The sequence below is a fragment of the Panicum virgatum genome, chromosome 2N (genome assembly GCF_016808335.1).
Source record: "Panicum virgatum strain AP13 chromosome 2N, P.virgatum_v5, whole genome shotgun sequence".
Lineage (NCBI taxonomy): Eukaryota > Viridiplantae > Streptophyta > Magnoliopsida > Poales > Poaceae > Panicum > Panicum virgatum.
Genome location: NC_053146.1, coordinates 54,739,244 through 54,809,713, shown reverse-complemented (window position 1 = coordinate 54,809,713; position 70,470 = coordinate 54,739,244). Strand labels below are relative to the sequence as shown.

General features: G+C 47.6%; 5 protein-coding genes and 1 pseudogene across 20 annotated transcripts; 3 read left to right on the top strand and 3 right to left on the bottom strand.

Moving 5' to 3' along the window:
* Positions 1–803: 803 nt before the first annotated feature.
* On the bottom strand, positions 804–14,668 carry LOC120661352. Of its 16 annotated transcripts, XM_039940192.1 has the most exons (19): positions 12,428–12,792; positions 11,451–11,584; positions 11,185–11,337; positions 10,989–11,100; positions 10,549–10,888; positions 6,089–6,302; positions 5,887–5,976; positions 5,432–5,687; positions 5,197–5,309; positions 4,150–4,248; positions 4,020–4,067; positions 3,818–3,928; positions 3,587–3,677; positions 3,365–3,471; positions 2,749–2,868; positions 2,525–2,654; positions 2,274–2,359; positions 1,245–2,194; positions 804–1,157 (listed from the first exon to the last, which is right to left on the bottom strand). In XM_039940192.1, the coding sequence occupies exons 1-14, from the start codon at positions 12,681–12,683 to the stop codon at positions 3,365–3,367; spliced, it is 2,124 nt and encodes a 707-aa protein (XP_039796126.1). In that variant the 5' UTR covers positions 12,684–12,792; the 3' UTR covers positions 804–1,157; positions 1,245–2,194; positions 2,274–2,359; positions 2,525–2,654; positions 2,749–2,868. The 16 variants fall into 16 exon arrangements, with proteins under 16 accessions (XP_039796126.1, XP_039796123.1, XP_039796130.1 ...); XM_039940189.1 differs by lacking the exon at positions 2,274–2,359; XM_039940188.1 differs by having other exon boundaries at positions 814–1,157; positions 2,274–2,654.
* Positions 14,669–14,716: 48 nt separating this feature from the next.
* Positions 14,717–16,116, bottom strand: LOC120661354 (pentatricopeptide repeat-containing protein At4g01400, mitochondrial-like). Its single transcript, XM_039940202.1, has 2 exons — positions 15,315–16,116; positions 14,717–15,153 (listed from the first exon to the last, which is right to left on the bottom strand). The coding sequence occupies exons 1-2, from the start codon at positions 16,089–16,091 to the stop codon at positions 14,896–14,898; spliced, it is 1,035 nt and encodes a 344-aa protein (XP_039796136.1). The 5' UTR covers positions 16,092–16,116; the 3' UTR covers positions 14,717–14,895.
* A 719-nt stretch (positions 16,117–16,835) lies between these two features.
* LOC120662784 lies at positions 16,836–19,132 on the top strand (annotated as a pseudogene).
* Positions 19,133–41,317: 22,185 nt separating this feature from the next.
* On the top strand, positions 41,318–45,992 carry LOC120661351 (two-component response regulator-like PRR95). The gene is made up of 7 exons (XM_039940183.1): positions 41,318–41,643; positions 42,530–42,691; positions 42,792–42,922; positions 43,057–43,209; positions 43,861–44,309; positions 44,694–45,381; positions 45,469–45,992. Exons 1-7 carry the CDS (start codon positions 41,448–41,450, stop codon positions 45,559–45,561), a joined length of 1,872 nt encoding a protein of 623 aa, XP_039796117.1. The 5' UTR covers positions 41,318–41,447; the 3' UTR covers positions 45,562–45,992.
* Positions 45,993–53,361: 7,369 nt separating this feature from the next.
* Positions 53,362–54,124, bottom strand: LOC120662783 (protein SHI RELATED SEQUENCE 2-like). Its single transcript, XM_039941860.1, has 2 exons — positions 53,725–54,124; positions 53,362–53,633 (listed from the first exon to the last, which is right to left on the bottom strand). The coding sequence occupies exons 1-2, from the start codon at positions 54,122–54,124 to the stop codon at positions 53,362–53,364; spliced, it is 672 nt and encodes a 223-aa protein (XP_039797794.1).
* Positions 54,125–60,194: 6,070 nt separating this feature from the next.
* LOC120658931 (NDR1/HIN1-like protein 12) lies at positions 60,195–61,379 on the top strand. The gene has a single exon (XM_039937045.1). It carries the CDS (start codon positions 60,370–60,372, stop codon positions 61,279–61,281), a length of 912 nt encoding a protein of 303 aa, XP_039792979.1. The 5' UTR covers positions 60,195–60,369; the 3' UTR covers positions 61,282–61,379.
* Positions 61,380–70,470: the final 9,091 nt, after the last annotated feature.

The following is a 70,470-nucleotide window of genomic DNA, read 5'->3' as shown; positions in this document are numbered from 1 at the left end:
TCAGTGTCTTTCACGAGTATTGTGACTTGAAGCAACAAAATCTTCCCTGCCATTTGTTAATTGTTTTAATGTGAATGGAATCTCAGTTAACTGGCAGGTATAGATATATGGTCATGTCACACTCAATTCACAAAAAAAGTGTTTATTTGATTTGAAGCAAAACAAAAGTGCTAAAACTTGTCAATTAGTGATCCTTAGATGCATCTCAAACCCTCTTTAGTTCAAAATTTTGTACTATTTCTCCAAAATCATATCTCATTTTGGAAAATTAGTACAAAACTTTGAACTAATGAGGGTTGGAGATGCACCTAAGGGTCACCAATTTGCATCCCTTATGAAACTTGTGAGCTGTACCATATCATTGTGATAGTAACAACCGCTAGAGTAAGAAACTTCACGGCTTCACCACATGTCCATATCCCATTTTTCCTGAATTAATATCTTATTGAGCACAGAAAACAGGAAACCACATGATTAGACAGAGTAGTATGGAATAAATTAGGCGTACATTTTTCCTTATATGAGTAGATGATAAGATAAACAGCATGCACCTGGACCTATACACCAAGTTGTACAAGTCTAGTCAATTTTCTAACCAAATGCCACTTTCAAGCACTGAACATTCAGCGGTCATTTGGCCTACTACGCTTTCGTGCATTTCCTTTCCGTGACAAAGATGGTAAAGCCAGGCGGCATCCATCATTCTTCTACCTCATCATCAAAGGGCAAATAGCAACAGTCTCCCATATACCAACTTCGCAAGCGACACTCCTTTTAACCTCTTATAATAAGTGACACTGATCAAACACCACATCACACAATATATTGAGATACTAATCTTCGATACCTACTTACCTGTATCTTTTGCACAAGCCAGGTAGCTACCCGACAGAGCAGCCATGAGAATGCACGAGCTTCATATAAAATTGTTTGATCCCTTGGAACATGCGAAAAACAAAATCCGTGTTCTAACAGGAGACTTATAGTTCCTGTCTGAATTCTGAAACATCAGCATCAATGTTTTTTCTCTCCCTCTTTTTTCTTTCTTCTTTTCTAAGAATATGGTGTGCCCTACTTCTGTAGTGTAGACTTATTGTGGAAGAGCTTCAGAAGTTTCACCATCCGGCGGCGCATTTGCCCGGATTCTGTCGCCCAATCTGCTCCAACACACGTCGATACCCGAGGCGCTAGCGTAAGAACTCGCCAAGAAATCCAGCAACGCGACTACACGAGGGCGCACTCACCTTGAAGCGGACAGCAAGGGCGCAGCAGCTGGTGGCGCACGAGCAGTAGCTTGTAACATCTCCCGGGCGATTGGACCAACGGGACACGGGCGACAGCAACAGAAGCATTAACAATTCCGAGGAGGCTTGTACCAGGGCCTTGTAGAGCGAGCAAGACGGGGGAGGCAGTAGGAGTGGTACTGGGCCTACTGGCCTCCAAGTAGTGGCCATGGACGGGTGCAGCCGTGCAGGCGACTCTCAAGGCCTATCATTTAGAGCGAAGAAGAGGTCAGTAGCCTCGTCGAGATGACGTGGTCACCTGCAACTTGACATCCTTTGGAGAGGCCATGGATGGACTGTGCGCGTAGCTGTCAGGTTTGGTGAAAACCAGGACAAGGGCCCTGGTGAAAGCTTGCTGAATAGATAAGGTGGGTTGGTTGAGTGATCCCAATCAGAGCTTTGTTTTATGGCCTCGCTGATGGGGTCCCTGTGCTCGCCCAAAGATTTTTCAGATGGCCACCAAATAAAGCATTGCGAAATGAGGCAGCAAATAATCATTTCATGCTTACCAGGGCTCGAGAGTCGAGACTGGTGGAAGCGCTGCCGATTTGCTCCGGAGAAAGGCACAGAATATTGGGCAGCAAAGCCAAAGGGGGGCTAAAAAATACAGTGACGGCATGCGTGATGCGGGGCTGTCATCAGGTGATATCACTCGGGAGAGCAGTGGGGGTGAGTCGCTGTCCGGGAGTGGTAATGCTCGGGTTCTTTTTGCTGGGAGAAGGCGACCAAAGTGACAGTGCCGTCTCATGACCTTGCGAAAGGATGGAAGCACCGGTTCTCAAAAAAGAAAGAAAAAAAAAGGATGGAAGCACCGGTGATTGGTAGATGGCGTTGAATGGTGCTGAAGCTGCCGAACTGATGTAATGCACACTCAGGATGATGAAACCCAGCTCCAGTGCCGATAAAGATTCCTTCATACAAAACAAAAGATTGTTCAGTGCGGAAAATGGAATAAAAATACCATACCAAGGCTTTCAATCACAAAAGAACCTTTCAAAACCATCGTGGACCCGGATCCCAAATGAAACATCAAAAAAGAACACGAGCTACTAGTCGCACGAGATTCGAGAATGAACCTGTAATTTCACAGAAAACAACATGCAATGCAAGCGAGAAAGGAAGCATGTCTTTCAACACCGAACTTGGTTTCTCTACATATCCAATGTCTTCTGATTAACACAACTAACATGGATAGTGAGAACTGAATAGCTAAAAATATCACATCAAGAAAAATATCTTACACTATGTGTCGCCGTGTAATATTTTGCATCAAGCATATGGCATGTGCTGATGCAGAAGTTTTGCTCAAAGCCTGCAGACCCAGGCACCCGGCTTTGATCCCAGGTTTGAACTTTGAACCCAGATCAAGCTCTGGAGAGTTAGGGCTTCCATCTTATTCAGTACTATAACAAAGGAGTACTAACGGAGCTAGTTCAAATCCTCCAATAGAAGTCCAAAAACTAACCTTGCAGTTGCAGGAGAATAGTTCAATGAGATGATTACAGTTGGCTTCTCTGAGAATTTGCACATAAAGGACAGAGAAAGCACCAATTGACATGATACAATAATCAATTCTGCCGCTACGCTGTCCAAATAAAACAAGTGGAGTAGATAAACTACAAGAACAGTCATACAGGAGTAACATGATTGAATATTACTTACACAATGGGGTCAAAAAGTGTAACTATTAAGGGGACCAGACCCAATATACCTTCCCAATCAATAGAGATCGGCTCTAGTCATCAATCCAAACAATCCCTAAGTATTAGCTAGTTCTCAGCAACTGTAAAATTGCATATCATGTCTCCTAACTTTACCCATAAACATGCACAAATGCTTTTTATTTCTTCTTCTGAGATCTCATGTATGTTTCATCTCAATATCAGCTGCCAGAAGATGGCATGAAGCTTAAAAGCCAAAAGTAGTATACATAATTTTGTACAGGGTTTAACAACTTACAATACTTTAATCACACAAGACTTAAAGAATTGCTGGCAGCACACTGATAAGTTACAAAAGTGCTTCCGAAGATCATGTTAAACAATCAGCCAATGTATAGTGTCCACAATTCTAAATGTTACCTATATTGCCTTGGTCTTCTCCAGGGCTGGTTTAACTTCAATTTGTTTCGTCCATTCACACAGTAGGGTATTTACTTCATCTGGAACTTCATCATGTGGAGCATGACCTGTTATATTCACCATAAAAAGAAAGATATAATGATAAACACAACTTTTGAAAATGAAATCAGTAAAAACATTAGGATTCTTTTGGTGCGGGGGGGGGGGGGGGGGGGGGGGTACCTGCATTCAACTCTCTGATTTCAACCTTGCTGCAATGCTCTCGGAGCATGGTAACAAACGCCTCAGATTTTGTAAGGGGATCTTTCATACCCTTTGTTTCAAAGAAAGTAAATAAAAATAAAATTAACCTCCCACACATTAACCAACTAATTTGGCAATAGTTATAGATATGTCATTAGTGGATGATTCTTTATTGACCAATGAAGCTTGTCCATGGTATTAGGTACATACCTGGATAACTAATATTTTTCCTCCAAAAGAATCAAATAAAAAGTTAAGAGGAATTGAAAGATTGAAGCTGAATACACTCTCAAGAACTGTTACAGCACCAGGATCATAAGACTGAATTTATTTGTCAAGGAAACTTTCTGCAGACTGCGTTGCATAGACTGAGTTAAATGTATGCCAACTATACTGTGTAATATGAGGATACAGCTCTAATAATCTGGTCCACAAGTGGCTTGTCCACCCGTCCCGTTCTCTAAATATGAAAAAGTATTACATAAGAATGGAAGGTATTGTTGAACTAAAAGAAAATAAAAGTGACTTCATAGTACACATACAGTAGGATAATATTCTTTAAGAATGCCTTCTACCCTTGATCTCAAGAAGAGCAAAAGAAGCTGTGCCTGCAACCTGGAAAGCCAAGATGTTCGTCTTTCCTGCAGGTGTTTGCATTTATTAGCACTTAGTTTAATTTATAACAACAATATATTTCAGAGATAAGGGTTCAATGTCAGATATTTTGTGTTTTCTACACATCAAATGATCATTTCTGAGAACTATTGTTTTAATGCATGCAAGCACCATATATATATCTTGGCCGTGAAAATACAAGCCTCACCTAGGTTCATTTCAGTGTCACAAATGATTTTACAGTTATGTATCCAATAAAAAAAATCATAGTAAAGGTTTCAAAATCTAGCAAAAGCACATCGACACAGATAATTAATATAATAATATTACCAGCCAACAAATTCAATTAGTAAGGCACATTTTATCAGATATCATTTTAGCCAACACGGACATGGAAATGTATGAGACAGCCGCGTGCATAAATCTATTATCTCTGCAAATTAATATGATGAAGGTTTCAACAGCTATGTAAGGTTGATGTGCTACATAAAAGCACATCAACACGGATAATTAATATTACTAGCCACAAATTCAATTTGTAGGGCAAATTTTTAAAATCTCATTTGTAGCCAACAGGAACATGAAAATGTATTGAGACAGAAGAATGCATAATCAATTAGATCAGTGAACAAATATCATGAAGGTTTCAATAGCTATGAAAGGTAGATGTGTTACATAAAAGCATAATATTACCAACCAATACATCCAATTTGAAAGTTTTCTTTAAAACAAATTTGAAGGAATGTTTTTATCAACCTCATTTGCAGTCAACAGGACCATGAAAATGTATGAGACACCCACAGCTCAGCAAATTGATATCATAAAATATTGATCAGCTCAGCTCACAGGTAAGCAACTAGGTTGGTTTTGTAATAAAATCATATACGAATATGAACTTTCAATATCATATAGTAGAGAAGAAGTAAATCAGAATGCATAACAATAGATAGGATACAGAAGATCAGTTGCCTTACTTCACTCAATGGGACGAAGGAGTAATTTGGAACAACAGAACCAGCTGAGTTTAAAAGAACCAGAGACTTTGCAAGAGAAGGCCATAAACCAGCAGCAATGGCACAGATATAGCCTGAGAATATTTGAGGACGGTTATGACTTCATCAGGATTTTGTTATAACTTGATTAAGATTGTTCTGTGCAAAAATTGTATGTCCCTTCATCTGTATAGTAACTTTATAATAGAATCGGTACCTCCAATAGAGTTGCCAACAAGATGAACAGGTTCCCTCACAACATCAATAATAAAGTCTCTCAGTAACTCTGACCAGAAAAGTTCTGAATAGTTGACATTTGGTTTCTCTGATTTTCCAAAGCCAACAAGAGTAATTGCCCAAACTCGGTGGCCCATATCAGCAATGTTGTCTATATTGTCACGAAAATGCTCCAGGAACGCTCCAAAACCATGCACAAGAAGAACAGCTGGACCTTCGTTGCCAACAAAAGTGTACTGCAACGAAGGATCGAAATAAGGAATTTGCGGTAACCAACATAAATAAAGTTGTTTACATACAAAAATTTAGCCCACAAGCACAGAAAAATATACTGTAAATAATGGTTGAAATAAGGAATTTGCTTTGACTGACATAAATAAAGTTATGTGCATTGACAAATTGAAATGCATAAGCACAGCAAATTAAGAAGAATACCTGTACAAGATAACCCTTCCATCTCCAAATTCTTACAGGACAATTTCCCTCGACAGATACTTGGGATTTCGACGCCAAGAGCCAATACCACTGTCACGTAAACAAATAGATTGTTAGGGGAAAATGAATGTGATGTCTGGTTTCCCTAACGATTGAGCCCAACAGAGGAGAACAAGCTAGGAAAGATATAAAATAAAAATACCTCCATCGAACATATAGCATCTACTGCTGCTTTCACTGTAGGTGTTGAGTACCCAAATGGTGATAGAAAACCAGCATTGCGATCTTTCTCGTATTGAATAGTATCACTGTAAGCTTTCCTCCTGGATATGACTCCAAGCTGAATTGCAGGACCAAACAAGGTGTAGAATGAGGCACCATCTCTGGTTTCAGCTAAGCGCACTTTATCATGCAACCTGGATATGGAGTAAAATCAGATCAGCTATAAAAACTCTAGAAATTCATATAATATCAATGACTGTGTCGGTACCCCAGGACTGGGGTACCCCCCTCTTGCTGTGTCTAGGCAAGAGCCTTGTGGTTATCCTTGACTACGTCCAAACAGCCGGACCCCTGCGGTCCGGAGCCCTGTTCACCCGACAACGGTCCCGGACCCGTCCCCCGGCTGGGAAAGGTCCGGGAGCACCATGTGTTCTGGAAGAAGCAGGCGCTCAGCCCGAACAGCCGGAGGCTCCGGACCTCCCGTGGAGGTCCGGACCCCCGCGGAGTCCCGGACCCCCCATGGGGGGACCCCCTTTATAGTAACCGGACCCCTCACTAAGGGAAGGAATCGACACCCCGCCCCGGGGTGGTCCGGAGCCGCCACGTGTCTGCAAGCACAGACGTATATAAGGACGCTTGGTCTCCATACTAAGGCTCACCTACCACTGCATTCATTGCAGTAGGTGGACGTCCGCATTGATGTAGCAGAAGCCGAGGCGATTCTTTGACCAGGGAACACTATTGATCGCGTATTACCAAGACGTATAGTGGAGCTGCTGGCGCCGCCCACGCCGCGCCTGTCAGTCTGCCATGACAGTTGGATACGACGGCTCGGCTTCACCCATTATGACGCCTACATAATAGCCTCAACAGGCCACGCCGCAAGCTACGTTTCCCCAACGGGCACCTTGCTGACGGGACAAGAGAAGACCTCCCTTAGTCAGAGGATCAGGAGGGCACGGAAGCATATCGGAGAAAAGATTCACAACTACTGTAGCCATTTAAGTACTCTGCGCTGTATGCTACACAGTCACGTTGGGCCCACTTGTCGGGGCCTCAACGTCCTATGTATCCGCACCCCTTGGTCTATAACTTCTCCCAGTGGATGTAGGGTATTACGCTCCGGCGGCCCGAACCACTCTAGATCGTGTGTTCTTGTGTGCTTGTCTCAGTGCTAGATTAGCCTAACCGCCTAGTACTTCCCCGGGTACTCCCTCACTGGGAATAGGCGGGTGCGTTCCGCCACCCGGCTGTGGGTACCCTAAAAATCCTGCGACATTTGGCGCCGTCCGTGGGGAGGTCAGGCGTTGGCTGGATCTTCAGGCTTCTGGGCTGTGTTCATCCTCTGCAACGGCAAACGAGAAGATGAAGGAATGCAGGGTGACACCCACGCCACATGCCATGGCACCGGCGCGGCAACGCCCACGGTGCGGCGGCGCACGGCAGCGGCGCCTACTGTGCATCGCCACTGCGACACCTCAGAGCCGGCGCGGCGGCGCACAGCGGAGGCGCCGCTGGGCGCTGCCGCCCCTACGTCGACTCAAGGTTTTCTCTCAAGCAACGGACACGCTTCCTCTGCGGTGGCATGGCGTCGGCTCAAGGCTTTCTCTCAACATGGGGCCTGGAGCCAACGGCCATCCCGGAGGAAGTTGACCGTGTCGTCGTGTCGTCTCCGGCACCACCCGAGGTGCTTGATGCTGCTACAGACAGGACCCCGCCACCAGGCGCGGGGGCCCCAGGCACTAGCACCAAGGACAAGCCGGCGAACGACCGCCCTTCTCCACGCTCCGTGCTCGTCCATACGAGCACCCATTCTCCTGCTGTGCCAGGGCGGAAAACCAGATTCTGCCGCAGCGAGCGGCAGGCGGGCTGGCTCCCGGTGGCAGACGGCGACGGCAGGGGGCCTCTCCCATTCAAAGCCAAAGAATTTGTCTCATGCTACCTAAGCATATGACAGCTCTTAGGCAAGGAGTGGCCCCCCGAGCTCCCGAGGTGATGCTGGATGATGCAGTTCAGGCACATCCAGGGCGCCTTCGCCTCCGACGGCTATGAAGAATCCAGGAGTAGCGGTACCCCTTCCAACCAGAGAAGGACATGCTGTATAGAATGCAACTGAAGGTTACTCCTAAGATAGGACTAAGGAAGTTCCTCCTTTGTAATAACGTGGCGCCTACGTGTGAGTCCAGAGCGGTCAAGGTCTGACCTTGTAAACCCGACCTCTGGCCCTATCACACAAACAGGCAAAAAAGCGGTCCAGAGCGGTAGAGGTCTGACCTCGTAATCCCGACCTCTAATGTATACCATAACAACCACAATAATAAAGGAGATTTTCTTTCTCAGTTTTATCTAGGCTCCACCTTGATTACATTTATTCGCCTTGGTTTAACTATTCTTTTCTCTTAAGCGGAGTCTTCCTTTTGTTGCTAACAATCCAAGTTAAGTTGCTGGCTTGTGTCCAGGTGGAGACACCCCTTCTAGCTGGAAGGCAGTTCGGACCCCTAAGGACCTGCTCTGGAGAAGTGGTACTCGTATCCTGGGGTAGAGAAGCTCCGCGTAGCTTAGCCTGGTAATGTACCCTAAGTTTACGTACTTCACTACCCTGTTACAAGTACTCTAGTATCCGAGACTGCTGTCTTTAGAGGTCCCGGACTCCCTTCTAGTATAAGGCTTGGTTTCTTGCACCTTACTATGAGGTCCAGTGACATATTTCATCGGTTCGCCACGGTCGACTCAAGTATACTCCGGTGGCCTGCTCCGGCGGAGACTGCTCGCCACGGTCGACTCAAGTCCACTCCGGTGGCCCGCTCCGGCGGAGACCGCTCGCCACGGTCGACTCAAGTCCACTCCGGTGGCCCGCTCCGGCGGAGACCGCTCGCCACGGTCGACTCAAGTCCACTCCGGTGGCCCGCTCCGGCAGAGACCGCTCGCCACGGTCGCCAAGAGCCGGGTCTGGGAAGTGGTGCTTGCTCCCTGAGCGATCCAAGGTCTGTGTAGCCGCTTAGCTTGGTTCCGTACCCTAAGCCTACACCTTCGTCGCCCTCTGTAGAGCGCCCTAGTACCTGAACCTGGCAACAGGTGTACCGGCCTCAGGGGTCCGGAGCGCCCGCTCTCTGCATGAGCACACCGACGCAATCAAGTTTTCGTGGAAACACATCACGGTAGTGGCCCCACCCGCGGGTTCGTACCTCTCCCGAGGTGGGCCCGAGGGCCACTATCGGTACCCCAGGACTGGGGTACCCCCTCTTGCTGTGTCTAGACAAGAGCCTTGTAGTTATCCTTGACTACGTCCAAACAGCCGGACCCCTGCGGTCCGGAGCCCTGTTCACCCGACAACGGTCCCGGACCCGTCCCTCGGCTGGGAAAGGTCCGGGAGCACCATGTGTTCCGGAAGAAGCAGGCGCTCAGCCCGAACAGCTGGAGGCTCAAGACCTCCCGTGGAGGTCCGGACCCCCGGACCCCCTGTATAGTAACCGGACCCCTCACTAAGGGAAGGAATCGACACCCCACCCCGGGGTGGTCAGGAGCCGCCACGTGTCTGCAAGCACAGACGTATATAAGGACGCTTGTTCTCCATACTAAGGCTCACCTACCACTGCATTCATTGCGGTAGGTGGACGTCCGCATTGATGTAGCAGAAGCCGAGGCGATTCTTTGACCAGGGGATACTATTGATCGCGTATTACCAAGACGTATAGTGGAGCTGCTGGCGCCGCCCACGCCGCGCCTGTCAGTCTGCCATGACAGTTGGATACGACGGATCGGCTTCACCCATTATGACGCCTACATAATAGCCTCAATAGGCCACGCCGCAAGCTACGTTTCCCCAACGGGCACCTTGCTGACGGGACAAGAGAAGACCTCCCTCAGTCAGAGGGTCAGGAGGGCATGGAAGCATATCGGAGAAAAGATTCATAACTACTGTGGCCATTTAAGTACTCTGCGCTGTATGCTACACAGTCACGTTGGGCCCACTTGTCGGGGCCTCAACGTCCTATGTTTCCGCACCCCTTGGTCTATAAAAGGGGGGGCGCCCGTTAGAAGAAAACTCAGGCTGGAAAAAGGCCAAGGCCCGGCAGAGGATAGATTCATACACAACCAAGAACAATACTTCTCCCCGTGGATGTAGGGTATTACGCTCCGGCGGCCCGAACCACTCTAGATCGTGTGTTCTTGTGTGCTTGTCTCAGTGCTAGATTAGCCTAACCACCTAGTACTTCCCCGAGTACTCCCTCACTGGGAATAGGCGGGTGCGTTCCGCCACCCGGCTGTGGGTACCCTAAAAATCCCGCGACAGACTGTATTACATGAATAAAATGAAAAAAAGAAGAAGTGGTGGTCCTCCATTGGAATCTAGGCAGCATTTCTAATGGAAGCACACTGTGGATATGTAATCTTTGTAATTTAGAGCAAAGGCGGACAAAATTTGTTGGTGACACATACTCTTGCCAACTAGCATTTCCTGTGCCTTCGAGGTATCTTAGGTAAGCAGCCAAGGCATCCAAAGTAATATCTGTTCCACCTCTAACTTCAAGCGAGTTTTCAGATGCAAACATTGAATTCACAATTCTCCTTCCTGATGCACCAGAATCCATGGGGATATCCTCTATGTTTTCACCATTACTGCTGGTGCTTAATGTAGTGTTACTTTTGATCTTTCTTAGGCTGACAGTCCCTTTTAGAATAGATCTTGCAGACGTGTTCTTGAGAGGGACCCAAGTATCCTCTGGTGTTCTACTGTCTTTTAGGAAACCTTTTAATTCTTCCAGAGTGGGTAGAAAACCTGATAGGAAATTGTTATAGTAGCTAAAAGAGAACATTAAGATACTCAAAGAAATGAGCAAAAAAACATACAATCCAAAACAAATAGAATTGAAGTGCACCTGTGTCTAACTCCAAATTTAGAGCAGGCAAAGCTGTAGCAGCAAGAGGTGTGGCCATTGGTAGTTTTTTCTTTAAAAATTGGTCGTATGACGTCGATACTTCTTCCAAATTCTAGTACAATGTTTACTTCAGCTATCAGCAAGTTATACATATTAAGTTCTTAGAGGATAACATGAGAGGCTGTAACTAAACTACCTTATAGTCATACAACGGGGCACTCCAAGCCACTATCTTGGGAGGGCTTCCCCATGAGAATGACCCATTAGATAAAGATGATTCAACATTGGCCAGAACATTGCGCACTCTATATTCAACTTCCTCTTCTGTAAAAATAAGACCTGCTTGCACCTGTTATGCCCCACCAATGAATCCCACCAGAAGATATGTATGTTAGATAGCTAGATGTGAAACTACATGCAAACTCTTAAGCTAAATTTGTAACATAAACCTTGCATAGTGACCTCATTCACAAGCTTCAGCACAACATCTTCAGCATTTCCCAAGCCTATAAGCAGATCAGACTCTTGAGACTTCAACGCCATCTTAAGATCTTTCAGAGCAAATAGCAGCAGTTCCAGCATTTTATCTGAATAACCTGCAAGTGATGAGGGGGAATTATATAAATGCTCGCTGTCAATGTGATTCACTAATTGGTAACGCTACTAATTTTAACACTGCAGAAGCAGGGTTGCTGACCAATAAGTCACTAACAACCCCATCCTCATTCTGCCAACCTAATTAATTGAAAAGCAGCAGACGGGTGAGTTTCAGACGTCCTATAAAAGTTGCATGTGGTTCCTGTGAAGTGTGTAGAATCGCTGCAACTTAAGAAATTGCACTACCAACCAGGCAACCATCAATCCAAATCCAACAGCACAAGCCACTCAAAAAAAAAAAACTGTGCGAATAGTGTGCAAATGTCCTGTGCTCAATCCTTGTACATATCCTACTGTACCAGCCTAGCAGGAAATCTATGATTGAGGTCGCATGCAGCCTTACTGTCTTAAGTTGTGGCCCAAGCTGGACAGTAACTTATGGTCCTGATTTGGGTGAGAATACTTCTAAGAAGCAGCAAGCGCGTTGCAGCCTAAGGCAGAAATGGTTTCTACATTTAATGAGTAGCTTTTGTTGTAAAGCAACCGAATGTTTAGTGCTGCTGAACTTCACGATAAGCTGCAACTAAGTGACTAACGAGTTCCACAGTGCTCAGTGTTCAACTTCATCTTTGGCACCGATGTGGCAAAAAGCTCAGGGATCAAACCCCACAGGCCCCAGCTGCCTCAACGATGGACGCACGAGAAGCAGTACAGAAGCAGCACGCACGAGCACGAAGGCAATGCACCGATCACGCCACGCGCACTATTCCCAAATCCCATTCCTCAGCAGTCAACCGGATCACGGGATCAGACGGGTAGCGGCACCAACACCAGCAACATACCTGCGAGGATGCGCCGGTCGAAGACGTAGAGCGGCACGACAGGGCGCCGCGGCTCCGCGACGGCGGCGGCGAGGCCCCGGTGGTCGTCGATGCGGAGGTCATGCTTGAACCACACCACCGCGGCCGCGCCCCCGTCCCTCACGGGTGTGGTGGCATTGGAGGCGACGATCCGGACCCGGCACCGGTTGCGGAGGATCCGGCGGCGTTGTGGCGGGGCTGGGAGAAGCGGCCCAATACGGAGCGCGAGGAGAGCCATGGGAGGGGCAGCGCGGCGGCGTCAGCGGCAGCGGCAGCGGCTGCAGCAGAAGAAGCCATAGACGGGGATAATAAGGGCGGGGCTAGGGCGCGCCCCTGGCGAAGTTGTGGCGGAGGACGGCTGCTCGGAGGCGGCGTGAATTTTCTGTGGCCAAGGGCAGTGGCTGCGCAGAGGCTGCGCAGGGGAAACGCGCAAGGCGCAACACAACAGTGGGGTCATGGTCGCTGGGCTGGCGCCGCGCGGCGAAGAAAACGTTCGTATCTGTGTCCCTGAAACCACTGATAAAATTTAGGCTGTTTGAAACCCTAGTAATTTTTCAATGAAATCTGAAATCTGCAGGGAACAGTGAAATTCCTTTTGATTTTACCCTGCTGCAAAAGAGCTTGCTATGTTCCTACAAGCCAGAATAGCAGAGCAGCAAATCAGTACCATGCGTTCCATTCCCGGGACTGAGCCGAAAATGAAATGCGAGAATCACCTGGCAGTCATTTAGAACTCATTCTTCAGTAGTTTAGCTTACTGGGAGTCTGCATTTCGGAGATTGAATGAACGAAACGTGGTTAGCACACAAGATATCACTGGTTGAGATCACTCATAAGTCACAAATTTGCATTCCCCACTCCTTGAATCATTACTCCTAGAATGACTATTATTTTATCCAGCAATCATGGAATTAATCATAACTAAGATGCTTTATGTACTTTTTGGCTCTTTGCAGTAACCCTACTATCATTCATCAAACTATCATTATGGAAGCAGCTTGCGACAGCTTTTTCTGGTCCTGGCCAGCAGCACCCCGCTGCTTGGCAACATCTCGTGCCTGAAGCTCAAACTCCATACAACCTTGCAGACCACTCCATACAACCTTGCAGACCTCATTACTGATTAGTCATGGTAATTTCACAAGAAAAAACAAATATTATTCCAGTAATGTCCACCCCTCCCCACAAGAAGCGAATGCTGATGAATAGATTTCCTGCTGATAAATGTAGGTTTTGTTTCTCACAAAGACTATGTACAAGCTTCTTTCTAAATCCAATAATAAGATGAAACTTCACTTCAACAAATCAGCAGCAGCTGGAGCCCCGTGCGTAAGATCTCTTACACTCTAGGTGCCTCAATGCAATGTATCACTGCTGTGTTATCTCCTCGATGGTTGATCAAAACCACACTTGCCAGAAGCCAATGAGGATTTATACCCGAGAAGTCAAAATGTTTCCAACTCAGACACACCAAAAGCTCAGCCTGCAAACGGTGCGGCTCGGAGCGCCCCTGAACATGAATCCTCCGCTCCTCCGGTGTCCAAGGAGGTTCAGGGTTGAACCGCCCCTTAGGTACAGCTGCCCCGTCAAATCCGCGGGTAGCCAGGGGGGCGACCCACCTGCACAAGTGCACCACTCGTCATGGCTAGCTGCTGCCTCGGCGACGGTAGGCAGCTGTGTATTGGCTAGGTGATGGGACATATCGATGAGAACAGCAGGGGCGGTTCGGGTCACCCCAGGGTCAATGGCTCACGGACTCAATTGCACCTCTTTTATTCAGGGGCGATCCGCTTTGATCCGTTACCTGATTTAAGGGGCGGGGCGAGTCCAGGAAGGGATCGAACCGGACACCTTGCAGGCCGACCAAAAGCTTTATCTGGGTATAAGAAGATTGGCAAAGATGTATTAGGATGCTGCTATACTCCATGCAAAAGAGCACAAACACTGTGGTACAAGAATAAAAGGCAAATGATAGGTTTGGTTCAGAAAGCGTTAGAACATAACACTGCATAGTAATTAGGCTTTGTCCATGCTATTATGATTCATATATTATGGGTTATCAGGAGAGAGAATACCTTCTTTGAAGCTAACCAGCAAGACAAACTGGATAACGCTCCCACACTACTCCACTAGAGGCATTTAAGAAGAAAAATGGTCACGCCCTCCAGTTTCAAGATACCTTCTACAGTTTTCTTGCAGAACTGTTTCTTTATATCCAGCAGAAATCGAAGCTCGCTTGTTTGTTTTGCATTGCATCTGTCACACGACCTCATTTTAAGGTACTCCTAGAGATTGTGCTTGAACCACGCCGCTTTCCTGTCACCATCTGCAACAATACTGCCTCAATACAGTCCTCATCGTTACAAACACACCTGATCACTGAACTCCAGCTCTCAACATGTGGAATCACTCCAAGGTCAAGCATCCAACTCATGATTTGTGCAGCCTCCTTAACTTTGCCAACTGCACAACAACCCTTGATAACTGAGTGAAACACAGAAATGTGGCACAAGCCCTTTACCCACCATATCCACCAGGTAAGTCTCTGCCTTTTCGTATAATCCACTTACGCACAACCCATTCACCAATGTCACATATGTTGCTGCATTTGGTGTGCATCCACTCTCCACCATATCACCAACAACCTTGCATGCATCCAGTGGCCGCCCCTCGCGGCACATCCCAACAATGACCGTGTTGTAATGCACATAGGGGCGGAGACAGGGGGGGCGGACAGGGGCCTGGCCCCCCATGGTCCCCAAATTTACATTAGAAATTTAAATTTTGATTAATTTTTTATATAAATTTGTATGATTGGCCCCCACTAATAATGAAAAAATCAACTTCCTGGCTCCGCCCCTGAATGCACAATGTCAGGGGAAACTCCACGGCCTCGCATGAGACAGAGCAAGCGATATGCCTCTAGGAGCTGCTTCTTGCGGCACAGGGCGTTCAACACGGTGGTGTACGCCAGCGGATCGGCGGGGATGCCCCTGTGCAGCATTTCGTCGAGCAGTGTAGCCGCAGTGCGGACCTGGGCCTTGCGGCAGAGTGACTGGGTAAGAATGCGGTAGGAGTCGGCGTCGGGGGATACATTAAGTGAGCGGATACGGTGGAAGAGGGAGAGTGAAACGGCGACGTGACCGGAACGAGCAGCGGCCTCGATTAGCAAGTTGTGGGAGGCGAGGACGAGCGGTGAGGGGAGGGGTAGCCGCGAGGAGACGAGGCGGAGAAGGTGTAGCGCGGACAGGAAGTGGGAGGCGGTGGAGGAGAGGACGCTGAGGAGGCGGAGGAGGAGCTGAGGGTGGAGCGGCAGGGGGCTGGGGCCGGAGACGAAGAGGGAGTTGAAGGTGGAGAGAAAAAGCTGAGGTGGCCGGCGGAGGCGGAGCACAGCGAGGAGGACCGGGAGCAGGAGGCGCGGGGACGGCGGGTCTGGGAGGCGGCGGAGGAGCGCTAGCGCGTGGGGTAGGTGGTCGCGGCGGCGGGCGAGGCGGAGCAGGAGGGAGTGGAGCGTGGCAGGGTGCGGCGTGGTGGTCGGGGAGGTGACGTTGACGAGCTCCAGCGCGAGGAGCGGGTCCGGCTGCGACGTCACCAGCTTGTGCAGCCGCGCCGGCGAGATCGCCGGCGGCGATGGGAGCATTGACATCGGCGCGGCTGTAATGGCGGCTTGGGCTGGCAATGGGCTACAAGCCTACAAGCGAGGCGAACGACGGAAGAAGACGGAAGACATGGGCCCGGCTGAAAAGTGGATCAAGTTATGTGTGGGCCTCTTTCGTATCCTTGGGCTGATCGTTACCAGCACTCGTGAAATCCTATCCATTTTTCATTAGATTTTTAGTCTATATATCTTACATTGTTTGAGATTGGTGCAGTGGCTATGATTATATCCAAATAGCCTAGCACATGGGCGCGTGGGCCGTGCACACAGCGGCGTGTTGATTGCAACAGACTAGCAGTGGTGGGATGCCACGTCAAAGTTACACATATTCGAAACTTCAATGGATCTTTTCTCTTCAACCATACATCCAATTAAAAATCCGTTTGAACCATAATATTTGTTGAAATTAAAGCAAGAAAATAAGATCCAATATGCTATTTTTAATGTTTTATCTAACAGTTCAATATTTTAATATACTAGTTCAACAATTTAATTTATGATTTTTAATATTTGTAACATACTGTTTCAACATTTTTTAGAAAAATGTTGAATTAATTTTTTCAAACTGTTGAATTAGTTTTCTTAGAATGTTGAATCCATTTGTCAATAATGTTGACTCCATTAAAAGAGTTAAGTAAAACTAGAAAATACTAGACTAGTCTATTAGATATTAGCTTCTGAGTGAGTCGAATGCTGCAGTGCTGCTTTTGTTCAGCAGTTCAGGCCATCGCAATGCCGCCTCCTCTCTCCCGCTGTTTCTTTATTCGCTATGGGCTGTGCGTTACTCAGCAGGTGGGCCGAGTTGGGCTATGCGACAAGTTGCTTAACGATCTTCCGGACGGTATATAGGAATGCCCCAAGCACTCCGCCGATCTTCTCAGTACTCCGCGAGTGTGCAGGAAAATGTTGTTTGTGCTGTGCACAATAATATACACTAGAAAGGCATCGCGGCATTGCCGCGCTGGCCAGTAGAGGACCCTTCGATTTTAGCAGTTGAAATTTCAGTTATATGTCAATGAAAATAGGAATTTAAGTTTTTCATTCATATAAGTGTGAGGCTCTGATGATGTGGGCAATGAATGTTTATCAGGAGATGCATTTTGTAACAACTTGAAGAAACAAAACTGTTTAATAAGCATGGAGTACTAATTTAAATATTATGGCAAACACAAAATACTGAGAATTATAAACTACACAATCGCTACACTGTTGTTGTGGCTGCATTTGCCAACAGCTAGCAGCAGACAATGGTAGATGACAGCGACAGCCATTAGCAGGGAGTACAATGAAGTTTTCAGTTGACATCTCGCTAAGCAAAAGATCACCATTTTGAGAGTTTATAACTATGAGGCTACCAGAATGGTGCTTGTAGGTATCACTCTAAACCCTAAACCCTAAGTCATAAACCAACGACAGCTGTAAGGCTCAGGAACCCATTTTGATTCGCAAGAGCTGATCATATCTTGTATAATGATATGGATGCTATAGTCCTCTAATGTACTTGGCACTCCATAAAATTAAGCTGTTCTTGGTCCCATGGGACGAAATTTTAAAAGCAACCTGCCAGAAAAAAAAATTGCGTGCAAATTTACTAATGATCAAGTGGGGCAATTTGTCTTAGTCTCGGCATAGATATTCCTTTTCCCCTTCTGATCACAATTGAGGGTTTATTATTGTGTTTATGTTACCATTCTCTTTTATACTTGTGCTTTATGTGTGTCAATTTGATTTGTAACCTGTGCGATTAAGTTCCAGCCAATTATAGTGTTCTCCTTGTGGTTATGTGATATTATGCATGAGTACATATGAGGTAGTCTCTCTGTTTTCTTTTCTTTAATTTGTTTCCTAGAAGTAGGTTAGTCTTGCTACATATTTGAAACAACATGCCACTATAAATGATGTATTTACCGTTGCATTAGTATTTACTATACATGATGTTTTGTGAATCCTTGTTTGCATGGTAACCGGAAGAGGAGGCTGTGTGACAACCAGCTTTTCAGCAGTTTATGAACTACTCGTCAGGACATGGTGGTGATCCTAATGCAAACGGGGATTTGACTGTAACACGAATAGCTATTGACCGTGATACACATCAAGATTTCACACCTACGAGCAAAAGTTCGGACACGTCTTTGCATGACATTGTTGCTCAGGTATTTACATATAAAAGGATATTTCAGAATATTTAGACCAAACCTCCTAACCTTTTTAGGGTTAACAAGGGGTAGGGGGTTGTCCCCAACTCCCCACCTAATTCATTTCGTGGGATTTCCAGCAAGCCAGGACAATACATTAGGGTCCTGCAGGTTTCGAAAACCAGTCTATCATGTCTTGCTGTCATTTTGTCATGTAACAGCAAATTTTCTGGGAAGTGTATCAGAGAGAACCCAATATTGATTTAGATGAAGGATTTCCCTGAGTCTCCAATGTGTGGCTTCAGTGCACTGTCAGTCAAAGTCTTCCAGCAATATGGTAAGTTGGCTTTAGTTAGCTGATTACCGTTTTTTTTTTGAAACAGTCAATAACCAATGGTGCTTTCTAAGTTTTAAGCTATATCTTGTCCATTGCAGATTTCCCTATCTGTGGTAGAGATATTCTGGGAGATCTCAGGCTTAAAGAGGCTGTTAAAGCCCACACATAAGTGTCTCTTTACACCTCCCAGATGATGTGTTCATAGATCATTAGATGGCAAATGCTTACGCACATGTGCAGGAAAACGCTCTAAGATTGAAGTAACTAAATATGTTAAAGTCATGAAGGGAATGGATTTCAAGCTTGACTTTAAGAGGGAATAGCCAGCTTTCACCAACAGTGAAAGAACAAAAACTTCAGAATATGTTAAAGGCAATAAAATGGGTTACAGTTATTAGGTTGACATTCAGTTTTGAGCCTGCTAGGTTTGATTTGTATCATCCTCATGCAAACAGTGTCAATAACATCTGTTTGTTTCTTGCATTAGGATATTATTACAGAGATCTAAAGTTGTTCATGCTGTGTCAATTTCAGAAGTTATTTTTCCACAAATATTTATCAAGGTACGGTTTGGAGGGTTCAATGTGAAATGTCAGAGTTTATGTAGTGATTGATTAAGGGAACAGATGAGCTTACCTATCGATTTGTTGCTTTTTGGCCTTCTTTAGCGGCGTTGAGTTTCAGATTTTGGGTTAGTGCACCACAAAGCGGAGCACATGATAGCAGCTGCTGGGCTGGCTGTTGATGGGCTGTTCGGCCCAGCCGTGAGCTTTGGTTTCTTTCATTTTTATATTTAAAAAAATTCAAAAATATATGTCGAATAGGGAAATTTTTAAAAATGGATGGCAGTCGCCCCCCTAATGGGCGACAGGACCTAAATATAAAAAAAATACATTTAGGTCCTGGCGCCCAGGGCGCATTAAACAGTGAACTTGTAAAATCGAAATAAAATCGTAGAAAAATCGAAGAAATACAAACTCAACTGTTATGGATTCTATGAAATAATATCTACAAATTTTGTTACATAAAGTTTTTCATTTGATCAATGTATCTAAATCAAGAAAAATAGTTCTGGTACCTAGAAAAATCTGAAATAATTCATTTGGTCTAGTTGTTCTTATCTAAAATTTACCAAACTTTTTTATAGCTCTTAGGAAATAAAATAATGGTACTGTAAAAGTTATGTCTACTAATACTCAGTATAGCAGCATGGATAAATAACCCATTTAAACTAGACATATTGCAAGATCTAATTTAAAAACTTATTCTAGAAATGTTTTCTGGGCCTACCAATTTTGTACAAGCCTATGCTCACCATATGCAACACCGTGGCCAAAGATGACATACATCCAAAGGATGTATCTTGAGATTTAAATAAAAATGCATTAAACTGGTATTTAAAATAGAGAAATATATATTGATCAAATGAAAAACTTTATGTAACAAAAGTTGTAGATCTTGTTTTATAGAATCCATAACAGTTGAGTTTGTATTTTTTTTATTTTTTCTACGATTTTATATCGATTTTACAAGTTCACAGTTTAATGCGCCCTGGGCGTCAGGACCTAAATATAATTTTTTTTACATTTAGATCCTGTCGCCCACTGGATGGGCGACAGGCACCCTGAGGGCGACAGACACCCATTTTTGAAAATTTTCCTATTCGGCATATATTTCTAAAATTTTGTTTTTTTATATAAAAATGAAAAAATTCTTTTGGTTGATGTTTGGGCGTATGCGTATGTATCGCCTCCGCCCGGGCTGCCTCGAAGTGCCGCCCTCCCGTTACTTACTACCCCCACCGCACCCGTTGCCTCCTGGTGACTCCGACCCCTTCTCGACAGCCCGAGCCACCGCCGCTCATCCTCTTCGCCCAGGCACTCGCGCCGACCGCACTTGACGGCCGCGCCCAGTTACCCGCGCTTGCAACGGCCTCCAGCGCCGAGATCCATATCCGCGCCGACGGCAGTTGACGGCCGTGCCAGGCGGCCGCGTCCACTTACCCGCGCCTGCGGTGACCGACGGCCGCGGTGCCGCCCCTCCCTTTGTCCTCAGCGCGGACTTCAGCGCCGAGATCTAGATGACGGCAGGCTGTTCCTGGGCACCGCCGGACGATTCGGCTGGGGTATTTAGCTTTCTACCATTATAATGAATGTCACCTTCTCAGATAGCATTTTTAGAAATGACACTACACATTTAGCAGCAGAGAGACCATTTTTACTCGCATGGCATGCCAAATCCACACTCCACGTTGGATCCGAGTCAGCACGACCAAGCAAATGACTGCCGATGCCCCTTCTTTCTTCTCCACAACGCGCCCTGCAACCTCCTCGTCTTCGACCTCGGCCGCCTTGTGCCTTGCCGCCGGCCGCCGCACTCGTCGCCCTAGTGGCTCGGGACCCGCGCACAGGCCGGCGCAGCGCTCGTGGCTCGCGCAGGGCCGCAGGCAGGACAGCAGGCAGGCCCGCAGCCGCACGGGCCAGCTGGGCAGGCTCCGGCCGTACACCGCCGCGGCGAGCGAGCAGTCCGCCCTCTCGCCGGGAACGGACGATACGTAGCACCAGAGCATGCAGTGGTCGCCGGCGGTGTCGAGCGCCTTCAGCTCCGGGCTCGACACGGCGGCCCCGGGGGCGACGACCCGGACATCGGAGACGCGGAAGCCGAGGCGAACTTGGGCACGCTGATGGCGCCGTCGCCGAGCCCTTTCCTGGCCGAAATCGACCGATTTCCGGGCGGCCGGAGAAGCCCCGCCGCCGGGCCCGACCACCTCGCCGTCGACCCCCCCCCCCCCCCCCTTCCGGCCTTCCTCTGCCCGATTCGAGCTCTCGGTGAGATCCGCGACGTCCTCCCCTCACACTGCCCCCCTTCCCATCAGCTCACGGCGGAGATGGCGAGGAACGGCTGGCGACGGGCGACACTGCAACTGCGGGGCAAGCCGTCGAAACATGCCGGTGAGCTCGCCGAGCGGGCGCGGCGGGGGCGCGGTGCCGGTCGCCGCCCTTGGCTGCATGGCCACGTACGTACGAGAAGGGGCCGCGAGGGAAACGACGGGGCTGGCCGTCCCCGGCGGCACTCTACTTGGACCGCGAGTGTCTCGTTCGCTTTGACCAGCCGGGCCCACATGGCTGTCCCCCGCTCACCCTGACCTCCATCGCTAGAATCTAGATCACCACGGCGGAGATGTTTCGACATGCACCCGTTCCTGCTGCAGCTCGTCAAGCGCTCGGCCCCTTGGCCTACGCGAGCGACCACCTGACCCCAGCGGCGCCCCGAGCCCTCAGAAGTCAGAACTGCTTGGCGAGCTGCGCCGGGATCTCGCGCGTGGGGGCCAACGCAAGCGCGGCTACGCCGTAGGGGTCCTCCAGGTCCCGGTGATGCCCAGCACGGTCCGTACAGCAAGCAGAATAGGACGATGACTCGGCGTCGGCGTCGCTCCCGTTGTGGCAAGCAGAAGAAAGAAGAAAGGAGGCGGGGGACGACGCACGCGCGGGGTGGAGAAGAAAGACGGCATGGGCATCGGTGGTCCTTTCACTGTGCTGACTCGAATTCATGCTTGAGTGAGGAGCTGGCGTGTCACGTGAGCAAAAATGTAAAAACATATCGATTTTCTCTCTCCAATACTAAATCTGTAGCATCATTTCTAAAAATACTATCTGAGGAGGTGATATTCGTTATAATGATAAAAAGTTAAATACCCCGATTGGGCTCGTTGTGACGCTAGATGGCTTAACGGGCCGATTCACGCATCCGGGTCCACTTACCAGGTAGGAGGCCCGATACACTGTACGGTCCGGATTTGCAGGTGAGACCCGATCCGACGGCTAATATTATGTATTGTGTGTGTCGTGGTGCTGCAAACCACGGCCGGGTGGCGGAAGGCACCCGCCCTAGCCCAGAGGGTGTGTACTCGGGGGTTAGCTAGTCCCAGAACGATCTCCCTCAGGAACACGATGAACACAGCGAGATTAGAGTGGTTCGGGCCGCCGGAGCGTAATACCCTACGTCCACTGTGTGTTGTATTGCTTGCGCTCTCTAGCTGAGTCTTGAGAGAGTCTTGAGAGAGTCTTGAGAGAGTTTTGAGAGAGTCTGAGGATCTGTGTTCTAGCGGGTGTGCTCTCCCTTTTATATGTCCAAGGGGAGCACGTACACTGAGCGGGGCCCCGACATGTGGACCCGGCGATGTATTATAAACTACACTTTGGCCTTCAATGCCTCAGATCCGGAGATCTTGTCGTCGGCTTCCGTGCGTAGCTTCTGACCAGGGATGGTCTTGAGCTGTCCTGTCAGAGTAGAGTCTAGCCTCTGCAGCCGCGCATCGAGGTCATGATGAAGCGCCGAACTACTAACCCAGTCCACTGTAGCAGTATGCACTGTTGCTCCAGTCAGTAGCTGGTCATCATGACTCGTCGCGCATGCGCACGGCGCTGAGTCTTTAATGCTTGTCTTGGTAAATGACGAGCCGCGTTGGTAATTGGCGATCCATAGTGTGGACTGACAAAATCTGCCCCGTGCCCAGAGGCAGCAGAGACCACCTCAACCACTCGCACTTAATGCGGGTGGGTGAGGGAGCTTCCAGTGGAAGGCTTGCGCCCGCGCCCGCGTGACACGTGGCGGCTCCGGACCCCTCCCGAGCAGCTAGCTGAACCGAGAGCTCACGGGGGTCCGGATAGGCACGTGGAGGTCCAGGACCCATCTGCGGGGGTCCGGATGGCACGTGGAGGTCCCGGACCCACCTGCGGGGGTCCGGGTCTGCGGCCACAGGTACTGAGCATTTCCACCTGTAGGACACGTGGTGACACCGGACCCGTCCCCGAGCGGGAAGCGGGTCCGGGACCGTTGGTCCGGTGAGATGGAGTCGGACCCCAGGGGTCCGGCTGCTCAGCTCCTTAGGGCGTAGTTACGGATAACTACGCGAGTCTTGGCACAGTAGGAGTGGGTACCCCAGTTGCAGGGTACCGACAGAGGCCCTCGGGCCCGCCTCGGGAGAGGCAACGAACCCGCAGGTGGGGCCACTACTGTGAGCAACTTGGCTGCTTCTGGCGCCCAGCGGTGCGTGCCGCAAGGGTCTTGTCCTGCGTCGTCCATTCTTTGGGTCACCTGCTGCATCATCACGTTTAGACCTGCACATGACTCAAGGTAGATGCTTAGTAGCGTGCCCACGGGTCCCAAATCCTGTTGGCTGTAATCCTTTGAGATAGACAGCTAGGTTCAGTGAACGGAGCTCAAGGGCCGGCCTTTAGGTTAAGAGAAAGTCCGGACCTCCAGGTTCCCAGTCCTAGGTACTACAGCACTCATTCACAGGAGGTGGTGCGTGCAGGCTTAGGGTACGGAACCAGGCTAAGCGGCTACACGGCTCCGGAGCTCCCCGGAGAATGAGTGCGCTTCTCTGAACCTGCAGGTTCCCAGGGGTCCGAACCCCTCTCTTCCATGAGGGGTCTCGAGCTAAGTCACTAACTAGCCAACTCAATTCGGACCACAATCACCGCACAAGAGTAAGAAGCCACGTGGGGGTTAGCGCAAACAGAATGCGTAGATTGAAATTGGAATGTAACATCCTTAGAGGCGAACTGAGAATAAACTTTTCCTTTATAACTAGATGTACATGAGATGTGCGATGTAAGCCAGAACACGGGTTTATGAGGCCGGAGCTGTTCGGACCTCCGGGCCCCCGGTCTTAGGTACTACGGTACTCGCCCTAGGGAGGTAGAGCATGCAGGCTTAGGGTACGGAACCAGGCTAAGCGGCTACACGGCTCCGGACCTCCCCGGAGGGTGAATACGCTTCCCTGAACCTGGTTCGCAGAGGTCCGGACCCCTCCACGGGGAAGGCTCACCGGACTGGACCACACGGAAGTACTATCTAGTTACAAAGGAAAATGCTTTATTCCCTGCTGGGCCTCTAAGGGTAGGACTTACAGAGATGTAGAGTCGGGGGTGCGACCGGAGTCGGCTTTCCGCCGGAGCGGGCTTGGTGCGACCGGGGTCGGCTTTCCGCCGGAGCGGGCTTCCTCACATGAGTGAGGTATGCTGCGAGCTAGGATTTATCTCTCCGCCGCTCGCTGTGGCAGAACCGCCTAAATTATCCCGGCTCAAGTGCGTAAACCATCACCATAAAGGCAACATTAGCTTAAACGCACTTCAAACGGAACAATTTTTGGTCTGTCGGGTAACGTCCCGATACAACCACCGATTCTCGGATCGAACAAGCATACCCCGCACGAAGGCGAGTCCAGAGATATTACAACCACAATTTTTACAACACAGGCATAGTAATGATTACAAGCCAGTTAAAAACATTATTACAAGGCCAACTTAAATAAAACAGTTATACAAGTTATGATTATAAGTTCAGAGTCTAAACAGTGGAAGATGAGACACGATGACTACAACACGTTGCAAAAGTATACCAAGCTAGCCCAAGCATGGTATTACTCGTCACAGTCATTGCCGGCCGAAGACGTATCCCATTCTACGGACCAGCCAGGAGGCAACGTGCAAGGATAGGTCAAGCTAGCGATCTGATCCTCAAAAGTCATACCTGAAAAAGGGTTTTCAAAAGCAAGGCTGAGTATTCTAATACTCAGCAAGACTTAACCGACAACGGGTATAAGTAGCCCACCTTAGCTAGACTATGCAAGGCTTTGTAAGGCTCTGGTTTTTCTTTGCTGAAAAGCAATAAAGAGTAGGTCCTTACTTTCAAGTTTTAGCTTCAAGATTCTAGTTGATTAACCATTCTATGTAAGCATCTACTATCCAAACATGGTGGAACTTCTAAGCAAACATCAAGATTAATAAGAATATTGTTGCTCTTATTACTCTGTGTGGCAGATCAATTAAGTAGTCTCATTTCATCGTGAGAGGCAGACGATTCTGAATCGAAATTCAACCTTGCAAGGACAACCTAACACACACGTCTGGAACACCGTCGGGTCATTCCCAAACAACCGTTGACCTTTCTTTCCGGCTTGTGGATAGTGTCACTCTCCCCGACTACAGGGCTCCAAGGCCGAACCTTGTCCCTTGAAGTCGTAGTGTTGCGCAACATAATAATAAAACCTATCCCTACTGAGAGAGTGAAAGGTATATCCACTCCCCGGTCCAATCGGCTACTATGCTTGCCGCGTACCATATTTACGGCATGTGGCTAGTACTTTCAAAAACTTAACCGGCACTACCACACACCGCGACCTTAGTAAGTTCATCAACACAGACGGGGTATCACATAAGGTCATCACAACCCCGTCCGTCGTCCTTATATTGATAACAGAAAGTAAACAATCAATTCCTATAAAGCTCGCGAGCGACAGGCAATCACTCGACTTTTACCGGTCCTATAAGCTTAGCAATTATTCGAACTCAAGTCTAGTGTTCAGTACATAGGTTCCTTGGATCATGCATCTAGGGTTTCAATTCAACTCCTATGAACTGTAAATGCGCAAGTAAAATAATACAGTAAATGATATTAATTTGAAGTATAGGTTATGTCCGGGGCTTGCCTTCTCGATAATTGCTAACTATTTCAGCTCTAGGCTCTTCCGAACTTTGGTCCGGGGCTTCAGTTAGTTCCGCAGTGTTCACTTGAGCTTCGAGATCACCTCCGTCAGATTCCGGGATCAGCTCGTACGTCCCGTCCGATAAGGCAGTCGTGTCTATATGTAATGCAAGAACAACATTATAAACATACATGGGCAATCGTTTATAGAGTAGTTAAATACCAAATTTAACTACACAAGGCATCATGATTAACGGCACAAATGAAGTTGACTAACTTCATAAACAAGTGGGGTGATTTCCTATACGATTAAGTCATGGTTTGCAAATAAATCAACAACTCAGAGTACAAATATTAATAAATTCTACCAAAATTACACTAAACAGAACATGAACATACTAAGCTACCCTGTAAAAATCATGCCAAGACATGTATCCATTTAATCAAAACAAATCATTTATGCAGGCAACACCTAGCACAAGCTTGAATTATACAGATCAAACTAGAGCCAAGAAGAGGCTCAAAATTTAACAAAAGATCTACACAGGGATGATTTATCTACTGTGAATTTTTCATGATTTTATCTACAAGAAATTAATTCTGAGAAAATAAACAATACAGACATCAGTTTAGCAAGATTCAATTTTAGCTCCTGTTCTAGTCATGAACTAAGGCTCAAACTTCCTGGACAAGCTAATATTCTCCAGATGAACACTCAGGAATATTTTCAGGATTTACAAGAACAGAAACTATTTATCATAAATAAAGTATACTAAACAAGGATTAAATCAAATAAATAGCTACAACAAAGAACTGATCATGAAATTTTTATAGCAAAACTAGTGTAACATGATTCAACCCCCACAAAAATTTCAGAGCAATACAAGCTTTCAAGCATCAGATAAGAAAAAGATTAAAGAACAAGTATTTATATACCTAATAACACAAAACAAAATCTACAGCAAAAACTTGTAACTAAAGCCTAACATATTATGGTTCTACTGCATAGATCTCTTCAAGAGGATTCCAAAACATCAAGATTTGCTATTTTACGAATTTTCTACAAATTGATATTGAATTTCAAAGATCACAGCAAACTATTTCAAACAAGTCCTTCGAGCACTATTCCTCTGAGTCTAGAGCTTCGCAGACAGCCCCCTGGGCTTTTCCAAATTCTAAACCGAGGTCCTCGGGCCGGGTCAGAGGGGGAGCGCGGGTTTGACCGGCGATTTCCCGGCGAGGGGCTCACCGGCGGCGAGGGTGGAGGGGTGCGTGAGCCTCACTGGTGCAAGGCGCACCTCTGGGTGCTTGGAATCGAGGCTAGGGCGGTCGGAGGTGGGGTGTCGACGGCGAGCGGCGGCTTGAGGGCTCGGAGCACGGCGGCGAGGTAGCTCCGGTAGGTTTGGGCGAGGGGAAAATGGCCGGGGAGCTGCGCTAGGACGAGGCGCGGCTAATGGTGGGGGATGTAGGGGTGGAGCGGGCCTGCAGTGGCGGCTCCGCGGCGGGGTGAGCTCGCCGGGGTTCAATCAAGGCGGCGGCGGCGTTCTGCGGCGTGGGAGCGATGAGAGAGCGAAGGGACGCGCGAAATCGAGTTCTGGGACTCTTGTAGTGCGCGGGCGCTCGCTAGAAGAGGGCGGCGTGCTCTGCAGCGGGCGCTCCACGGCGGCGTCGCGGTGGCGGCCGTCGGGGCGGTTCTGGAAGCGGCGGGGGCGCGTGGCTCGGCCGGGAGGCTCCAGCGCGAAGCAACAGGAGGGGGAGGAGGTCGTCCGCGACGCGTGGGCGCCAGCGCACGGCGGAGTAATGGCCGGGAAAGCCGGGAAGGCGTCGGCGGCGGCGCTGTCGGTGGCGTCGGCGGCGAGAAGCAGAGCAGGGGGTGGAGGTGGAAGAAAATGGTCGTTTTGCAATTACCAAAAGTTCCAGGGACCTCTCTGTAAACAAGCAATAACTTTTAAACTAAAGCTCAAATGAAAAAGTGCCCAGCATAAAAGTTGTTCAACTTTTCAAGATCTACAACTTTGATGTTGTGCAAAAATTTATTTGACCAAAGACTCAAGAGCTAAAATTAAAATCATTGAAGAGATTTTGAATTCTAGGAAATTTGTCTTTTTCAAAGCAAATTCACTTCAACTCTAGACTCAAAAGCAAAAATGGCTGCCATGCATTAAATGCACTGAAATTTTGCAAAAACACCCTCCACTAAAACTATAATTACACAACCTATTCAACACAACTGCAGAAAGGACCTTGCATAAAATCATAATTACACTTATAACCTTTCATAATTACAAAAAGATCCTTTTTACGTAATTCAAACACATAATGCATAGCAAACCTACACAATTACTGTGCAGACACCTAATTAAATTACTGTGCAAACACCCGGGGTGTTACACTCGCAGCTTGTGAGGGGGCCCTTGATGGGCGCCCTGACTCTTGCCGGCGTGCAGTGCGCGCCGCCGCCGACGGTGGCTGCTCCACAGGCACGGTTGCCCTTGGAGCAGGAAGACAAGAGGCGTGTGGTGCGGATGATGCCACACCCTCTGTCATCTCCACGTCGTCCACACGAACCATGGAGACGAGGAAGAGATGAACTGCGACCAGCTAAATACCCCTACCTGGCGCGCCAAATGTCGTGGTGTGGCAAACCACAGCCGGGTAGCTTAAGGCACCCGCCTAAGCCCAGAGGGTGTGTACTCGAAGGTTAGCTAGTTCTAGTTCGATCTCCAAGGAAGAACACGATGAACACAGCGGGATTAGAGTGGTTCGGGCCGCCGGAGCGTAATACCCTACGTCCACTGTGTGTTGTATTGCTTGCGCTCTCTAGCTGAGTCTTGAGAGAGTCTTGAGAGAGTCTGAGGATCTGTGTTCTAGCGGGTGTGCTCTCCCTTTTATATGTCCAATGGGAGCACGTACACTGAGCGGAGCCCCGACATGTGGACCCGGCGATGTATTATAAACTACACTTTGGCCTTCAATGCCTCAGATCCGGAGATCTTGTCGTCGGCTTCCGTGCGTAGCTTCTGACCAGGGATGGTCTTGAGCTGTCCTGTCAGAGTAGAGTCTAGCCTCTGCAGCCGCGCGTCGAGGTCATGATGAAGCGCCGAACTACTGACTCAGTCCACTGTAGCAGTGTGCACTGTTGCTCCAGTCAGTAGCTGGTCATTATGACTCGTCGCGCATGCGCACGGCGCTGAGTCTTTAATGCTTGTCTTGGTAAATGACGAGCCGCGTCGGTAATTGGCGATCCATAGTGTGGACTGACAAAAGCTGCCCCGTGCCCAGAGGCAGCAGAGCCCACCTCAACCACTCGCACTTAATGCGGGTGGGTGAGGGAGCTTCCAGCGGAAGGCTTGCGCCCGTGCCCGCGTGACACGTGGCGGCTCCGGACCCCTCCCGAGCAGCTAGCTGAACCGAGAGCTCACGGGGGTCCGGATAGGCACGTGGAGGTCCAGGACCCATCTGCGGGGGTCCGAATGGCACGTGGAGGTCCCGGACCCACCTGCGGGGGTCCGGATGGCACGTGGAGGTCCCGGACCCACCTGCGGGGGTCCGGGTCCGCGGCCACAGGTACTGAGCATTTCCACCTCTAGGACACGTGGTGACACCGGACCCGTCCCCGAGCGGGAAGCGGGTCCGGGACCGTTGGTCCGGTGAGATGGAGTCGGACCCTTGGGGTCCGGCTGCTCAGCTACTTAGGGCGTAGTTACGGATAACTACGCGAGTCTTGGCACAGTAGGAGTGGGTACCCCAGTTGCAGGGTACCGACAGTGTGGATTCGACAGTTACCGGGTAAATGTGCGACGTGGGTCTAGTCTCTGCCCGCGGAATCGCACAGCTTCCGTAAGTAGAAGATCAGCTTCATCCTATAACCACTTTGTAGACTATTAGTTAGTTCTAAATTTCTCGAAATAAATGTGGAAGCCGGTCGATCTCCTCGTGAGTCGGATTGGGTCTAGAAGAGCTGTGAGAGAAGGATGGCATGTGCCAACCGTGAGGAGTGAGGGCAGCCGCTGGCCAGCCAAGTAGGCAGCCATGTGGTGTGGCGATGCTGCACGAAGCGAGGGCCACCAGCCCACCACCACCCCCACCGAGTGTGTGATGCCGCAATCATATCGGTCGGTCAGCCACGTTAACCCCAGGTGCTAGCGGGCTGTAGGCCAGGCCCCGCGCCGGATATCTAGAAAATTATCTGCCTCCGAAGATATTTCCTCACGGGTGGTAGTACTACGTACTTGTCAACGGACACCCAAGATATTTCCGCTCCTCGTCGCGTGGCGTGTCTCCGGGGATTTGCTGAAGTAGTGATGTGTGGTTAAGCACTACTAGCCTCGTGAGCAACTGTAAATAACAAATCCCTCTCCGCCTCCGGCCTCCACGTTTGCGCCGAGGACGCGCGGATCGCGAGCCGGTGGTGGCCGTGGCCCTCCGGCCAGCCGGCTGCCCGACGCCGCCCCGCCTCTCGTTCCGCTCTCTTTTTTCCCCTCTGGCCTCCGGTCCGCGCCCGGATTGGGTCGCCTTTTTCCTCACCCCCCGCGCGCGCTCTCTCTCCTCTCTTCGCTCGAGAACGTTCCGCGTTCGCACGGCACGACGCCAGCTGGAAAAGTACTAGAGATAGAGATGGGTCTCGCCCTCGCCTCCTAACCTTCCGCTACGTTTCTACTCCGTAGACCGTACCCACGATGGCGACGTCCGGCGCGAGCCCGGCCACCAGTCCGGCCGTGCCCCCCGCCGCCTAAAGCGCCGGCCGCCGGCCGGGAGAAAGATATTTGCGTCCCGTCCGGGGAGAAATATCTGAGCTCGCTCGCGCGCGCCCGCGTGTACGCACGCCGGCGGACCCATTGGCCAAGGGGCGATTTGGCCACTTTGGCGGCAACGGGTCGAGAAAGGCAGCGTCGCCCCCGCCTCGCCCGGGGTGGTGCTGGAGTGCCGGCCTGGAGCACCACGGCTTGGCTTGGTGGTTTCGCGATTCGTCTCTTCCCATCCATCCACTGAGGCCACCGCCAGATATTTTCCGTGAACGGCACAGCTGCATCTATCGGCCCGGGGCGCGCGCGCGTCCACCGCCTGTCGCCGGCTGCGATCGTGCGCTCGTGGACGTGGGCGCACGGGCACGCACGGCGCCGCGCGTATGCTTGACCAGTGGTCCGGCCTCATCCACGGGATTCGGGTTGAAAGCACGCTTGGCGTCAAAGCGCCGCCGGCACAGACGGGAGCTGAGACTTTGAACCTCTACCCTGCATTTTCTTCCCATCGAGCTCCCGCAAAAGCTGCTGGTGCTACTTCGTAGATCTTGGCCTTGTTTGGTTTTGCAACAAAATTAGCACGTATGTTTTCCGAAAAGAGAATCTCACAAGTATGAAGTACTAAATGAAGTCTATTTGCAAAATCTTTTTAGAGATGGGTGTAACTTTTCGTGACGAATCAAATGACGGTAATTAATCAAGGATTAGCTATAGTGATGCTACAGTAACCATCACCTAATCACGCGTCAAAGACCTCATTAGATTCTTCAAGGTCACTAGCGCGGGGTTCTGAAGTTGGTTTTGTAAAGTGATTTTATTTGACACCGTAATTAGTGGTCAAAATTGTTACTATTCCTAACACGCTATAATTGTAGCACGAACCAAACAAGGCCCTTTCTATTTCTGCTAGCCATCTGAATCTGCACTGCTTCTGGCCACACCAGCAGCAAGAAAAACGATGCCACACACGCGCACACAGAGTCATGGTCAGTTCAGGAATGCTAATCAGAGAGTGAGCGACAAAGTCCGTGGGCGAACCACGTGAAGGCACTCGGCTCCGCTCCTTTCCGACTCGACCCCCCGCGAGATCTCTCACTCAATTCTCAGATCCGGTAGGCCGAGTTCACGGAGAACAGGATTCCCACGCGTGGTGACACATCCCATCTCAACCTGCTGGTTCGTCTGAGCTCGCCGCAACTTGCAGCCCAAGGGAAAGGCAGTCAGGTACCATGCCACTACGACCACGGATCGGGTAGGAGGCGGCATCGGTGTTGGTAAACGGATAGGCTACGCTACCATCATTACCGTATATACTTAAGATATTTGCGAATAGAAGATCATAGATCGTTACCACTAGACGCGCAGTGCAACAGAAGAAATCGCGCGTCGATGTAGAGAAAGTAGTCGATCACGTCCCACGAACCGAGCTCCTCCGTACTTGATCCCAGCAGCCGATTAGCGCAGCAGTCGCAGCAGCGCCTCCACGGAGTCCACACGTACGAGGATGAAACGCCGGGCGTCGGTGTGCTAGCGGCGGGCGGCGGCCGAGAGAGAGGGAGGGGCGGCGGCTAGGGAGGTGGCGCAGCTCAGGGTTTCGCCCCCCTAGCCCCTCCCTCGTATATATAGGGCGTACTAATGGTCTTCTATTTCATAGGCCCATTAGTAACCATAATCCCTCTTGGATCAATATTTTTTTGGGCCTTTAAACCGTATTGTGATAATGGGCTCTTGGGCATATCACCAACAATCTTCCACTTGCACTAGAGACAATCATACATGCAAGCTTTTCAACATTCCAAACCCCTTAAGTGTGTGACCCGTTAGGTTCATGTGTAGGTGGTCGTGATCGGAAATCATTTCCGAATCATAAGTCAATAGCGGCACCTAGCAGGGCATAGTGACTCACAAATACACATAAAGATCATATCGACCGAACCTTAGATATACTCATACACCGATCCCTTTGCCACACGATACCAGCCAAGCTCAAAGCGAGATGCGTGCCACCTTTGTGATAGCTCGACCATTCTCTCGATCTAATACTGGATTCTATTCATAACTAACCTTTAGTCATCATGATTAACTCTTTAATCACTTTGGCATGACCATGCACTTTCAAATCCAACTATCTCGAGGGGCCCAGAGATATCTCTCCCGTTATCTAGGAGGGGCAAATTCCATCTTGATCCGCTCACATCCCATTCCATGTTTCATGACACACATGTAAGCTACTTTTGTAACTACCCAGTCACGGAGTAGCGTTTAGTAGCCCCAAGATGTACCACTACATACAGTGAGAAACAATGGCGATCTCAGGTCTAAGGATCCAGTAGGTATAACACTCAAGAACAACTGATGACACATACAAAATAACAATCCCAACATTGTCTTGGAGTGGGTCAATCCAACACCATGTTCACCAACATGTGTCCACATCATTAATCCGATATCTCCATATCCATGATCCGTGAAACATGATCATCAATTAATGCATGTGCTAGTCTCAACGTCGTTGTTGTCCCACACAACGACATAAACTATGGATAATTTAGAATCATATCATTGTAAACAAAGAGTTTCACGAACAAGTCACATACTTGATAATTAATGTAAAAAATAATCATCCATGGAATAAATAACAATTATTTATCATTACACAAACATACTCATGACACAAAAATCTCCCACGCACACTAGAATTACTGATGTACGTATCTAATACCCATAGATCTCATGTGCGCCTCATGCTTTGGTTGTGGGAGAGGTTTCGTCAATGGATCAGCAACGTTTGAATCCGTGTGCACCTTGCAAACCTTCACATCACTTCTCTCAACAAAATTACGGATGAGGTGATACTTTCGCAGTATATGTCTGGACTTCTTAGTTGTTCTAGGCTCCTTTGCTAGTGCAACGGCACCACTATTATCACAATAGAGGTCCACTGGACTGGACACACTAGGAACAACACCCAAGTCAGAAACAAACTTTCTGATCCAAACAGCTTCTTTTGTAGCTTCGGAAGCTGCAATATACTCGGCCTCTGTCGTCGAATCAGCCACCGTATCTTGCTTGGAACTCTTCCAGCTCACTGCCCCCCATTGAGACAGAAAACAAAACCGGATTGCGATTTGGAGTCATCTTTGTCTGTTCGAAAACTAGCATCGGTGTAACCATTTACAAGGAGCTCATCTTCGCCTTCAAATATTAGGAACATATCCTTAGTTCTTCTTAAGTACTTAAGGATACTCTTTACAATTGTCCAGTGAGCTTCACCGAAATCTGACTGATACCTGCTCGTAACACTTAGAGCAAAGGAAACATCTGGGCACGTGCAAAACATAGCATACATGATCAACCCTATGGCTGAAGCATAAGGAATCGTACTCATCCTCTTTTGCTCATCAGGTGTCGTAGCACACTAACTCTTGCTTAGTGTAATGCCATGTTACATTGGCAAGAAACCTTTCTTGGAATCTTGCATATTGAACCGATTCAGTATCTTGTCAATGTACGTGTCTTGGCTTAATCCAATTAGCCTTTTTGATCTATCTCTATAGATCCTAATACCCAGAATGTAAGCCGCCTCTCCTAAATCCTTCATCGAAAAACTATTTTTCAATGAGGTTTTAACGGCTTCAAACATTGGAATATCATTTCCGATCAATAATATGTCATCCACATATAGGACCAGAAACACAAGTGCGCTCCCACTAGCCTTTTTTGTAAACACAAGGCTCATCTTCATTCTTGATGAAACCAAACCCTTTGACTACTTCATCAAAACGAATATTCCAACTCCGAGATGCTTGCTTCAATCCAAAGATGGACCTCTGAAGCTTAAATATTTTCCCAGCATTTTTAGGATCGACAAAACCTTCAGGCTGTGTCATATACACATCCTCACTTAGATGTCCATTAAGGAAAGCGATTTTGACATCCATTTGCCATATCTCATAGTCATAATATGCGGCAATTGCTAGGAGAATCCGAACAGACTTTAGCATTGCGACGGGCGAAAAGGTTTCCTCATAGTCAACACCTTGAATTTGTCGGAAACCTTTCGCCACCAATCGTGCCTTATAGATGTGAACATTTCCATCCATGTCTAATTTTTTCTTAAAAATCCACTTACAGTCGACAGGTCTCACACTGTCAATTTGATCGACCAAGTTCCAAACTTGATTATCATGCATGGATTTTAACTCGGATTCCATGGCTTCAAGCCATTTGTCGGAGTCGGGTCCCATCATTGCTTCTTTGTAGGTCAAGGGCTCATCATTTTCCATCAATAATATGTGGCGCTCCTCCGTAATAAGGAGGTTGAGCTTGTCAGTAGCGTGACGTACCCTTATAGACCTTCGTGGGGCTGGTGCCTCAACTACGGGTTGTGCAACATCTTGCACATCCCGTGGATGTTCAGTGGTTGCTGAAACAGTTTTGGGTGTTTCCTTAATTTCTTCAAGTTGCACCTTGCTCCCACTAAATCTTTTTGAGAGAAACTCCTTTTCTAAGAAAACACGATTGCGAGCAACAAACACTTTGCCTTCTGCCTTATTGTAAAAATAATATCCTTTGGTTTCCTTAGGATACCCCACAAAGAAGCATTTGTCTGACTTTGGAGTGAGCTTATCTGACATCAAACGTTTGACATAAGCCTCACATCCCCAAACTTTGAGAAAAGATAATCCGGGATGCTTCCCAGTCCATATCTCATATGGTGTCTTCTCAACAGACTTACTGGAATCCTATTCAGTGTGAACGCAGCAGTTTCAAGAGCATAACCCCAAAATGACAATGGAAGATCAGCTTGGCTCATCATGGACCTAACCATGTCCAACAAGGTTCGGTTCCTCCGTTCGGATACCCCATTCCATTGAGGCGTTCCGGGCGGAGTTAGATGCGGAATAATTCCACATTGCTTCAAATGATCACCAAATTCAAGGCTCAAATATTCTCCTCCACAATCAGATCGCAGAAATTTAATTGTCTTGCCTAATTGATTTTGTACTTCATTCTGAAATTCTTTGAACTTTTCAAACGATTCAGACTTGTGCCCTATTAAGTAGATATAGCCATATCTACTAAAGTCATCAGTGAAAGTAATAAAGTACTGAAAACCACCTCTGGCTATTGAGCTCATTGGTCCACATACATCGGTATGTACAAGTCCCAACAAGTCACTCGCCCTCTCATTCTGACCAGTGAAAGGCGCTTTGGTCATCTTTCCAAGCAAAGAAGACTCACATGTGTCAAATGATTCAAAATCAAATGAGCTTGACAATCCATCTTTATGGAGTTGTTCAATGCGCTTCTCATTTATATGACCTAAGCGACAATGCCAAATAAAAGTGGGATTCAAATCATTTGGTCTAAGCCTCTTAGTATTAATGTTACAGACAGATTTATCCTCAAGATCAAGAACATATAATCCATTCACTAATGGACAATGAGCATAAAAAATACCATTGCAAAAAATAGAACAACGTTTGTTCTCTATTACAATCTTAAAATCACCAACTTCTTCCAAACTTGAAGAAGAAATAATGTTCTTGCTCAAAGCAGGAATGCAATAACAATTATTTAATTCCAAAACTAATCCAAAGGGTAGAGACAAGTGGTAAGTGCCGACCGCCAACACCGCAACCTTTACGCCATTGCCGACACGAACGTCCAACTCGCCTCTTGCAAATCTTCTAGTCTCACTTAGACCCTGCAACGATTTGCAAATGTGAATCATCGATCCAGTATCAAATACCCATGATTCACTAGAAGATAATGCAATATTTATTTCTATAACATTTATACCTGAAGTGGAAGTCTCACTTCCCTTCTTCTTCTTTTTTTCTTCCAAGTACTTCTTATAGTTCCTAGACCAATGTCCCTTTTCATGACAGTGGAAGCATTCATCCTTAGAAGTAGAGCCAGATTTGGCCTTAGGTACTGGCTTTAGCTTAGAGCCCGAGGACTCACCACTGGAACTCTTTTCCTTGCCTTTACCTTTGGGATTAGGAGGCGTTCAACGCTTCCTCTTTTTGTTCCCCTTCTGTATCATCATCACATGATTGGGATTCTTCTTAATGCTCCCCTTCTGCCAGCTTGCACGCAAATAAGGACTTTGAGATATTGAACCTCTCAGTCCTGACTTGGTTCTGAAACATCCCACGCAGCCCCTCGATCATAGTATGAGTATCCGCATGCTCATACTGCTTCTGCAGATCAGGGGACATGGTGGCGAGCATCAGACAGCTGACATCAAGTGAGTCATTACTGTGCTTCTCATAAGCTCTGCGATCAGCAGCAGTTGCATTGTCAGGGAGATCATCAGGATATGGCTGCTCAAGAACATACTCCTTTTTCTCTTGCCTGAGAACAATTCTCAGGTTGCGGTACCAATCAATAAAGTTTGTTCCATTCAACTTTTCTTTCTCAAGAACAGACCGCAAATTGAAAGAAGAATTGTTACTGGCAGACATGATCTATAACATTAAAGTAAAGCAAGATTTCAGCACTAAGTTTATGTAAAGACTTTCATTAACTGATTTAACAAAACACAACCTACTATATCAAAGTCATCTTCCCTCTAATGACATATAGTGGTTCAAGATCCATAATCACTAAAATTCTAGTGAGCTTTAGCATCACGGCTAGAAAAGTAGTGATACAGGTAAATAACAAATTACTAATCACATCTCTATGCGACTCTTGTTTGTTGGGTGGCATCCAATGCCCCGGCCCCAACCCTATGCCTTAAAGCCCAAAACTGTTTTGATAGCTTTGCTGAGTAAACCAATACTATGCTTGTGAATGTCCGACATCCACCCTATACAAAAGTGATAGCTGAGGGTACTCTATTTTGGTAAACCTACCACACAACGATCAAAATTTATAGGTGCAGCTATTGGTAAAAGGCATGAAAAACTCAACCTTTTCTGAGGGAAGCTATTCTATCATGATTAAATCATCCACCATATATAAAAGCATGAAAGAATAGTATGACAGGAAAATAAACATCACAAGCATATAATCATATTATATTGTGAATAGTATGGCCTCTTGCATCACAATGAGCTCCATCGCCATGGCTCCAAGGTGACCTCCATTGCCATCCGTCCTGTCTTGTGGTGATCATCATCGCCATCATGATTGAAGCCTCCATGAAAAGATGCTAAGCTACTACATCTAATAACTAGTGAAATAATTACATGAGGATTCAAACATCACAAGTCGACACGCAGGTCGTTATACAATAATGGTGCAACCTCAACCCGGTTGTGTTAACTTGCGACACGCAGGCCGCACAAATCATCACATACATCATCACATGACATTGAGGCCATACCATTCACATCACACCCTGCAAAAACAAGTTAGGCGTACGACGTGTTCTACCAAAGTAGCGCTTGGGAAGCCGCCACAGAATTACACAGATCGCATCTATGGAATCCCTATGAAAATCTCATCAGAGTGATCTCATCACGTCAAATCCGAGCCTATCATAATGCCTCAATTTTCACTAGGTCAATCACCTTGACCGTGCAAACTTTGCATTTGAGAAGACTGCATCTACACATGACCTCGATCTGTTGGTTCAATCTGCTGACTATGCACACAGTTAGTCCCGATGGTGATTCCAGCCGGTAGGGACATGTCGTATGCATAACAGAGAAAGAACACAAACTAATCTTTTGTCACATGCCGCGCAATCAACTCGCTCCAGCTTTAACCCCTTATGACCAATTGATCTAATCAAACCGTACAAAAGTAATAGATCCAATCTACTACAACAACATATCACCTATATGCAAAAGATCCAGACCAAAAACTACGCAAGATGGCTCTGATACCACTGTTGGTAAACGGGTAGACTACGCTAGCATCACTACCGCATATACCCAAGATACTTGCGAGTAGAAGATCATAGATCGTTACCACTAGACGCGCAGCGCAGCGGAAGAAGTCGCGCGTCGATGTAGAGGAAGTAGTCGATCACGTCCCACGAACCGAGCTCCTCCGTACTTGATCCCAGCAGCCGATCAGCGCAGTAGTGCCTCCACGGAGTCCACACGTACGGGGATGAAACGCCGGGCGTCGATGTGCTAGCACCGCACGCACGGCAAGGGCGGCGGCCGAGAGAGAGGGAGGGGCGGCGGCTAGGGAGGTGGCGCAGCTTAGGGTTTCGCCCCCCTAGCCCCTCCCTCGTATATATAGGGCGTACTAATGAGCTTTTATCTCATAGACTCATTAGTAACTATAATCCCTCTTGAATCAATATTTTTTTAGACCTTTAAACCGTATTATGATGATAGTCTCTTGGACATATCAACAACAATCGACGCCCCACGTCGGAGCCCGCGATACCTTGGAGACCCAGAAACAGAGAGAGATCTAGCGGGCGAGAAGAGCCAGACGACGCCGAGCTGCTTTCGGATAGAGACTCCACGCCCGCGGCGTTGTCTCCTCGGCCGCCCACTGGCCGCCTGCCTGGCCGCGGGTTATCCGCCGCCCGCCTCCGGCCAATTGTCCGCCGTCGGAGTGCGACTCTTCGCCGGAGGCAAAATATCTTCGCTTTTTCGGAGATCGGGGTCGGGGGAGAAAATATCTAGCCGCAGTGCGCGCGTCTCGGTTCCCCGTCAAGTGATTACGAGCGAGTGGATGAGGATTACAGCTAGTGGTGTCCATGACTTTGCATGGAGCTCTTCGTGGTCGTGGCGCGGGCTCGAGAGTGCGGTGGGATAGAATCTTGTTTCGTGGATGGTAGTGTTCTGGAAGCATTGCGCCACCGTGCTAGCCCGTGAGCGCTGGTGTTTCCTGTTGGGATTATTCCTTTTTCTACTATGTTGATGCGACGGGCAAATGTCCTCCATTCTTTTTCGCGGTCGTCTCTTCACCACCGCAGGGATGCACCTTTTCGTAGTTTGCTTGCTAGCTGCCGCACTTGACAAATGCCATTTCGCATGAGATAACAAGGATTGGGATTTTCAAAGGTCTATGTTACGCTATCGGTTAGTCTAGTTGAGCTCTAAATTAAGTTTTGGCTTGTCTTAGTTCTAATTATTTGAATCGGTTCAATCAAAAAGGGTTTAGGATACCTCTTTTTTCTTTATTATTAGTGGTAAGTTTTCAATGGCGATTTCCAAATTAGTGGCAAATTTAGGTTACCTCTTTCTTCTTTATTCAACAAGGGTTTTTCCCATTTTCAGAAAACTAAAACAAGGATCTGTAGCAAGCGCAGGTACTCAGTCTTCTATAGAGATAAAGTCATAGCACCATACTCTACTTTAAAATGGTTAACACTCCTACATTCACAAACTTGGCATTGGCCCTGCTCCATAAGCCTGGCAGTGTTTGATATGGAGTGTAAAAAATTTCGCGAAAATTTTTTGACCTTTGACCACTAATTTAGAATATTAAATGAAGTCTAATTACAAAATCACATCCACAACTCCTCATGTAAATCGCGAGACGAATCTAATGGGGGTATTCGATCGTGTGATTAGAGAATGATTACTGTAGTAACACTGTAGCAAATCATCAATTAATTACCGTCACTAGATTCGTCTCAAAAAGTTACACACATCTCTGAAAAGATTTTGCAAATAGACTTTATTTAATATTTCATATATACGAGATTCTCTTTTTGAAAAAATATCCCTCCGTAGAAACCAAACACGCCCCAGGTCAGCAAATTTTAAGTTGACAAAAAGCTGGTGGAGAAAAAAAAAAAGATCGGAGGGCTCGAGTAGAAGTTCAGCGACATCGGTAGTTACATGCGACACACGCAAACAACACAAAATCCATGAAAAAAAGCTATCGCCCCAGCCACTCAAACGAGCCAAACAGATAGTATCGCGAAAACCATTTTTTTCGCGACGTGTTGAGCAGCCAAATCAACACCAACCACGAGTACATCCAGCACAGGCGCAAGATATTATCACCCGCGCCGCGAGGCGAAACGTCAACCACCAGTGCGTACCTGACACCCGCGAGAGAAAAAAAAACATAACCCACCAGCCCGCCTCTCCACCACAAGTCCACAACCGCACGATCCACCGAGGCGGGGGGGCCACCCGTCCTCGGCCACACGATCCCCCCTTCCCGGCCTCTCGTCCCACCACGTGTCGCTGTCCCAGCCGTAGATCTGGCCCTTTAGCTCCGGGCCTACCACGTGTCCCTTCCGCGCCGGAAAATATCGGCTCCCGCCCCCGCGCCGGGGCAAATATCCCAACCCCACTGACCAGGCTCCCGCCACGTCATCGCGGGGCCACGGGAGTTCGTGGGTCCTTGGGTCCAACCGCGCGGGCTACAGATAACAGATCGATCACCTGACGTGGCGGCCGCGCCCACCGGTCGAGTGACCGCAGATATTTCACGGGCCCGCGGGAGCTCGCGCGCCCACCTGCCACCGCCTCCCGCATCCACTGGTCAGCGGGACCAGCGAGTGCATGGTCCACTTGTCTGTGGAACGGGTCGTGTGTATGTATATAGCCCGCGGCGCTTCGGCTTTGTCGTTCTCTCAAGCATTTGATTTCGCAGCCCACCAATTCCGGTCTCTTCCAACTCCCAAGTTCCAAGTGGCGAGCGCGAGAACGGGGAGAAGTGGTTGTCTGAATCCACTCCGGCGAGGATTGAGGAGGCGGGAATGGGGGAAGGAGCGGATGAGGCGTTGAAGGTGGTGGATTTGGAGGACGGGGAGGGGGAGGAGGAGGCTGCAGCGGCGGGGTCGAGCAGGGAGACGCGGATGCTGCCCAGGATGCCGGTGCGGGTGCTGCTCGCCGAGGGAGACGACTCCACGCGCCACGTCATCTCCGCGCTGCTCCGCAAGTGCGGCTACCGAGGTGCGCCACCGCCTCCGCGCGCGAATCGACTCGCTTGATTGCCTGTGCCTAGGGTTAGTTTGGGATTTAAGTGCAGCTGGCCGGTAATCAGACTGCTACGATGGTGAGCTGGGTCGTCTCTCGTCTGTGGAATGGAGTTTGCTGGTACGTTTAGAGAAAATGAAGTTGCTGGTATTGATTTGTTGGGACCGAATCCATGTGCTGATTGGCCTGGGGTGGAAAAGTCGCCAATTCTGGGAAGCACCCGTGCTTCTGGGCAGTAAATTTGGGTTGTCGCTTCTTATTTCACCGTGTTAAGCAAGTCATGGTAGGGTGCTTGCTGATGGCGCGCCTCTTTCCGCTAGACATTTTTTTTTGTCAGGCAGAATTTCAAAAAAAAAAAGTCAGTCAGCAATTGTGGTTTCTATTTGACAGTGATTTTGAAGATACTGGATAGTTTTACCTCCCTGCCTGAATCTTCTAGGTTATCTGCTGGCCTGCTGTTGTGTCGCAGTTGATGAATGCTAAAAAGAGCATTGATGTCTTACTACCATACTGATGCGACTTGGTGTAATGCCGCCACCTGCTCATTAGGACACTGCTTAAAATTCACATGAGCCCAGTATCAAATAGAACAATAACTATCACTACCTTCTTGATTGAGGACACCTGCTGCTCAAATTATATTCTTGAAAGGTAAAATTGTTAAATTTTCTACTACCACAATTGCTTAGCATGGTTTGAATTGTGGTTGGAGTCAACGATCTTTTGATAACAACCAACTTTTTTATGTAATTTACATTAATACTTGCACTATTGAGTTTGTTCTGGTAACACACTAGCACCTTTTTTATAATTCAGGAATGGTATTTTGCATCAGCCTTATGCATCGCATTTATTCATGCAGTTGCTGCGGCCTCTGATGGTGTGAAGGCGTGGGACACACTGCAGGAAAAATCATTCAACATAGACCTTGTTTTAACTGAAGTTGATTTGCCTTTGATGTCTGGTTTCCTCCTGTTATCCACAATCATGGAGCATGATGCGTCCAAGAACATCCCCGTTATAAGTATGTCCTAAATAGCTAAATATATGCCACTCAACTCATGTTCTATCTCTTCTTTTAAACTTCACAACTAATCCGAATGTTGTCTTTGTTTGTTATCCAGTGATGTCCTCGCACGATTCAGTAAGCATGGTTTTCAAATGCATGCTCAAGGGTGCAGCAGATTTCCTTGTCAAGCCGATAAGAAAGAATGAGTTAAGGAACTTATGGCAGCACGTTTGGAGAAAACAACTGGTAAGATGACATATCTGTTTCTTCTCAGTATGACTACATATCTCTTGCTTTATGCATCCATTACCCATACCTAGATTTAGTGCTTGTCATGAGATTTATTAAGTATCGCTAAATTTCTCTTACCTTATTTGCAGGCAAATGGTGGGCCTGATGTGCAGCATATACAGCACGAAGAGAATCTTGCAGAAAGAATTGAACAGAAGATTGCTGTGACAAAAGTTGATAATTTGAACAAAGATGGGGCCTGTAAAGATAGAGAATGCAGTGAACAAGAAAGTGATGCTCAAGTAAGTTTTAAAACCAGTGAACAGAATGATGTCTAGATGACCGAGTCCCACTAATGGTAGCCTAGATTTTCCGAGCGACTCGTAAAATGTTATTGTGAGTTACATATGGCATTTGCACTCGTTCATTTTACTTTGCCCAGTCAGGATCGAACGACTATATTTCCATCACCTGATATTTGGTCCAAAGGCAGTTTCATTACCCACACCGTATAGCTGGTACTAGGCATGTCAGAGGTGTTATTTAACCATTTGGATCGTTGTTGATGTTAGGAAACTAATTTATAAATTTTCCGAGTCAGGTGGGTAATGGAACTGTTTGTTGAATGAGAGTAATATTTCTTATTGGCGAAGTTTCACAGTTCGGTCCTTTTGGGCATGGTAAAATGAAGTGCATCTGCCAAATATTAACGTAAGTATCTTTTAGCTGCTTGCAGGATCATAATCTGGTAGACACGCGTAGTTTTTGTTGAACGGACCTTTTTAAAGTTAGGTTGTTGATGTGCCAGTAAATCAATTTTGCAATATTTGTCAAGAAGTCCATGCTTCATAGTCCTTTCAAATTTTGTTGATGGGCTGTCATTCTTTTTACCAAACTTAGATATCTTTCTTCACCCTGTTCTTCATGGACTGAATTTGGTACCTCTTATGCAGAGTTCTTGCACAAGGTCAGAGCTGGAGGCTGAAAGTAAGCAAACTAACAATATTTTGGAGTATAAGCAACCAACTGAAAGGCAATTCTTTATTCCTAGCCACAAGAACGGCAAGTTAAGTGGACAGACCAAACTTAGAAGTAATAACTTGATTCCAACAAGAGAAGATTATTTATCACCAAAGAAAAGGGCATGTTTGAATGATAATCATTTTGAGAAATCTTCCAGAGATATTGAGGTAGTCCACATTATTGACAATCAACAGAAGCATGACATGCAGAGGGAGGTGGATACTATGAGAACAACATCTACTGGAAATGACGAGAAGGGCTCCATTCCAGCACACCTGTTGGAACTATCTCTCAGAAGAACTGACTATGGTAAATTAGAGAACCAGGAGAAAAATGATAGAAGAATGCTGAATCATTCTACTTCGTCTGCATTCTCCTTGTAAGTGATCCTTTCTTTGGCTTGTCATATTAGCAATTCTTTTTCATGTCTAGTTACAGGTCAGAACACAAATCCGGTGGTTATTTTCATGTCCGAACTGTTTTGGTACTAGCGTACATATAGGCTAACAGAATTTTTTCTGATCATTTTAGCATTTCATCATTTCTTTTCCAAACCTGTCTAAGAGACTACAGTTAACGTTGACTTGCCATGATATGATATTGAAGCATAAAAGGTGAAACTATTGTAGCCACAAACACAAAGATATGGAACTTCAAGTTCCCTTATTACTGTAACTTACTGCATGATTTGCTTGCTTTCACGGTTCCACAAGAGTAAAAATGTCAATATGAGATCTTACAGTTGGAAATATCTTGTTGACAGGTATAACTGTAGGACTGCGTCCACATTAGGAAATGCTGGCGATGGTCAGTTATGTAGCACCTCAGAAACACAAGCGGACGTGGAAAACAAAAATGGAGATTCGGCAGCCCCCTCTCATGACATTACTGAAACAAATCGTCCTATTAGAGTTGTACCATTTCCTGTCCCTGTTCAAGGTCTCACATTTGATGGGCAGCCATTCTGGAATGGTACACCAGTGGCATCCCTATTCTACTCACAGTCCGCTCCTCCCATTTGGAATAGCAAAACATCCATGTGGCAAGAATCAACCCCACAAGCAACCCCAGTGCAGAAGTCACAACAGAATGAGCCAAATGAAATGGGCCCTAAGCCAGTTCAAAGTGCAGAGGAACAATCTCAGAGAAGTCATCCTAGTTCCAATGGGAAGCAACTGCGTGTTGAAATTCCTAAAGATGAGGCACGGCATGTTTCTCCTATGACTGGTGAAAGCGGAACTAGCACCGTGCTTGACAGCGCTAGAAATACTCTCAGCGTCAGCGGCTGTGACAGCAATTCCAACCGGATCCCTGCCCCTACTGAATCGTCCAACACATTTCAGGGTGTTCCTGAAACCCCAAGTGCTGAAGGTTCACGTCACCTGAGCCAGAGAGAGGCTGCACTGAACAAATTCCGGCTAAAGAGGAAGGATAGGTGCTTTGAGAAGAAGGTAGGCAACTAATTGCACATTATTAATTAAATCCAATTATTGATGTCACCTACGAGGTTTGGTTTACACCTTTACACGCTTTCGCAGGTTCGGTACCAGAGCAGGAAATTACTCGCAGAGCAGCGGCCACGGGTCAAGGGCCAGTTTGTTCGTCAAGATCATAGCATCCAAGGAAGTTGAGGATGCTGCCACCACTGGTGACTACCACACTGCGGATATAATGATCGTCAGTGTCAGATTTTGCTGAAGAGTTGGAAGCAATCACACTGAGTACTGTTTGCCTTGTAATTTGATAAAGCTTGTACGATATATGTATGTATAGGCTAACTCTGTTATTTTCATAGGTTAGGCACAGGACCTGGTACGACTTAGGGTTTGTCACTAGGCGTTAGAAAATACACTGGAATGCTTTGTTTCAGGTCAAAGATAAGATGTATCTCTTCCGTAGCACGTCTTTGCTATAAAACCTTGTAACTAACTAGTCATCTTGTTTGATGTTCCGGATAGAGGTTGTGTGAATTGTGAAGGATGTCCAGACTCCAGAGACATGCCCATTTCTGTGCAGTTTGATACAATAAACGTTGTTGGTCCGGTGATCAAGTTCCTGCCAATGCTCTCTTGCCCAGAGTATTATTGTGAAATTTCCTAAGACAAAATGAAGTTCTGTTTTGAAATGGAGTGGTGTTTTTATGATTAGATCCATGTATCATGAGTTGCCTGGTTACTAATCAGTGGAGTTACGTCTGATTTGGACGGAACGTCTTTTTCTTGGCCTCTTCTGGTACGGAGTATCAGAGATCAGGCCACGCCACACAGCCACTGGCAAGCTCAAGTCAAGAGCGCCACGCACACCCGTAAGCGGGCTTTGCTAACCCTGGGCCGTCACCACGACCACACCACGGACCAGCCCATTTGTCCTTTTTGGTGGGCCAAAACTGATTTATACACATCTTTTTTTATTTTCTTTTCGAATCCCAGTTAGCTTTCGTTTGCTTCTCCTGAAATATGATGAAGTGAAACATAGCAGAGCTAATAAAAAAGGCAACATATTCTATGCAAACCAGCCATCTTGTGGAAACTATGAAAACTACAATCAAAACCACATGATCCTCATCCAAGGGCTAGGAGAAGAGGTGTGTTGTTTTAGCACTTAACCCCTCCCACCATTAGCCCAAATAATCACACTTTTTGTGGATAACCCCTTGCACCTCATCCCCTCCGGCGCCCAGCCCCCTCCCCTGTTTCTCCCCGAACCTGCGCCGCACCACATCCGCCTCCAGCGCCTCGCCGCTCCGTCGTCCGCGGACCAAAACGGGGCGCCTCCCATGGAGGTCTAAGGATCATCGGTCAGACAATGATCCTCGCTTCGAAGCTGAATTGGCAGTTTGGCACATCATGAGCCATCCGTCCAGTCCATGGATCTACCACACGCACGGTGGAATGGATGGATCCGATTACCACTTTACCAGACGCACATGCAGCCGATTGCGTATCCCTATCAGCAGTTATCACCCGGGGTCAAAGGCCGATATCCAGGAACTTGATTCACTGTTGAGACTCAGATGGAGCAACGCATGCGTAGTCCTTTATCTTCAGACTCATCCACGACGACATCTCCTTGGCCAGGATCTCGCGCTCCTACAGGAAGATTGGCAGCGCCTCCATCGTGGACGATAGCAGGAAGGTGACAGGAAGGCGAAGAGGCCCACGCGCTCCGCCAGCGTGTCCTCGCCGAGGTCGTAGAAGATGGTGCCTAGCGGAGGACGGATCGGAGCTCCGCTGGACCTTGACGGCGGAGGGGCCTTAGACCTCCATAGGCGGCGCCCCGTTCTGGTCCACGGCCGACGGAGCGCATAGGTGCTGGAGGCGGATGAGGTGCGGCGTAGGTTCGGGGAGAAACAGGGGAGGGGGCTGGGCGCCGGAGGGGATGAGGTGCAGGGGTTATCCACAAAAAGTGTGATTATTTGAGCTAATGGTGGGAGGGGTTAAGTGCTAAAACAACCCACCTCTTCTCCTAGCCCTTGGATGAGGATCTTATGGCTTTGATTGTAGTTTCCATAGTTTCCACAAGATGGCTGGTTTGCATAAGATATGTTGCCAATAAAAAAACGCTTGCTAGGCCCGTGATTATAAATTGAAGATTTGCAGTATATCACCGTCATCTGTAAAAAAGGGAACCAACTATATGGATGATGCAACTGCCTCCAATATACAATTTGGCCTGCTGTAAAATGCATAAAGCCAGTCGCTAGAGAAGAACCTAACTATGATCTAGAGAAAGTGATAAATATTTACTGACATAAATTACACAGGTACCTTGTCGAGCATTTTTTTCAAGTTTTTTACCCCCTGGACAGGGCTGAATCGGCTGATAAGGGAGCCCAACGCACAACTGAAGTTCATTCAGGGGTAAAAAAAAATTATGAATTTAGATGACGATCTCTGCAAATTAACAGAATCTGAACTTTTCTTTTTCTTCTGCAGACCGGATTCCACTTCCATGGCAAGTTGGCAAGTGGTCGGCACAAAAGCTTCCCGGGAACTGGGGGTCGGATTCCATTGTATCCATCGCTCGCTACTTCTCCTTCCAACAAGATCCGACAGCCGCTGCGATACTGGTCGGAGAAGAACCCGACTCTGTATTCTTAAAAAAAGAGGGGAAGCAGAACCAAGTCAAGATGATATGGGTCGCCCCTTCTTCTTGCGCCAAAGATCTTATCATTTCCGAAGGAACTGGGGCTACATTTCTTTTCAATTTCCATTCAAGAGTTTCTATCTGTTTCCACGCCCTTTTTTTGAGACCTCGAAACGTGAAATGGACAAATTCCTTCTCTTAGGAACACATACAAGAAAAAGGATAATAGTAGCCCTCCCATTAACTACTTCATTTTCATTTATGAATTTCATAGTAATAGAAATTCATGTTCTACCGAGACAGAATTTCGAACTTGCTATCCTCTTGCCTAATAGGCAAAGATTGACCTTACGACCCCACAGGCACGGGCCGGCATCCGGCGCGGGAGCGCGTTCTCCTTCTCTTTCCCGCTATTCTGTTTTTGTCTGACCCAGTTCGCATGTGGTTTATTTTTTGGCCTAGTTTGTTGTTGCCAGCGTGGCATGTTATGTGTGTCATTAGTTCATTTTTTACAGCCCAGATTTTTGGATATTAGAAATTGGAAATATATGGGGTCCACAAATATCAAGCTCTCCAAACCACAGACAGGGACGGCGGTGGATTTTTAAAATCTATGCCTTCTTTTCCCGCTCCCTCATCTGGCCTTTTCGTTTTCCCTCTCATCTCATCTGGCCTTTTCGTCTCCCTCTCTCCTTCACGAGTCAGGGTGTTCTGGAATTTTTTTAGGTTCGACTCCATGACTATATACTTTTATATAATGGGTTTTTACTATATACTAAGGATGACCTGCCATACTGATTAGAGTCAGTCACGTAATACTGGCATACTCGTCCTAACTGGTTAGGGTCAGTCACGTCATACTGTCACACTCGGCCCAACAAGTTAGGGTGCTCTGGATTTTTAAGGGTTCTACTCCATGACCATATACTTTTGTATAATGGGTTTTAACTATATACTAATAGTGACATGCTATACTGATTAGGGTCAGTCACGTAGTACTGCCATTCTAGTCCTAACTGGTTAGGGTCAGTCACGTAATACTACCATTCTCGTCCTAACTGGTTAGGATCAGTCACGTCATACTGTCATACTCGGCCCAACGAGTTAGGGTGCTCTGGATTTTAAGGGTTCTACTTCATGATCATATACTTTTTGTATAATGGGTTTTAATTATATACTAATGATGACATGCTATACTGATTAGGGTCAGTCACGTAGTACTACCATTCTCGTCCTAACTGGTTAGGGTCAGTCACATAATACTGTCATTCTCGTCCTAACTGGTTAGGGTCAGTCACGTCATACTGTCATACTCGGCCCAACGAGTTATGGTGCTCTGGATTTTTAAGGGTTCTACTCCATGACCATATATTTTTTTGTATAATGAGTTTTAACTATATACTAATAGTGACATGCTATACTAATTAGGGTCAATCACGTAGTACTGCCATTCTCGTCCTAACTGGTTAGGGTCAGTCACGTAATACTGTCATTCTCGTCCTGGTTAGGGTCAGTCACGCCATATTGTCATACTCGGCCCAACGAGTTAGGGTGCTCTGGATTTTTAAGGGTTCTACTCCATGACCATATACTTTTGTATAATGGGTTTTTTCTATATACTAAGGATGACCTGCCATACTGATTAGGGTCAGTCACGTAATACTAGCATTCTCGTCCTAACTGATTAGGGTCAGTCACGTCATACTGTCATACTCAGCCCAACGAGTTAGGATGTGTGGGGAGTGGTTGGTGCAGATACAGCTGGATCTTTTCTCCCATTAACTGTTTTAGGAATGTGATGGATCTATTTTTTTTCCAAAATGCAAATTATATGCTATTTTGTTACACCAAAAAATGCAAAATTTATTATTTATTCATACAAATTATAACAAATAAATTTTTTGAAAATAAATATATCTCGTTTAAAGATTTACACCTAAGTTCATAAAAATTGGTCACATAACTTATACATATAGCACAAATCCACTAACGTTTTACCATCATATATATAAACAAGTTATTTACCTAAGTTATTTGCCTTATTTTTTGCAAAGTTTTCTTATTCAAACTTTTTTACTGTAAAAACTTGCGTACCTATTTTTTGCTTTTTACAAAATAGTTATACACATAAGTTTTGTAATTACTTTGTAAAAACTTGCGTACCTATTTTTCTCTACGCACTTATATATGATAATGCTATGTCAGCCAGCAAGTTGTTTCAATATCATCAGTGTTATCGTTTTATATATTAAACTTATGCAAAAAGATGTAATAACTTATCCAGAAAGAAAAAATTTGTATATAACTTTTATTCGAACATATTTAGATATATAACTTCATGCTAGATACGCAGAACAGTGAACGATTGATATAAAAATTTGTATGCACAACTTTTTTCTTATAACCCACAATAACTTTTGCTAGTGCATCCAAAAAAAATAGAAATTTATGTATATAACTTTTTTCGAACATATTTATATATATAACTTATGCTAGATACGCAGAACAGCGAACGATTAATATAAAAATTTGTATACATAACTTTTTGTTATAACCCATATTTAACTTTTTGCAGTGCATCCATGAAAAAATAGAAACTTATGTATATAACTTTTTGTTCGAACATATTTAGATATACTCTTATTACTATCCGCTGTGGGGAAGGAGCGCTGAGAGGCACCGGTGCACGCCGGCTCGACACGTGTCCCTAGAGAGGACACCCGACGCGGCGCGTGGATTCGTCGTCCGGTCCTGTTGCCGCACCGCCTGGCTCTTCTCGCCCTCTGCATGTGGGGCTGCCTACTGCCGCACCGCCTCTGCTGTGCGTGGGACACGCTGGGCTCTCCTCTCTCCGTCTCCACGGGACAGCGCCCATCCCACTGCGCCTCCTTTTCGCTTTCGTTTTCCTCTCGTGGAGGCGGCATAGGGTTGCTGTGCTCCAGTACCGCCGCTGGGGCACGATGTCGGAGGAGCCGCGCTAGCCGAGCTCAAGCTCGCCCATGGCCTCCCCATCGCCGGCCAACACCAGCCACCGTAGCTGCCGCTGCCGGCCTGCCGCCGTAGAGGAGGGCTCGGGCCCGAGCTCGAGTCCGCCAGAGGGAGGGAGTGGCGCGCCAGCCAAGGAAGGGGCCGAGCTTGAAGCAGAGAAGGGGCCACCGCCCGCCGCTCTGTCGCGCCCTCCTACGCGGGAGCCACCGTCTTGCCCGCGGTGGCTGCCTGCCGCGCCCGCCGTTGCGCCCTCCCTTGCTCGCGGCGAGCGAGGAAGGCAGTCGGCGTGGGAGAAGGCCCTCGCGGAGCCACGCCGGCCGCGCTTGGGTGCCGTCGTGCCTGCAGGCCCCTGCGTGCCTCCACGGCGGAGAGCCCATGGCATCCCCGTCGCCGGCCAACCCCAGCCGCCGTAGCTGCCGCCGCCGCCGTAGAGGAGGGCTCGGGCCCGAGCTCGAGTCCGCCGGAGGAAGGGAGTGGCGCGCCGGCCAGAGAAGAGGCCGAGCTCGAAGCAGAGAAGGGGCCACCGCCCGCCGCTCCGTTGCGCCCACCTGCACGCGGTGGCTGCCCGCGGCGCCTGCTGCTGCGCCCTCCCTTGCTCGCGGCGAGCAAGGATGGCAGTCGGCACGGGAGGAGGCCCTCGCGGAGCCACATCGCCAGCGCTTGGGCGCCGCCATGCCTGCAGGCCCCCGCGTGCCTCCACGGCGAGTCGGCTGTGAGGCAGAGAAGGTCCACCACGCCCCTCCACAGAGCAGCCGACGCGCGCGGGGAAGAGGAGGCCGAGGTTGCTCCCCCGCCGCCACCGCTCGCTGGACGCCGCCACCGCCCGCCGCGCCGTGCCGCCAGAGCCCCGCCGCCCGAGCTCCGCCCGCAGGGGAAGGGGGAGGGAGGGAAGGAGGGGGACGCCCGACGCCGCCGCAGATCCACGCCGTGGAGCAAGGACCGACGCGCGCCGACCCGCCCCGTCGCAGCTCCGTTCGCCGCCGCAGCTCCGCACACCTCCGCCGTGGCCGCGGCGCCCTCCCCGCCACCTTCCCCTGCTCGCCATGCCGCCGCGAGGCACGCCGCGCACGGCCGCCGGCTCGCCACGCCGCCGCGACCCGCCCGCGCGTCGTGCACCGGGGCAGGCCGGGGCCACCAGCGGCCTGCGCGCCCCCGCCTGGGCCGGGACGGGTGGCCGGCCGGACGCCCGCGCACGGAGCGCCGCCTTGCTGCCGTGGCCACCCCGCCGCGGCCCGCACGCCATGGCCGCCGTCGACGAGGGGGCTGTGGCCGCGCTCGAGGGGGGCAGTGGCCTCCACCGCCATGACCCCGTCGGAGGAGCCGGCGGAGAGGGGCCGCGGCCGCCGCGCGCGCATGTGGAGGTGCGGACGCCCGCACGCGCGCTGGGCTTGCGGCGGCGCGGCTCGCTGGAGACGAAGAAGCAAACCGGGCGCGGCGGAGCGCGCTGCTGTCCTAGTATAACTTATGGTACATACGCAGAACAATGAACGATTTATATAAAAATTTGTCTACCCAACTTTTTCCTATAACCTATATATGTAACTTTCTACTGCATCTTGGAAAAATGGAAAATAATTTTTCGGTTTGAATATAACTTTTATTTCACTTCCCCCACCCAAAATACTACTCCCTCTTTTCCCACGTTCCTGAAAAAAATTATGCGACCTGAAAGATAATTGTGCTCACGGCCAACAAGGGGAAGGACTCGCACAGTGAAAGGAGAAGGAAAATGACGTAGACCCTTGCGGCCAGTCCGAAAAGTTAAAGGGAATTGAGTGGATGCCCAAAATAAAATATGTTAGGTTGTCCGATCGTGTGCTAGCTTTCCTGCTGGCGCGCACGCGCGAATTAGCATTGCCCAACTGGGGGTGGAGCTTCAATACGTATCCTGGCGTTTGATGGACCGAGGTCAGGCGTCATCCTTCTCCAAATCTCCAATCCGTCAATCGCCTCGATACGCTGGATCGGCTCCTCGCGATGGTTGGTGCTGGTTGCTCCTCGATCGAGTTACACTATCCTGAGATAAAGTGAACTATTTCGTTTGGACAGTTCTCAAACCGTGATGGTGCATTACGCGTGTAGCCAACTTTACTTAGATGGCAAGATCAATAGCGAAATTCGATCGAAAGCACATGCAAACTGAATTCTCTCCGGTTCACACCCTCTGCACTTGCAAAAACTGTTATTGCAGGTGCTCATCGCAAATTACGAAGGAATCGCCAATCGCCAGCGTAATCCTATCTCCCTTTCTATCCATTCCTGCCACTAATCGATAGAAAGCAAGATACCGATCGAGCGAATGCATGCCAAAGAGGGGGATCCAGGCAAAATGGCGTGGGTTTAATCCGCCTCGCGCCTCACAGCCTCAGCGTCAGATCCAGGCCGCCGCCGGCGGTGCTCCGCGATGACCCTTCGCTGCTCCCGCCCGTGTCCGTGGAGGCCGTGCTGCTGCTGCGAGGGCCGACGTCGTACAAGATTCCTCGGAACACGCGCCCGCCGATGGTGACGGTGGCGTGGTACGCGACCTCCGCACCATCAGGCCCCAGCCGCACGCGGCGGAACACGGCGTCCAAGCACACCCCATCCCGCGCGAACCTCCCCGGCGCCGCCGCCGCCGTCGGGTCATCAACTGCGCGCACGCGGCAGAGCAAGAAAGAGTGGAGGACAGGAGTTAGCAAGTGTAGAACGAGCCAATGCGGCGAGGTGCGGTGTGCATGTACCGGACGATGTGGAGGGGGTGGCGGCGGGCGCGCGGGGGCGCTTGTGGGGGTTGCAGCGGATCTCGACGGCCACGGTCGAGGCGGAGGCCGCGGGCGCGGCGAGCGCCCGCTGGTGGCGCTCGCTGCACGGGGACGCGGGGCCGGAGGACGAGGAGGGCCTCACGTGGGCGGGGCAGGCGAAGCCGCGGCCGCCGCAGCAGTGGCGGCAGCGACGGTGCGCGCAGCCCGCCTTGGCCAGGAGCCAGCAGTCCCGGCACCTGATGATCCCGCCGGCCAGCGTGCCACGCGGCGGCGGCGACGATGACGCGGCTCCACGCACAAGCTGCCGCTGCCGCTCCAAGCTCCCATCCGCGCTGGTGGCGGTGGAGAGGAAGGAGGCGGCGTCGGAGTCGGGGTGCATTGTCGACTGGGAGCGGGAGCTGGGAGGGGCGGCACGGCGAGGGCAGCGCTAGGCGCTAAGCATGAGAGGCCGGGCGACCAGCCGCGAATGGGACAGGGGAGTGAAGTGTACTCCTAGAATGGAGTGAACTCGGGGCTGGTCATGCACAGGGACACAGGGTTGGTCGTGCGGTTCTGGCCAAGATCAAACTGGTGCTTGGCCGCCGCTAATCCCATCTCTCTCTTTTTTTGTTGGGAAAAGAAGTAAGACCAAGTCTGATTTTATAAGTTTTAAGTTGTTAGTGTCTAATCACATCCTAATTAGCCTCATTAGATTCGTCTCGCGATTTACAGTCCATTTATGTAATGCGATTTATTTTTCGACTACATTTAGTACACCATGCAAGCGATTTACAAAATTTTTGTATTTTGGGTTTTAGATCTAAACAGGCCCAAACACACGCATCCAATGCCACAGTGAGTGCGTTCAATGCAAGGTTTTAAATCGCCGGCTAAGACATTTAGCGGCAGAGCTGTCGTTACGACGTTTAGCGGGCTATAGCCGGAATTTAGCGGGCTAAATGCCATAGCGGCCGCCCTTTCTAGAAGCTATAGCGGTCTATAGCGAAAGCTATAGCCGGCTATTTAAAACCTTGGTTCAATGGTGGAGCTCTCACCTCTGCGCTTCTGTCCGACTCCGATCCTCGGCTCTCGCCACCGCGCGTCGCGCCCTTTTTTTTTTGAAATATGCGTCTGTATTTCTAGTTTAGCAAAATATATAGTTGGAAATACGGATAGAGGCACGTACGGAAAGGATATAGTAACAGCTATGCCAACCAAAATTTTGCGGAAGACCCAAACAAAACAAAAATTACATTTATGCCCCTAAAACTTCCACGAGCCTCCTCAAGTCGTCCTCCTCGCCGCCATCCACCTCTACCGGAGAAGAAGACGAGCATCATCTTGAGCTGAAGAAGACCCATCGCACGCAGGTTTTGAAAGGAGTCGAAGTTGAAGTAGCCATCGGCGGTCGCGCATCGACCGGGGCCGCGCCCCGCCTCCTCCAGCTCCTGGATCTGAGCACGCCATTGACGACCTCCGTCGCCGAAGGAAGATCGGCCCAGATCCAGCCAACCACCATCCGTCATCCCTGCAGCTTGCTCCGTACCCTTAAGGAAGGAGACCAGCACCCACGTCACCTGAAGAAGACGAGGAAGCACCGGGCCCGACCTCCAGAGCAAAACGGGAACCGGACGCCCGGGAAGAAGTTTGCAGAATCATGACGATACGGTCATACGGAACTACGCCTGGGAAGCGCTTCCCAGTCCGATGGGATTGATGCCAATCGATGCGTTCCACCGTCGTCCACTACGGCTACCTGCGCTCCCCATCCTCAATTCCCATGCCTCCGGCCCCGCCCATCCAAGACAATGCAAAATTTAAAATTTCAAAACGACCATATTAAATATGTACGGCACATGCATAAAATATTAAATTTAGATGAAATATGAAGCTAATTGTATAATTAGCTTATAAATTATGAGAAAAATTAAATGAATCTAATTAAGCTATAATTGACACTAAATTATTACAATAAGTACTATAGTAAATATGTGTTAATGATGGATTAATTAGTTTTAAAAAATTCATCTCGTAATTTATGAGTTCTATAATTAATTTTATGATTAATTTATGTTTAATACTTCAAATTTGAAAAAAAAACTCTACATGATGCATATAAACAAGCCAAGTTTTCGTTCTCTGCTTCTGCTTCCACGAAGGGCACTGGGACACGAAAATATCATTGCTGCTGCTGCAATGCAAGGACGCGACAGATCCTGGGGGCTGCTGGAGAGGAGATGATGCCAGACTCGGGTCAATGGTGCCGCTGCAGGATCCAAGGCACAAGGCAGCACACTACTTGACAAGACGGAGCGGCAGAGAGGGCGTAGAGCCGGGACACAGAAGCACGCATACGACGTAGGTGAGGGCGAGGCCACGGCGACCAGCCATTGCACTTGCACCCATTGTTGTGCAAGATTTTACAGGATCCAACCATAGTTTGGGTGTGTTTAGATGAAATGCAAATTTTTTCGACGGAATCTTACTAATTTGAAGTACTAAATGAAGTTTATTTACAAAACATTTTGTACAGATGAGTTGTAAATCGCGAGACGAATCTAATGATGCTAATTAATCCATGATTAATCAATAATTAGCGGATGGTTACTGTAGCATCATTGTTACAAATCATAGATTAAGTAGGCTCATTAGATTCGTCTCGCGATTTACAGCTCATCCATGCAAAAAGTTTTATAAATAGACTTCATTTAGTACTCTATACATGTGTCGAAACATTCGATGTGACGTTTTTTTACATTTACGGGGTTTATGGGGTGGGAAGCCCAAATCTCGTCAGCTGATATTGCAATCTTTGATGTTGGTCACAGTCACTCATAACCTACGGTCTGCGGCTCTACGCCTCTGCCTGCTCTTCTACTACGGCTGTGTTTAGATCCTTGGAAAATGTGGAAGAAAAAGTCACATTGGTCACTGTAGAACACTGTAATATTTTTCATTTGTTTGTGGTAAATATTGTTCTACCATGACCTAACTAGGCTCAAAAGATTCGTCTCGCTACGTACATCAAAACTATGCAATTAGTTTTTTTATTTAACTACATTTAGTACTCCATGCATGGATCATTTGCTATATTTAATGTTTCAATGTGATAGGGGATGTGATGAAAAGTTTGGAAAATTTGGAAATTTTGTGGGATATAAGACGAGCTCCAACGGCTCCCTCCATACGGCCCCCCACCCTACGTAGGGGGTTTTGGGAGAGCGTGCGCTCCAACAGTTCCCGCTAAAGCTCCCCCATAAATGGAGGGAGTTGTAATCCCCCCTATACTCTAATCACACTATTTGTTTATGATAAAAAATTTATTTGAGTTCCGTAACATGATAATAATATATATTATGGTAGTACAAATACGGTATGATTTTTTTTATAATTTAAAAATGATAAATAAATGATTAATGAATGGGGTATAGTGTATAGGGGGAATGGTTGGAGAGGATGATTTATAGGGGAGGAATTTTTTGGAAAAAGGTAGTAAAATATAGTAGAAAGTACGTTTAGGGGGAGTTGGATGGGAAACCGTTGGAGATAGCCTAAACACACCCTACACCTTTACTATTGGGGAAGTCCGAGGCTCCGAGCGGCAAGTAGTAGGACTGTAGGAGGCTGAAGCAGAGGCAGACCACTAGACCATCATCGGTCGTCCATGGCAGCGCGCCATTGACTAGGCCACCGCAGCCCTCTAGCTCCAGGCCTCCTTGTGACCTTGTTGGCTCTGGCAGTGAGATTGCAATATCAGCACCATTTTGAAGTTGGGGGGAGGCTCTAGCCCCATGGGTAGCCGTAGCCCTGGATATAATTTTCCGAAACCAAAACCGGAATCCATCCGAGACCAAATTCGAAATAACCAATCTCTATTTCGAGTACCACTTTGAGAAATTCGAATTTATTTCGGATAATTCGATTATACATTTCTGGTATCTTAATTACCCAAACTATCTAAAGTCAATCGGCAGCCCAAAACTTAGCAATCAGACCTAGACAACTCAGTAGCCCACAACCAACCCTAGCCATTTTCTGACTGATTCGATTCCCTTCCCAGCATACAATTTCCCTGACCCCAACTTCCTCCCGACCCGACGGCGGCCGACTCGTAGTGCATCGTCGCCCTGCCCCCAGTGCGCGGCCATCGCCCGCTCGCCGCTCGCCGCTCGCCGCTCGCGACCTCGCATCGCGCCCACTCACACGGCCACGCCCACGGAGCCGCACACCTGCCGCACCTCCAGGCTCCCGCCTCCGGCCACCCGCTGACCCAAACCCCAGGCGTTGCGTCATCACTATAACAAGAGTGCTGGACGCCTCAGGAGACAACGACAACACAAAGACGGCAGCAACAACGAAGGAATCCTTGCACGCATGTATATCTAATTGTGCGTGTTGTGTGATCAAATCAAGAGGACATAATATGTGTTATTCTCAATTTTGTGTATGTCTATGTAAACTAATGTCCGGTTGTGTCCACTATCATTGTGTTTTTTAAGTCTGAACCGAAACTGATGGAGATCTTTTTGATTTTTGTGATATGTCATATGTGAATTTTGGTATTGCTTGTCGGCTTCTGTTAGATTGTTAGTAGACTAGTAGATGAAATATTGATGTTGAATGCTTGAATCTAGTGTGAGCGGAGTCCTGGTGATTGTGATTGTTGTGCCTGTGGACTGATGGAAATTCGGATAATCGGGATTACCTGGTACCCGAACCCAAATTTTTGGGTACCTGAAGTTTCGGATATTCCTTTATTTTTATGTGAATTTCAGATAGTATTCTAATTAGCAGAACTTTAAATTATCAGATTCAAAATACCCGATTACTTAGAACGTCCAGGGCTACCCACGGGTGAACATTGAACTATGGAGATGTTTGTTAAGTGAAATCAGAACACTTATCTATACTATAAAAGTTCAAACAATGTTTCAACCCTTTCTCATTAAGATTAGGTCCATCATACCCTTTATGGAGGTCCTACTTATCAAATCTAGAGGTTTGACGAAAGGGGAAGTGGCGACCTATTTTTTTGATAGAAGGAAAATGATTCCACCGAAATGCTAATAATACTTTTTGCACCAATAATTTATTACATCCACATCTTTGTACCCGCGTATTACTTTCGTTTGCACATGCATTCTCCCATAATTTGCGCCATTTGTTTTGGAAAGATAATAATTGACATCATTGTTTTATAGAAAAAAATAAAAATGTGTATTATTTTTGAAAGAAAATAAATGACATCGTTACTTGATGGAAGAAAAATTAAATACTTTCACGTACATCTCCACTAGTAGTTAACAACAATGAGCGGCATGACTGACTTTTTATTTTGGTATGTTTTCTCTCCTTTCGGCATATGAGCTATGCACACGGATTTCGCACATTTTTGGGAATCATGAGATATTTACCGTGCTTCACCATTCATCCTTATTGTTGGCGTCAGACAAGCCAATCCCAAACAAAAATGAAAATAGAGAACACTACCTCAACTAAAAAAACGTAGTATGTATTCAGAGTCTTAAAAAAATCATCTCAATTACAGTAAAAGTAAGATGTATTTATACTCCCAATCTTTGTTGTATAATTTTCAAAATACCCTTTTCTACCCGAAATATCCTGCAAATATTCCGATTCTAAATATATTTTGCTACTTGAAGTGTAAAAATTGTCTTCTACTGGATCACGCTTTCCTCATGACAGCCGAAGGTAACCCTGGCCTTGGCAACTCCTTCACCAGTTCTTGGTGTCCCAGCAATGTGATGTCCTGGAGGGTTGCCTCCTCATCAGAGGGCACCTTCTTCACGGGTTCATGACCTACTCCCTCCGTCCCTTTATGACCTACTCCCAAGTGCTTACATTATGGGAAAAATTTCAAGTGCTCCAAATGCTAATATAAAGGGACGGAGGGAGTACGATCCTGGAACACTGGACCTGCGCGTACAAGAAAGAAAAAACAGCATATGCAGAAGGCTCCTGGTCGTCCGAAGATTGCTCCCTCGGACTTCTCAAGTACCGGAGTTCGTGCATAATCTTCGATCAGTGCTCTCCGTCTCGCTCGGAGGTGGTGATCCTCAACACTTATACCAAAGGTGTCTTTCGATTGTGCACTTATATTATTGATTGAGTTTCTCACTGAAAGATTTAAAACTAAGACATACATGAAAAATGGACCTTCATTTATACAATTAATTTTAAATATATGAAGGGAAATTTAACCTGGAATAGAGAGAGAAATTCTTTACGAAAAAAAAGAGAAGTGCAAGCTGGATTTCTTCAGGCCTTTGTTGGGCCATGAAAATCGGGGCCTTTTCCAAAAGTTGTCCCGTTACACATTCGACGCAATGATCGAGTGGAACCGGAGCACCGGCGGCGCAGGAACGACGGCCACGGCGACGCCCGCCGAAAGCAAAACCGGAGCGCATCCCTCCATCCGCGATCCAATCATCCAACCAACCCCAGATTTCTGTCGTCTTCGACGGAGAGGAACCAAGCCACCAAGGCACCGCGGCCGCGCTTCGTCTCCACGGCGGCCGGCACACGCTCGCAAACAAAAGACAGCGCGAACCTTAACACGAGGAGTCCCGCTCTCCTCCCCAGTCCCCACGCCCCACCGCTCGCTCGCTCGCTCGCTCGCATCGCATGCAACGACACGCGCGCGGCAACGCCTACCCCGTGATCCTCTCTTCCTCTCCTTGCTTCAGGATGCATGCATGTGCTCACTGTTCAGTTATGCCTGCGATCGATGCTGTGCACGAAACACCAAAGCGAAGGGGAAAGAGAGAGCGACGCCGATCGAAACGCCATAAAGGAAGAGGGAGAGCTCCCTGGCCGGCGGCTGCACGTACAGATAACCAGGCCAGCGATGCGACAGCCATGGAGACCTCCAAGAAGGATAACCTCTGCGACATGCACCGCTCCCGCCGCCGCGCCCGCGTCCTCGCCGGCGCCCTCCTCGCCGCCCTCCTCGCCGCCGCCGCGTTGCTCGCCGTGTACCTGACCTACCGCCCCGCGAAGCCGCAGGTCTCCGTGTCCCGCGCCGCCGTGTACCAGCTGGAGACCGCCGGCAATTCCTCCTCCCCGGCGGACCCGGCCGCGGCGGCGGCGCCCTACGCGATCGCGGCGAGGGCGCAGTTCACGCTGCTGCTGCACAACCCGAGCGACCGCGCCGCGGTGCTCTACGACGGCCTCCTCGCTTACGTGACGTACCGCGGGGAGCCGGTGGCGCCGCCCGCGGAGCTCCCCGCGGTCGTCCAGGAGCTCGGCGCCGACGTGGCGCTGACGCCGTCCTTCGGCGGCCTCGGCGGCGGCGCGGGGGCGGAGCCCGTGCCGGTGTCGGAGGCCACGGTGCGCGCGCTGGCGGGCGACTGCGCGGCGCGCCGCGTGCTGCTCCGGCTCGTCCTCCTGGGCCGGGTCAGGTACCGGAGCGGGCTGTTCAGGACCGGGTGGCGCGATCTCTTCGTGCGCTGCGACGTCACCACCGGGGTCGGGGTGGACGCCGGCGCCGGGGGCGTGCCGCTGCTCGAGTACCCCCAGTGTTTCGTGGACGCCTGAGTTGATCGGTGCGGGGCAAGTCCGTGCTCATGCTCAGATAATCAGAGTTGTGGTGGTGGGGAATAAGGACTGCAGAAAGCATACCTCTGTCTTGGGAATCAAACGGTCCGCTAAGTTTTGCCCTTCGACTATTTTAAAATATAGGCTAAATTTATATGCTGAACCATGAACAGGTTTGTTTAGACGTAGGAATTTTGGAGGAAGTTTGAGAACTGTTTTTAGGGACTGTTTGGCATGCCTTGTGGCAAAACAGCATCACAGGTGAAGTCAAAGTCGGTGAAGGCATAGTCAAAATTAGCTTCGTTTGGCTTCTATTTCATTTTAGTATAGGCTTATAAAACAACTTCTCTACGATATCTTGATTTGTGTAAAATAAATGAAGCCGAGCTAAAATAAACTATGCTAAACAAGTTCTGATTACCCCGTTCACCTCACGACTAACGAATTACTCCTAAGCAGGCCCATTGATTAAAGGAGACCTAGCCGAGAGGCATCCATATTGCCGCCCACCCAATACGGCCCACTTGCCTTTGGGAGCTAGGAATTCAGGCCCAGTTCTTTCTGTTAGACTATTCGTTCAGAATCTGCATTTTACAAAGTCCGAAAATACAATTTACTGTATGTACAAAATTTAGGTTAAAATACAGAGAATTTCCTGTTTTCGAAAAATAAATATGTAAGTGAGTATGCAGACACGCCTATTCACAACTATGGAGACATGCAGAACTATCTTAATTGATTTGGCTCGTGCTATCTGGTCCTTTGCCGTGAGCTGTTTGGCAGATGTGTTGATTCTTAGTTTTTCGATTGAGATATTGTCATAATTTTTAGCTGATTTTTTTATGTCTTCGCATCTTTGTCTAAATAAATTGATTATGTTGGTCTAGACACCATATTTCGCTTTGATCCAATCTGCCACGTGGCTTAGTTGCATTGGATAGAAAAATGATTGCAATGAAACGGAAAAACATGTACAACATTTCAGGGGAAAAAAAGAAGTGCATACTCCAGGAGTCCAGGTCCTCGACAGAAGAAAAAGGAATATTTTGCATTTGCGTGGTACATATTCATGTCCATACCTGTTGACAGTGAGGCCCACTCGCACCAAAACAAAAATGTGAAAAATCATTTGAATAGAACGTCGATATTGTAGATTGTACGATGCACCTGAACATTTGATGATCCAAGTATCTTGCTTCAGAAGGACCTTGTATACCTTCCTTTTCTATAACAGCTTATCAGGATCTTATATACAAACTAGCAGAGTGCACGTGCGACATCGCACGTGTCTGAAGAATGATGTTGCGAAAAAAATAACTACACTAAATTTTAGTTACAACAAGCATTTTTAAGAAATTATTTATGGTGAAAATAAACAACGATATCTCAATTATGGTGAAAATAGACAAAATATTCGAAACATAAAAAATATATATAATTATAAAAATAGGTAAATGGTACATATAAGATAGTGTATAATGAAATGTATAAATACTTAAAGTTAAATTATTTAAAAATAAATTGGATGACATCAAATAACTACTAAAAACTATCATAAACAAATTCAGCATGGTTAAAACATGAAATACGCTGGTTAATTCCTCGAATCATATGTTACTTTTAAGGGAATTCATTAATTCAAATATCTCCACCTACTTACAATCTTAAATATTTCAACAATTTGTCTATGATTTTTGCAATGTATATACCTACATGCAGTTAAGTAGTTGAGTCCGAGGAGTCAGGTTTGGGTAGCATATAAATGAAGAGCTAAAAAAGAACTTCATAAGATTGAATTATCAATGCCATATGTTTCTATGATCTGAAAAGTATAATTAAACCTACCTGAAAACTAACATATGGAAAAAAAAATAAATCTAAAAACAAACACATAGAAATAAGCATGACTTTTAAAGTGCACATCAAGACAACTCAAGTGAATTTTTCACACCAAAAATACCAATACTAATAGCTTGTCAGTGTACAATCTTATCAATATTTCTAAGCTCTCGGTTCAAATAATCACATATTACATGATTGAGATCATCTTTCCACGATTGATAGTCTTATAAAGTTTGTTGCATACCCCAAGGCCCTGTTTGGTAGGGCTCCATCAACAGCTCCACGAGCGGCTCCGGCCGGAGCTCTGCCAAGCGGTGGAAATTGCACCGGCTCCGGGTGTGGAGCTGCCGCTGGAGCCCCTTGCGGCTTTCGAAGGAGACAAGGAGCCAGGAAAAGGAGGCTCCGCGCGGCTCCACGATCTACTCGTCCACGTTTGCCCCTAAACTTGGAGGTAATTACAACGATTTTGCCACTCCCCCATCCAGCCTCCCACCCGTGAACCCCTCGACAGAAAAAAAATCGCAGACTCCCTCTCCTCTCTTCCACCTCCCTCCCATCGGTGGCGTGCGGAGCCAGTAGGAGCAACGGTCCACAGGCCCGCGGCGGCGGCGAGCAGGAGGGCGAGCCTACGCGTGGCGTGCAGTCCGGCGAGGGTAGCAACGGCCCGTAGGCGACCGACCGAGGCTGCGGCGGCGGCGCGCAGGAGGGCAAGGTTGCGCGCACAGGCCGGCGAGGGCAGCGGCGGCACGGTTCGCACTGGGCACAGAGGTCTCTGCGGGATGAGAGGACACATGTCAACAGGGGCGGGCCAGTGGCCAAGGAGGCTGCAGCAGCAGCTAGGTGCTCGAGGCCCGCGGGAGGCGTGTGCGAAGGGGACTCTTGGGATCAGGCCGTGACGGGGAGGCGCGGCCACGCGAGCCGCCGCCGGTCACTCGAGCATGTATCCATATGGTTGTATGGTTTATGTGAGGATTGACTCCTTTAAAATTACTCTAGTACTAATATAAGAAGAAAATGATTATTATCTAACCAATATTTCTATTTATTTATTTATTTATTTTATTTTATTTTCACCTACTTCAATTAAACTCATGTATATAGCATCATATCGCATTAGTTTCCTACGTACTGCAGCACATCTCATTAGTTTCAGCAACTCAAGTACCTAAGGGCATATTGATCATTGACCATTCCAATCCAGTCAAGAAAAACAGAGTGGAGCTGTTTTGCCAAACGTTTTCCAAAACGGCTCCAGCTTCACCAGAGAAGCCGCTCCACCAGAAGAGCCGGAGCCGTTTTCGAAGGAGCCGGAGCCCTGCCAAACAGGCCCCAGTCATCAACAAGACACTGAAAAAATTTCTTCTCCCTTGCAAGATGGTACAGACATCCAAGGACTGCTTGTGACCTGTGTGTAACGAGAAGTTTGTGTTCCATAAGATTCTCCATAGGAAATCCCCATTATTCTACTTTTGCATGCTGGCACAATGGCAATTAACAACAGCAAACTAAGCCTTAGTCGTGAGCAGGTTGGGCTAGGCATCACGGTAGTAAACAATAAGAAAAAGATAAAGCGTGAGTATGATGTGCTCACGTATCCCCCACGCCACCCCCATCATTTCATAAGCCTTCGAGAATGGAAAGAGGTTGACAATATGATAATTTGTCTAAGCAATAGTGCTCCATTCCATCATACATAAAGTATCTACAAAAGACACACAAATATCGATGAAAAATGATCTCAAGGTCAAGTCATACAAAGCGCCTCCAACCAAGTCTCACAACTGAATAACAATAGAAAAAAATAATTTTCAGGGAGTAAAAGATAAGCCACTTTCTGTGTTTCACCAAGTCAGACTTGGTTGGACCCTGTTTTTTATGCTATCTTTTGAAATGCTAATAGTTGCAGACAGCTCTAAGACACAAACTTATTTTAAAAACAGAAATGTTTATGTAGTTTTTTCTCGACTATAGTAGCTGAGAGGTGAAATTCCTTAATTAATTATTAGTCCGTCACATGGGGCCTCAACTCCTTAATCCCCCAAGTTTTTCAGCATGATCTTTGCACAAAGACTTCACCAATACGATGACTACTTAATTTGATAAGCATTTGTGTGTGATCATTGGTGAATTTGATAAGTGATGCCTCCCAGGCAAGTATGCGATATTAAGTTAAAATGCAGGGAAAAAAACATATACACAGGCCAACATTAGTAGGATGGTAGAAAGCACTGATGTACCTATGCAAGATCCAGTCCAAAAGAAGCACGCCAACCTTAAGGAAAAATAGAATGTCAAGCGCGGAGCAGAGAGAGTTTATCTTTTGGGTGCCGAGATCGTGCTGCTGCACCCACATGTCCTCCGCTCCTCATTCCTGACGAATCCCGCTCGCTGCTGACACACCTAGGTCGACCCAAGCACTCGCAAATTAAAAGCTACCGCACATCATCTCCAAGGCATATCAACGAGCACATTAGACCAGCGGCTAGCTCACCTACCTTTAGTTGGTGGGTGCAAGATATTCAAGGCGTGGACAAAGAACCGCGAGGAGCAGCTCAACAGAAGGAGGCGGTGCTGAAATTCAATGACGGGCTTGTGTGCATGCCAATCACAGCAACGAGGTTAGCCATGGAAATTTAAATAGTCATATTTACTTCGAAATCTGCATAGTAAATGGGAATATGGATCAGATAAATATAATATCAAGGATCTGATAATATCGAGTAATTCACATATTAACAAAATCAACATACCAGTAGGATAAAAAACAATTATTGGTGAACTGGGATCAGTCATCAATTGGTGATACTGTAGCGGCAGCGCATGAGCATTAAAAATTTGATGTGACAGCTGTTAAATTACTTTCCACCTAAACCTAAAAATTGTAATCCTTGCATACTACCTCCATAAGCTGATCAAAAGGTTTGAATGGCGTCCCAAGTTCAAATGTAATATTAAGATGACCCAAATCCCTCAAATCCGAAGCGAATGGAGCATAGTGATAAGGACAAAACCTATATACACAATAGATATATTAGAGAATGAGATATTGGATGCACAGGCAGAAAGAATAATCAAGCCTGCCAATATCTTCCAGATGAACATTTGCATAAGTTGATATACTTGGCTAACTTGAGCAAGCTAAATTACCATTGCCATGAGCAGACAGCCAGACACTTTCATAGTAGTAGTGCATTACCCAGCATAAACCTTCAGTGTATTTGAGAACCTAAGAGAGGGCATCATACAAGATTATATAGCTATAAGATTTAAGCTGGTTGAGTAACATTCTCTAAAAAGAACAAAATAAGTACTATCTCAAAGAGTCAAAGTTAAAGCGAGTAATAGCAGCAGCAACCGCAAAGCCATTAGCCCCAAGCAAAGTTGGGTATTGTTAGAGGAGTCAAGGGCTTATTGGGCCTTAGCCCATTAGGGTTTATTAGTCGTTTGCTTAGGGGTCAAGTTGTTAGAGGAGTCAAGGGCTTATTGGGCCTTAGCCCATTAGGGTTTATTAGTCGCTTGCTTAGGGGTTAAGTAAACCTCTCTATATAAGAAGAGGAGATGTATCAATCTAAGGAAGCAAGAGATTAGAAGGAAATCCCTTCCCTCTTGCCGGCCGTGGGCAGAGCCCCGCGGCCGGCGTTTCCAGCGCCCCCAACCCTAGCCGCCGGCATCTCGTGAACAGTACCCGCGCCCGCCACCACCTCTCTCAGACTCTCCCCTGCTCGATCCCAACAACAGCCATAACAATCTGGTATCAGCTATGCCAGGCGACGACAAGTCCGAGCCACCGCCGCCGCCGCCAACTATGGAGGGTCTGGCCGCCCAGATGACCAAGCTGCCGAGCAGCATGGGCGACATGGAGACGCGCATGGAGGCACGCATCACCTCTATGGAGTCGCGCCTTCAACCGCCGCCGACGTCGAACCCTGCGGCGTCCATGCCCTATGGGATGCCAGGGTACGGATCTACAACCCTGGCGAGTTCTTCATCGACGGCCGCCGCCACGCTGTCCACGGCACCCCCAACGTCTTCGCCGACCCTGCCGATCACCAAGGATCTGTGCGCCGACATAAGGGTTACAATAGTCCAGATACAAGCCGCTCTCCAGGAGATGATAAAACTTGAGCGAAAGAGAGAGGCGGTCGTGTACCTACAAGCGGCAACGCGCAAGTTCTTGGCGCGACGGCTCGTCCGCGTGATGCGCAAGGAGCAACAGGACCAAGCGGCTTCATTCATCCAGGCGGCAGTGCGGCTGCAGGCTGCAGCACGCCGTCTCCTGGCGCGGCGACGGCTGCAGAAGATGCGCTTGGAGATGCAAGAGGCGGTTTTGACAGCGATCGACCTCGGCAAATGGGGGCGCGACCTTGTCCCGTCGGAAGGCCACCAGCGCTCGCGCCAACTCGCCGCTGTCTTCAAGCACGCGCTGGGTAGCGAACTCCAATTCTACATCAGTGATAGGGGAGGCGCTTTCCTCCTTGTCATCGGCGGAGGCACATCGCCTAGCGCCATCATGTTCCGTCACCGGCCGCCACGAGGACGTCTCCGCGGGTCGCTATTGCGACTAATTTCCGGTGGCGATACCTGTCCTCCCATCTCGTTCCGATGGTCTCCATGGGATCCAGGCGGCTACTTACGTGCAGGTCCAGCACAAGGAGGGTGTCCGCCGTATCTTCAAGAGTCAAAAATAAAGAATTGCAGTTTATTTAAAATAAGCCGAGATGTAAAAGGCTTGTTCTTAGGTTTTCGGTTTGCGTCTAGTGGAGTCATCGTTAGCGTCATTGTTAGGTTACAGCTCGAGGATGAGCTGCATGTCCAGGTGTGGTGTAGTGTTAGAGGAGTCAAGGGCTTATTGGGCCTTAGCCCATTAGGGTTTATTAGTCGCTTGCTTAGGGGTCAAGTTGTTAGAGGAGTCAAGGGCTTATTGGGCCTTAGCCCATTAGGGTTTATTAGTCGCTTGCTTAGGGGTCAAGTAAACCTCTCTATATAAAGAGAGGAGATATATCAATCTAATCAAGCAAGAGATTAGAAGGAAATCCCTTCCCTCTTGCCGGCCGTGGGCGAAGCCCCGCGGCCGGCGTTCCCGGCGCCCCAACCCTAGCTGCCGCGCCGTGAACAGTACCTGCGGGAACTGTAGCGCCGCCGCCGCTTCCCTCGGCACTCTCTCCTCTCGACCCCATCAGCGTTCATAACAGGTATACACCAAAGACAACAAAGGTACTGTATAAAAAATATTGCCTCGTGCAGCTAATGAGAAACTTAAGACATCTCTGCGTATTTCTTCAATCTGTTCAGGTGTTCTTGCTCCAAATTTCTCTTCATAGTACCTTTCCCTCCATCCTGGTTCTCCAAGTTTCACCCGAACATAACCAACAATAATGTTTTGCATTAATTTAAAACATGTAGTGCTTGAAAATAATAGTGAATTAATGTACAAGAAAGTAACCATGCGTGCCTTTCCAATCCAAATGAAAAGAAGTTTTAGTTCTTTTACCGTTCTGCAATAAATTCTTGAAAATTTTTGGAGAACAATGGTGTGATGAATTTTACATGCTTTCATGCATTGAGTGTGGAAAATTATAGTTCACCCAGTGTTAGGTCGAGAAGAAACAAGTGCAAATTCTAATCTAATACTTGGAAAAGGAAAAAAAATCATTGTTCTCCATTAAATTCGCTTTTGTATATATTTCTAATCACCTTCAAAAGTCAAATGTGCCATGTATTTTTTAAACAAAAGTGCAAACTCATCACTCATGATAGCATAGAGAGACCAGAGTCAACGATGAGCACCAGGTAAATAATTGAAGCATTTCATCGAATATGTAGGTAGCATGTCAACACAAAGAGGTGTGGGAATGTCACCATTATAGTTGGCATATTATAAATAATAGGACTTCCATAAATCCAAAAGGAACTATGTGGTAGCTATAGTGCAATACTGGTAGCAGAAGTGCAGAAGTTTTGCACTCTGTTTTCTCAGCCACAATTGGAAGTTAAAATTTGCTGGAGTGGTTAAAATATTCTTGCAAGGCACGCATCATCTAGTTTTTATAATTAAATATAGACTGGAGTGATTAGCAAATATTTCCTTGTGAGTTAGGTGAGTTTGCTCTTCATTTTACGTGATACATGATGTTGCTGACGCAGCATGATTTTAACTGAAAGTAAAAGAAATTCCGATAGCTTACGCACCTTGCAGTCTGCCACTTGCTATGCCTTGTTGTCATCACCCTTCCCCACCGAAGTTCAGAGTTTAGTTTGCGATCTCATCACTATATTCCTCCAATATAATCATTGATGATTGCAGTTAGACAGTCTACTGATTAAATCCTCTGAATTCATTGCTGACAATAATATTTGAAAAATCTAAGTTCTGGACTTCTGGTTGGGCCATAGCATTAGTAAACTGCTAATTTACCAAGAATTTAGATAACATCTATACAGACCTGTCGGTTGTTGGTTCAGCCCCTCAATCATGACAATCATCAGACCATATATGGCAATTTCTCACGGGCTTCACAAATCTGTATGTATGCCTCTTGATAGCATCTATACCTTGCACGGAGCAATGGACCTAGTGATCTTCATCGAAACAGAAAAGAAATCCATTGGTAACGACAAAGATCTTATTAGTTAGAAAAAAACACTCTAGAGTAATCTGCTTTCTATAACCAAAACAAGAAGTCATCTGAAAACAACCAATTTTTTGCTTCTAACAAATTAACAGGCATGGGGGAGAATGAGAAGAGGGGTCTCACAGTCAGACTGTCAGAGAGCTCATGGGCTGCTTTCTATAACCAAAACAAGAAGTCATCTGAAAACGACCAATTTTTTGCTTCTAACAAATATACAGGCATGGAGAAGAATGAGAAGAGGGGTCTCACAGTCAGACTGTCAGAGAGCTCATAGAGAAGGTTTAGTTAGCATCCATGCTGACTTATGCAAGAATTTCAGACAAAATTCTAATGTTCTTGCCCTACACCAGAAAAGAACTAGCTCTAAAATTCATAAATTATTAAAAGACTATACACAATCACATACACTGCTGAGAATATACTTTCACAAAAAAAAAAGTAGCCAGAAGCAATTGATATTTCCTCAGAAGGTTTAGTTTTAGATTTTGTATGTACTGAAAAAAAAATATCAAAAAGACTTTTTCAATAGGCTACTAAAAGAATCCAATATACAGATTCCAATATTCTAAGGCCTCAAGTCCGATAGTCTCCGGTTTCCACCATACCACATTTCAGTAAAAAGTACTAAACAATGCCTTTTCTGTCTAGCCTTTGAAGGAAACAAAATTAAACTGGTTAAATTTATTGATTGGCCTAGGAATGTGCATTGGACGGT

Excerpts from the sequence above, each read along its gene's own strand:
- LOC120661352 (XM_039940192.1), bottom strand. The coding sequence starts at position 12,683 with ATGGCTCTCCTCGCGCTCCGTATTGGGCCGCTTCTCCCAGCCCCGCCA. Across the intron at positions 11,101-11,184 it reads CCCCGTTGTATGACTATAAG|AATTTGGAAGAAGTATCGAC; the intron begins GTAGTTTAGTTA and ends ACATTGTACTAG. Across the intron at positions 3,929-4,019 it reads TGGACCAGATTATTAGAGCT|TCTTATGATCCTGGTGCTGT; the intron begins GTATCCTCATAT and ends AAATAAATTCAG.
- LOC120661354 (XM_039940202.1), bottom strand. The coding sequence starts at position 16,091 with ATGTCAATGCTCCCATCGCCGCCGGCGATCTCGCCGGCGCGGCTGCAC. Across the intron at positions 15,154-15,314 it reads GTGGAGTTTCCCCTGACATT|GTGCATTACAACACGGTCAT; the intron begins GTGCATTCAGGG and ends CTCCGCCCCTAT.
- LOC120661351 (XM_039940183.1), top strand. The coding sequence starts at position 41,448 with ATGGGGGAAGGAGCGGATGAGGCGTTGAAGGTGGTGGATTTGGAGGAC. Across the intron at positions 41,644-42,529 it reads CCGCAAGTGCGGCTACCGAG|TTGCTGCGGCCTCTGATGGT; the intron begins GTGCGCCACCGC and ends TTATTCATGCAG. Across the intron at positions 44,310-44,693 it reads ACTTCGTCTGCATTCTCCTT|GTATAACTGTAGGACTGCGT; the intron begins GTAAGTGATCCT and ends TCTTGTTGACAG.
- LOC120662783 (XM_039941860.1), bottom strand. The coding sequence starts at position 54,124 with ATGCACCCCGACTCCGACGCCGCCTCCTTCCTCTCCACCGCCACCAGC. Across the intron at positions 53,634-53,724 it reads CACCCCCTCCACATCGTCCG|TTGATGACCCGACGGCGGCG; the intron begins GTACATGCACAC and ends GCGTGCGCGCAG.
- LOC120658931 (XM_039937045.1), top strand. The coding sequence starts at position 60,370 with ATGCAACGACACGCGCGCGGCAACGCCTACCCCGTGATCCTCTCTTCC.